We start from the raw sequence: 72,089 nt of genomic DNA, 5'->3' as shown, positions 1-72,089 counted from the left end.
GTCTAAGTTTGACCCACGAGATTTTTGAAAATTGAATAGGAATTATTCAATATACTCCTCCAGGTTTTGATTTTCTGTTTATTGCATCCTAAGGATATCATTGATGTCCCTACTTTTAGAAAAATCTTGATACCTTTTAAGGAAGACTAATTTAATGTCATCCCATGAGTATATCATGTGTTGCCCTAGACTCACGAACCATCTAAGGGCTGCATCTTTTAATATGGCGGGAAACAATTTAAGTTTATGTGCATCCTCATAGTAATTATAACTGCAACATAAAATATAGAATTCAAAAAGAAAATCATCGAGGTCTTCAGATGATTTACTATAGAATAACGAGAGATATGCCATCAGAATGTTTTTCATGTTGATGTTGCGAGTCACATCTAGGATAGGGAACCCAAAGGTAATTTCCTCTTCATCTTCCTGGTAGTTTCCTCCAAAAATGTTAAAATTGTGTCGAGGGCCTTCTCCCTCTCCATGGTGTTCTTCTTTGTTTCTGTTCTCCTCGTCTTGGTGATCCATATCTACAATGGGCACCTGAAGGGGTTTGCTGATTATGGTGTGAACGAGAGGTATTGGAACACAGTTGATGTTGGTTGATTTCTCGTCCACGTTGTCTTGTAGTTCTACTGGTTCTTCTACCTCGATCCCTTCAGGGTTGTCAAAGACAACCTGTCAAATGGTCTTTTCTCGTTGATCTAAGAATTATTCATCCGAAAAAAAGTTGGTATCAACACTTCCTCCTTCTTGTCTCAGTCCTGCATATCGATTAGCAGTGGTAATAATGGGTATATTAACTGATCAAAAGGTTGCAGGAAATTTAGAACTGAAAATAAATCTACCCTTGCTATCTCTAGATCTACCTATACTCCCGTGCATAAAGATAAATGAAATAGAAACTCAAGAACAAGCAGTGATCAGTTAGACTTTAGAGCAACCCCACAAAAGTGGATTCATGGCTCTTCAGTCACATCTTACCATACACTCTCTGTCATTTGACAATCCTGCAAGATCCTGAAACCCAAATAATAATAGTTACCTAAATAAGAAATCACAACTTCCCCAGCAACGATGCCAAAATGTTGAGAGATTTAATATGTGTATTAATTATCCTACATCTATATGTCAATTCGGGCTCATAAACATGAGTTGTATTGATATTTATACATTCAATTCTTGGTTAGAGGTTTAATGTTTCCTTTATAATGATCAGCTAAGTAATGGAACACACAAATTCTTGTAAACACACAACTCAAAAGGAAATCAATCCATCTTGCTAACACATGAAGAATCAATAATCAAATTCAATTTAAAGACTTTGAAATCTCTATAAACTTAACCTACTCTGTTCTTGAACTGAAATATAGACTTAAGTGATGACTTAATTCTTTACCACAGATTCCACTTTGACAGACTATGAAAGTGAACTCCTAATCAAATTGACTCCTCACATCAACTCAACGGTTTAAAGTTACATTTGAAATCCAAACCCTAATTTCTAGCTTTTACAATTTACACTTGAAATAATTAAAAGATCTAATCTACTTGCAATGGTAATTCAATTCTAAACTAAGAAATTAATCTTGCACTCAATAACTATTCTTTGATTCACACCCTAGAATGAGAAAGACTTCACATTAATTCCATTTCCTTGACAACAAGTAAAGGGTCTCGAGGTTAGGAACTAATATGAATACATTGTCTCGTATACTTAACCAAGAAAGTTGATCTCTCACATTCAACAAATCTACATACATATTACCTAATTTGTATTAATCTTAGGGAAAAACTCAAATATCAAACCCCAATTCTATCTTCAAGAATGAAAAGAAAATAAGACAATTAAGAATTGCTATAGAATACACAAAAATGTACTTAAGAAGCTATCCTACAGTTGCATTTGACATGAATCAAATCTCAAACTAAACTCAAGAAAACCTACTTAGGCTCTTAGCAAACCAACACTTTGTCCTCTTAATGAAAGAAATAGATCACACAGCTGATTGCAACCTTACTTCAAAATCTAATCAAGTACACATTATACTAAGGCAATGTTGATGGAAATTACCTCAGACTGGAAACTATGATTTCAACCAACAGTATCAGATTCTAGGCTATAGTACTGAACTCAAGCACTCAAAACAAAACAAAATAAATCAAATTGTAAGCTGAATCACTCACTTGAACTTCAAAATCAATATTTAAACTTTATCAAGAAGCTAAGAATCTATTGAGAAACAAGACTATATCAAACTATGATGAGTTAAGCGATTATAATCAATCAATCTGGAAAGAAATACTCCTATGGCACACACATTCATGAAAATAATTTTAGAGGAAAACCAATTGATTTGATAATGGAAAGAAACAAGCAATGTGATTCTATTCGGAATTAACTGAAATCTACTCAATGCATATTACCAATCTGACTTCCTACTCCACACAAATAAACCCACACCATATCAATCCTTACTACACAATGAATTATATTGACTTCGGCATTTGAGGGTTCATTCTGTGTTTTCAATAGAGGGACCATCTCACCACAATCATTGTATTTACAATGTGATTGAAACAAGTTTTCATATGGCTGCAACAACACAGTCAGTACAATACAACTCGTTGCTTTGGAGAATAGAGTATGACTCTGTCTTAAAGGTAGGAGCGCTAATCTTTGGGATGCACACAAGAACCACACATTCAAATTTCTAAAATGAAAGATCTAAAAACACATATAATGGTTAGCACACTGAAATTGTTCCAAATTCAATAAAAGCCTCCACGCAGCATATAAACAATTAATATACAAACCAAAGACAAATGAGAAGCAACTATAATTAACACATGACTATGTTCCTAAGAAATGATACATAGCTAATCCCAGATGGTGGTGGGCCTAGCCACACTTGGGGAAGCTTACTTACTTACAGAAAAATGGAAATCTTTAGTACATCTAATTCACGAACTCACAACAAACCATCCAAAGAATTGATCTGAACTTAATACATGGCCATAATAACAGTCTTCAATTAAAAATAATATCTTTAGAGATAACACTTCAAAGATACGATGGCAATATTCTCTTTTGCTCACTAACTTCGTAGTTATTACAGATCAGCCTTTATAGGAATCGAATTTAGTTGAAAAGAACACTAGACCATACATAGCAAATTTAACAACTTGGTTAAAACGATCTTCTAGATTAGATTGCTAGAACGACCCATTCTATTTAGCATAACAAATCCTCAACTAACCCCAATATTTGCACCAGCTAAGTTCAGTGAGGATAGTGAAGATCTTTATCATGGATGAGATTGAATTTGTTTGATCACAACTATAGGTGGCTCAATCATCTAGAAGCATGCGACCTATTCATCCTTTATATCGTTGAGTACTAATCTTGAAATGGTTGTTGAGTACAGAAATGGAGGAACATGGTTCATGGAAAAACACTCTCCTGATCTCATCCTGCTCAGCTGCTACAATATTCACGCTCAATCATATCGATTACTTAGCTCATTGGTAACAGCTTAAATTCACTTAAAATTAACCAATAAACAGTAAAATGACATAATAAAATGCCTTACCTCATAGTAGGATTTTGACAATTTAGAGAAATAAAAGTGATAGGAGAGTAGGTATAGGAGTACAAAAAGGACAAAAACGGAGGTGGAAAATAGTGGAAGTGGGGACAAAACGGGGCACCAACAGAAGAAATTTTCACATTTGAAACTATTCAATGCAAGTGAAGTAGACTTAGTTTCTGAACTTCCTACTTATGTGTTGTAGATTAAATTACTTATTTCCAAGAAGTTTGCAATTATATTAATGCTTTTCATTCTGTAAGTAGAGTAATTGATTTGATTTGTTTGCAATTAGAGTAGCATGGTTTATTTCTAAAACTAGTTTAGGTTAGATTTTATGACATTCACTTCATTGCATCATATCATTGAAATAAGGGCACATTGCATGCTTCACACATAGTGCAGACACCTCTTAAGTTTGTATGAACTCCAAGTTGATAATTGAAGTCGATAGACTTGGGAGTTTCAACATTCTTGTTGCAATATTGGGGCTCATCAGTTATGTTGGGTGGAAAGATAAGCTTAGATAGAAATAAATTCTAAGTTAGTTAAAAAAACACGCATAAGAATAACTGAAGAGAAAGGCATGTCTATGAAGGAGAAATAAGATATTTTTCCTATCTTAAGAAAAAAAAACCTAGGAACAAAGGTGGGAAGACCTGAAAAGTAGGACACTACTAAAAGTATGTTAGGAAGAAAATAGTAAATACCACTAAGCAGAAGAAGTTTAAAAAAAATTTAGTTGTGCAGAAAACCAGAGGGAAGCAAGGAGCATGAGCTTGGGGGAATTTTTGAAATGTGCAACTCATTGGTTTGGATGAACATACAATTTACCATGTCATTCCCAAAAGAATTATTGCTAGCTAGATAAGTTGTTAATTGTATTTAAGATTCGTGTTGACTCTCTTATTTAGTAGAGATTTGTTTTGATTATAGCGAATGGTTGTTTATTTTATGGGTTTCATCATGGTTAATTAGTGATATTTATTTTCCAATACTAACTATAAAATAAGTTACAACCAACATTGTTATAGTTCATTTTGTTGAATATGGTAAATAGGTCTTTAAACAGGATCAATTCACATCCTTCGACATATTATTATCATCCCTACACAAAGCCCTAAGCGTGACTATGCTAAATCCCTAATTTTCTTCTCCTAAATACTGAGTTTCCAAACATTTAAGGCCCAACACACCCTGGCCTTTTAGGGATTAGCATTGACTACTTGGTTGACCCTCTCTACTCTTGCATTGATCACTAGCAGGTTGCTCAGTCTTGGGGGTGTGTAGATTCTAGAAATTCGAGAAAAATAAAAAGAATCCTAAAGCTTCCTCTTCCATAAGCTTCCAAAGGTTGTTTCAACCATTTACCTTGGATAAGAGTCTCGAATCCTATCCTATAGTACCTTGAAGCTTTCACCTCTTATCCTTTGAGCTCATCCTCCCATATCAAGTGGATCTCAAGCATATATTGGTAAATGTATAAGAATTAATGAACTACCTCCCTCATCTATATTTTTACAGCCATCCATGGGTAAGGGGTTGGATTTTGGATATTGATTCTCTCCTCATGTTGTTGTTTTGAGAGTCATTATTCCATGAATTAGGGTGACATAGAGGCATACTTTGTAGTAAGGAAAGGACAAGTCAACTTGGGAATCTCTTCTACAAGATCAACTCCTATTTTTGGTTGTAAATATCTCCATTTATATTAATACAAAGAGTAAATATTTTTCCAATATATGATGTTATGATTTCATGTATTTCAATACCATCTTAATCTATTGAATGAAGTGATTGGATTATGCTAAACACATGTCATATATATTTGGCTTGTCTTGTTTGATTGTACAAGTTGTAATTAAAGAAATCGGAGCTAGGATTGGAGCATACAAGATGAGGAAGGAGTGAAGGTTGTGACAAATTCTAGGTAGGCTTCATCCCATAATTCAACTACTTTAAGGAAAAAATTATTCCCTTTTCTTTCTGTTATTCTAGGTCAGTCTCTCAGGCCTAGGTAAGATACTTTTTTCCATAGGTGTAGATTTCGTATAAACATTGGCAACCATATTGGGGATGAATTCAATCCCTTTGTGGTTTCTTCTTGCCTTTAGTGTCTATTTTTTCCTCTTGTTATGATCTTTATAGTCTCACTCAATCCTGATTAAACATAGAAATACTTGTCATTGAGATTGAATTGCATTTTTTGTGTCGCAACTTGAGATTCCTTGATCATCGCACCCTACGGTCTAGAGACAATGTGTTGCAATGCACCCCAACCCTCTTTGTGCTTGTGTTACAAAGAAATGGTGTCCCTTAAGCACTTGTGTTGATCCATGTTTCATGCCAAAATTTTCCTTTTTTTAGTTTTCTCCCTTTCTAGCCTTCATCCAGCTGCTCTACCTTATGTCCCTCAGTGTCTTAGTGTCTGTCAAAAGCCTCCATATGGTTTATTTGTGATTTTGATTACCTTTGATTATAATTTTCTTGCATTTTCCTTTGTTCTTGTCACTAGCGAACTACTTTTTTTTAGTCATTGAGTGCTTGGAAGAATTGGTGTTCAAGACATCATCTAATTCTTTTGTTTTTATCAGTGAGTAAACATGCATCTTAATTTTATCTCATTTTGAAAATTAAGAGGAAATTGAAAATAATAATTTCTTTACATGAGCATCTAGGGTTTTGTGAGTAAATTTGAATTGGAACAATTGCATTTTATGGAATTGGAGTTAGTTATTGTTTGCTACATATCCTTTGTCTCTTCCCTCCTTTAGATAGATTCTAATTGAGAGTGAAAGTTTCCATTTCTTCATGCTAGCTTTCATTTTAGGACATTCAAGTGAAATTCGTGGTGAGCCATGAAATTGAAACTTAATCAAAGATAAAATTTAAAATATTTTGAATGAAACTAAGGAAAATTTGTCACATTAACACAAATAGATAGGTGTATAGGCTAGAGACGTGTTCCAATGTCATTAAACGTAGGTGTTGTTGTTGTTTACAAGCATTGTATCCCAGTGGTGATATCCCATTCCATCTACGTAAGTGTATCAGATCATACTCCATGTAGATTTGGGTATATTGGATGACACTCCACACATGAAAATTATATGGGATTCTTTCATCGAATGATTATGCATCAGACAACATTACTATGAACTACACTTCCACATACCATCGAGTATATTTTGGAAGTCCACCATAGGTCATTATCCTTTCCATAGGTAACTAATTCAGCCTCCTTGTATACCATGATACACCAAACACAACATTATGTGAGATTACATACACGTAAGTTAAGTCCTTGGTTTGCCATGGTGTATATTGCAGTTCATGGTTGCTTGGTAAACCTTTATGCCTACTTTACCCTCTTTTTTATTTATCTTTGTGTTAATTATTAAAATTTATTAATACAACATGGAAGAACACACCCCTCCTCTCTATCATTCGTGTAGAATTCAAATTAAGCCTCCTCTTCCTCGAGAGGCTACTCCTAGCCATTGTCTGAAGCTTAAGAAGACGCAAACTACCAAATCAGGTACTTCAGGAACTACTTATGCTCCTCCTCCTGAATTTAATCTACCGTAATCATATTTCCCTTTGAGTACTGAGCCTAACATTACTTCATCATTTGATGGTGAATCTGACACAATTGAAACTGAAGCACCTGAAACATTGTTGCATGAGGTCATTGAACCTAACTTTACTGAATTAGAGACCTTATTACATGAGGTTATTCAACCTAAGGTACCTTATCCATCTTCACTTGTTACTTTAGGACTTCCCTCATCTATTGGACCTCTGTCTCAGACACAACCACAAACCATATATCTTAGACCAGATGATGAACCCCTTCCACTTGGTCTTCTGAGTATCGAAGAGATCCCACAGGAAGAACCTCATCCTTCTACTATTATTCATTGGAGTGGACTCCATTTTTATCAAGCTCAACCTCTTCCTCCTCTTCAAACTCCATCACAAAATCCTTTACCTGATTCTTCCTAGTCACCCATGGGTTTCTCGTGGAAATCTTCTTTGGGTCAGTTAGCCATGACCGAATCCTCTATGGTTTCCCAACGTGTGTCCACCACTATGGCAGATAAAACTAGTGTTCCTTCTTCATCCATGTTTGCAACATCACCATAGGTATATTTTTATGGTGGCCCGTCCATCCCACCTAGTTATTATTCATTATCTAGTACCTTCTCCAGTGTCACATTGATTCCATGGACCTCTCCCTTGTTACCTATTTCTAGAATTCCATCTGACACTTCATTAATGAACACTACACATCCTATTCCTTCTCCTCCACCTACAACTACAGTTGAACAATAGGTCGGCCGTTATGTTAGTGGCCTTAGTTACCTTCAATAGCCTAACTCTCCTAATGTTGGGTACCCTCTGCAAGGGAGGAAGTTACCTCTATAATTCCCTCCTCCTTTAGCAGGGGGAAACCTATTATTTCTATACCTCCAATTGGTGCTCAACCTTGTCTAAATCCTCCATATTCTGGAATGGATGGTAATTTTTGGCAACCAGCTTTCCCTATATAACTTGGTTCAATTGTGAATCCGTTTTTGAATTCTCAACCTATCTTGTCCACATCTCAAATTCTTACTTATCAATATGTACCTCTACAACCCACAATTCTTGTAAGCCAACCTTTACAAGATGTAATTGTGACTAAATCTATTCCATCAGTATCTAGTAACCCACATGTTCCACTTACTTAGCCTTTACAAGGTACCTTACAGCCTCAATTGCTTGGACAATGTATTCCTCAAATTACAGTAGGAAACATTATTTATACTATGGCCCAGCCTCCACTAAATCCACCTTATGGTGGGATGATGCAAAATCCCATGGGGAAACAATATCATCCTTACCAAGATATCCCACAAATTCCCTATTAGGGCTAATAATTCCAAACAAAACCTCTACAACATTTGTAAGGTTATCTTAGAACTAGACAACAAGGTTATGTGTATGTTACTTATTAGAATTCTCCTTATTTAGTGCTTAGGTTCCTCTTTATCAGTAACCCTCCCTATCATGGACCGAAAATACCTATTCCTCTGGCTATTTCCTCTTATCTAGGTTATCCTCCACCAAATTTTAATAGGTATTTGTTTTTTGTTGCAAATCTTTAATCTCCTGATTTGACTCGGCTCACCAACGATCCTATTGCTCATTCCCCTTGGTGGCTGATTATTTCTACGAAATTACCATTTGATATCCCAAAATTCAATGGGAATCCTAGAGAAGGACCATCAATGCATGTCATGACTTACCATTTGTGCTATTCATAGAACTCCCTTAATGATGATTCAATTCAACTACATCTTTTCCAACTCAATCTTACTAGTATGATAGCTAAATGGTATATTGAATTATAGAGAGCTTCATTTAACAATTTTACTGACTTGGCTACCACCTTCCTAAAAAATTCCAAGCTAACCATCACATATGAAACTGGAACAAAACTTTTGACAAAATTCATGAGTGGAGACATCGCAATTGGTTGGTTAAGATATATGCTTTAGATTGATTGTTAGTGGAATGGTTTACTAAGTCTTTGTTGGCACCAATAACAAAATGTGTAGCTAGAGGAGGAGTTGTAACTAAAGAGAAAGTAATTGCTCGTCCCTAGTACTTGGATCTTGTTTATACCCAATCTGGCATGCTTTATGATAAGATACCAAATGCTTCATGACCATCGAACATTGTTCCTCAAGTTGACGGTAAAGAATCTCATGCCATTAATGGCGTGATTGATTCTTCCTATTCGTAGTCAAAAAGTAAGCCATCTGGTAATGTTGACTTACCACAACTACCCAAAACCCTCCATCTAATCCTCTTGTGGCTTCTACTTCCGAGTTCATTTTATCCATTCTAATAAACGTAAATCTCAACAACAACCAGGAATAAAGAAGAAAGGAAAAGGTAAGAAGAAGAAAGATTCTCCTCCGTTGGATAAATAAAAAAATCAATCTTCTGACAAGAAATGGAAATCTCATTACCCATGCCTGATTTGTAATGAGGAACACTTCACTTGTGACTGTCACCACCTTGTGAAATTGAACCAATTTCTGAAGTCTTCTACTTCACCCGACGTTTTGATAGGTCTGCTTCCAAATTAGGAGACTCATTTGGTTGCTCAGGACCCTACTTCCTCTAAATTGATTATGATTCTTTCTTTCCCTAAGTCAAAAAATGATATTATGGTGGATACCCATAATAAAGACTATGGTAATGTGAATTCATTAAACAGTTAGGCTACTGATAAACCTACTGGTTCAGCTACATCTCCATCATATCCTGCTCCTCTTACGATCCCTATGGAATTAACTATTAAGCCTTCAAAGGGCATTATCCAAAAATCAGCTTTCAATCCTCACATGAGAGATGCTCAAAATTACAGTTTAGTTGAGGACCTAGCTTAGTCTCCATTAGCTATGTCTACTCTCAAGGTGTTGCAAAACTATCCTGCCTAGAAAAAGGCTTTCCTTTCCGCGATTCGATGCATTGATCTGTTGGATTCTAACATAGTCATTTTCAATCATGATAAATATACGCAGATGCTCTCTCATGACCATAAATATGCATCGATCCTCTCCCATGGGAACCCTTTCACTTCCTCCTCTTTCGCTTCCCAACATCTCCTCTTTGCTTGCCTATATCAATATGATATACTTTTCTACTAGTCCAACTGATCCTTGGGTAGTACCAGACGAAACTAACATCAATAGATTTAGTGACCGTATGCCTCTTAGCCCCATCGAGTTTAATTATGAAGCCATTCATTTGGCTTGTATGGCTCATTATTATTTAGTCTCTTCAATCAATTGGGTTGATTTCTCATTGGATTATGGCACATATTTTGATCATTTCTCTCGCGAATTACCTATTTATAAGAGCATAATGGAGATCATGATGGGAGACGATGTGCCATGGGACGATCATCACCATCGTTCCTCCTTGTCAGATTCCTTTGAGGATAATCCTAATGACCTTTATCAACTTGATATCATTGAGCTCTCTACGGATTTTGTTTCTATTCACGAAGTCGATTCAAAGAAAAACCTATCGAATATTGAAGAGACCATCCCTCTCGATATCTTGATTAAACTCGACATTACCGAGAATCGACATATCAGTGCATCTTGCTCCTCGAATGAGATTAAGACTTATAAAGCACTATTTTAGGAGTTTTGAGATGTCTTTTCCTCAGCTTACAAAGAAATTCCAAGGATCGATTCAAACATTGTGGTTTGCAAAATAAAAACATATCTCGATGCTAAAGCAGTATGTTTGAATCGATCCTTGGAATTTTTCGTAATTAAATAGGAAGTTGAAAAAATTCTACATGATGGTTTCATCTATTTGGTTCCTTTGACTCATTGCATGTCAAATACCGTTCATGTCATGAAGAAATAGGGAACAATTCGTGTGTATGTCGATTATGAGGACATAAATCATGTTTTTAGAAAGGATAATTATCCCATCCCGTTCATCGGCCAGGTTGCTGACGACTATGCTAGTTGTGAGATCTACTCATTCATGGATGGATTTTCCTTCTATAATCAAATCAACATTCTCCCAGTGGATTAACCTAAGACTGCATTTATTTCTTCCTGGGGCATGTTTTCATACCAAAAACTCCCCTTTGAATTGAAGAATGGTGAGGCATACATTTCAAAGGGTGATGAATTACACCTTCCATGATATCAAACACATCGTGCAACCTTCTCTGGATGATCTACCCCCTCACTTGAAACATCAGGTTGATCACGCAATGCATCTTAGAGCCATTTTCCTATGATGTAGGCATTACAATATTTGACTACATCCTCACAAATGTGTGTTTTACATTAGCTCTGGCCGACTTCTCGATTTTATGGTTTCAAAACATAGAATTCGTATTGATCCTTTGAAAGTTCAGTTGATCATAGATCTTCCTGCACCTTCTTCCCTCCTTCAGCTCCAATGACTCCAAGGGAAGGCTAACTTTCTACAGAGTTTTGTACTTAACTACGCTGAGTTGACCAGAGGATTCACTCACCTGTTAAAGAAAGGGGTTCCCTTCCATTGGGACAATGTTGCTCTAACAAAATTTGATGCCTTGAAATATGTATCGATTTAGGCATCTTTGTATCTCCCACCATTCTAAATCTAGTAATTTACATTCATCATCCTGCTATAGAGCTCATTGGCTTCAGCATACATAGAAAAATTGGGCTTGGTGAGGAATAAATGTTTGACCTCATGCTCAAGAAAAAACAAGTTCTCAAATGTGTTGTACAACACTTTTCCTATTGGCAATGCTTTTATGGATGAAGAGCTGGCCTGTTCTTTAGCCAATTTTCTTAGTCTATCACCATAGTTCAACTGTGTCATGTGTTTTTCATAGATAACCATAGGACTGGGCAAACCTTTCTCCCATAAAATCTAGAATTTAGCCATGAACCTATCAACGGATACCTGCATATTGTGGCACTTTTCTTCCAAATTAAGCATAAGGTTCCTTTTGGAAATTACCTTCCTTATTTATAAAATGGTTGCAAGCCTATCTTCTATATTTAGCTCAGGGAGCTCATATCTATTCTTGTTGTTGAGGAAGTGGATGAGTCTATTTGCATCCTCTAGCTTATCCCCCAACTGCTCCTTCACTTTTTGGATAGCTTCTATAGCTATCTTTACTACCTCTGTTTCTTCAAAAATAACTTGGAGTGATGGCCAAATATCATTGACAGAGTCAACGATATTGTCCCACAGCATTTACTTGGTTTGTCCAAGTGGTTTCTCCAGTGTTAAATCCTTCTCTAGGATTTTGATTCCCTCACCCATTCTCTGGGCCTTTTGTGCTTCTTCTTTTTGCTTGAGTTGGCCAAGTTTGTAGTCAATTCCCAAACTTGCCACCTTTTCCTTTAGTCTTTTCATCTCTGTAGGCTGGATAGACATTTCTTCCATGGCTTTAATCAATTATGTTGCTTTTTCTCCTTGTGCACCTGTTGTTGTTGTACATCCTGTTGTTACTAGCAATGTTGTGGCAGGTGGAGCAGTGGGTTCCAATGATGCTGCCAGTGTAAAAGGAACTACTATGGATACTGTTGGGATGACATCCTTGGAAGTTGTGGCCAAGTCACTTTACTTTGATTGAATTAAAGTGTCCAACTCCTTTTCCGTCTCCTTAAGTTGATTGTTTAGCTTCAGGACCAAGCCCATCAATTCCTCATGTCTGATTTGATTCTCTATGACTTCTAGAGTTTGAGGGTGATGCAGCTAGGGTATTTTCAATTGCCTCTTAAGTGCAGAAATATCATCTTTTTTCTTCTTAATAATCTTCTCTATAGCTTTTATATCCTTGGGATCGTGTCCCAATTCAATCACTAAGTCATCTAAGGACTTGATCCTTGTATCCTTGGCCTGTGAGTAGGCCTTCTCTAACTGAAATTGTTCTGAGATGTTGTTCACAAAGTTCTGTAGCCGATGGGAAGCTATGGATTTACCTGTCAGGGTGGATTATATCATCTCTCCAGCCTATTTTTGTAGTTCAATCTGGTCTGTGGGATGAATATCCCTTGCCAACACTTCAAAATCCATCTTCTTAAAATCTGATGCTGTATTGGGCTATTGACTGTGGGTTTAACAAAAGTCATCTGCAACTTTCCTTCTCTAATGTCAAAGGCTGATATTAGCCTTGTTTGATTGGTGGGAGTCAACATTAGGTATTGTGCATATGTTTGGGCCTTAAGCCTCTCATTTTTGGCTTTGATTTCCTTCTATCTTTCCTTAATATCTTGATCTTTATCAGTGAGAATTCTAAAGGAAGACACTTCAACACTAAGCTGCCTTTCCAACATCTGAGTTTGTGATGTGTAAGGCTCTTGCATGCCGCTAGATGGAGTGGTAGGCCTACATCTTTCTGCTTCTGTATGTGTGACCTCAACTGAGACATCAATATATTCCTTCTCAGAGGCTGGATTTAGCCTTTGCCTCTTGTTTTATTCTTGAAGTGGAAGCTCATTCTCTGTTTCCTTTTGGGATCTTCTCCTCATTTTGAGGAGTCTGCATGACTAGAGGGGTACTCATGGTTCTTTCTAGTTCTTCTGGTACCTGCAGCAAAAGAGCTGTCATTAAGATGCTTTTCTAAATCAATTAGAGAATTCTCTATGTCTACTCTGGTGTTGTCTTGGTCTAATAGGGTACCTTCCACCCATTCTCTTTGATTTTCATATGCTTCTATTTTAGGTATCGGATGGTGAATGAAATGTCCTAGCTTGACCTTTTGTCCCTTCTTTGTGATGAATTCCAAAGGATAATATCTCTAAACAAAGCTTTTTTGGAACTTCATATTCTATAATATCAAATCTGCCTCTTTGCTAGCATCCCTAGAGTTTCATATAAAGGGGCATATTTGGTCTTTTATCTTGAAATAAGCCTTCTTCTTGGCATTGACGAAGTTGACTTCATCTGCCTTGATGATTTGTTTATAATATTCTAGGGCAAACAACCTCATGGGGAGGTATCTTGGCAACTTATATGGTGCAAGAATGCAACAATATATCCTAATTTCTATATGGTTCTCATAAAGGTACCAGTCACCCACTTTGGTCTATTTAGACAATTTAAGGACTCTCTTTATTTCTGGACTAATTCTAGGAGGAGGGTGTCCAGTCAACATTGCCATGACTGGATGTACAAATAAATCAATGAAATCAGAGTAAGAGTATGGAGACTAGTATTGGTGGATTAATGGGGTCCAAAAAATGACTGACTTAGGCTGACCTTTGGTGTCCAGCTTCTAAAGGGTGAATGGGAACTTATCAAGTTGGTAATATAAGAACATATGGTATAAAACTGAAGAATACTTGAAAACTCTTTCATTGTTCATTCTAAGGAATTGCTCATGCATCCTATCAGCTATAAATTGGGCATAGTCATAAATGATAGCAGGAGGCTGTCCTGGAGTGTAGATGGACATGAAGGCAAGGATTAACTCATCAATGTATTCTCTAGTGTTGTACCCCAAAATAGAGGATATCGTGGCTACAATATTCTAGTCCCATGGGGAAATAATAACAACTACATATGGGGGGGAGTCCTTAGGGATGTATTTCTCTTCTGTGATGAAGGTTTGGAATAGTTGGGCCAATTTTGTAGAGCTAAGTTTAGGATACAGGTCCAACAAGTCTCCAATTGAGAGTGGGGTTATGTTTGGCCCTGGTTGGAGCTGCAACATTTCATTAATTGACTCAGCAGTGAGGGTGAAAAGGACCTTCTGGTCATGAGACATGATAGTTCTATGACTGGGGATGTAGAAAGCATAGCACATTTGAACAATTTTAGGAAAAATGTGGACTTGGGGGAAGTGGTACTTGGGCAAATTTGACTCCCTACTTTGGCAATGTACTTTGAGCAGGGGCTCTTGGGTAGTGGTATCCTTTATTTGAAAATCCTTATCAGCTAAACTAAGGTGGTCCAAGTCCAAGTGAGGTGTAGATATGGGCCTTACATCTATTGCAATTGGGGCAGGCATACTTAGTTCTTGTGGATTTGAGCGTGGGGGTGATTCAGAGTTTTAAGGGTAATAGAGGTTTTGTAGAATGATTATGGCTCAAAGTGTTAAAATAGAAGTAATTTTTATGTTTTTTACTTAATTAACAATGTTATGAGGGTGAATTGACTCTGAATTTGACAATGGAGTTGGAATTCCATGGTTAAATACCTGGAATTAGGTGGAATTGACTGTAAATGGTGGTTGATGGTGGCTGCAGAGGTTCGTACAGTTCTGGTATAGACTGATGGATGAGTTGGGCTGTCTGTAGCATCTCTGGAGTAATGGTGGAGGTCAGTGAGAAATTTCTCTATTTGTAGGGGTCGTAATGGCTTTTCTGAATTCTTAATAACAATTGCGCGAAAAGAGTGAAAAGAGGGGTAAACAGGCTTTTATAGCAAAAACGGTTAATTTTTGGCGGGTTCATTGATTAATGAATAGTGACAGTTTTTATTTGAAAGGGGGAAGTGGTTTAGGAGGTCCATCACACTGCTTTTGTGGTGCAGGCGGTATTCGAGGGGTGGGGGTGTCGCCCGATCCTATTCATTGTTTGACACATAGCATCAGGGGCCGAGAGGAAAACCACCTTATCTCGCGGGTAAAGGGTGGACCTCAGGTCAGCGTGGTATGGATGTGAGCTATTGGATGAGGGGGAGGGAGATCGTATGGTGATCGGGAGGTGAGTTTGCGTGGCGATTAATACAAAAAAAAATCGGGGGGCCCATGGGTCTAATCACTGGCGGTATATGATAAACTTAATACTTAATCTTGTCAGGGGTGCTTTAATGAGAGATTAAGGACTATGGGAGGGGTTTTTAATATATTTGTCAAATACAGAGTAGTAATATTGTTTATAAACAAACTAAGGGGAGGGGTTAATTTATATAAATGACTTAAATATATACATGATAATGGGTTTTTCGGAAATTTAAATAATAAAATTAAAAAGCTAATATGTGGTGAAATGAGCGGAAGGGGTATTGCACTTAGGTATATGAAATGGTGTGTGATTTCCATATACTTAGTATTTAGGATAAATATGTTTTGTGGGTTTTGTACATAAAACATGTTTATAAAGGGTTTTTCCTAGGCGAGAGAACTTAACCTTAGGAAAAGGGGTTTTGTGAGGAGGATGAATGAATTATAAGGTAATTTAACACATTTCCTTCTTAAGTCATCAAATAGAGGTTCCGGTCCCACCAGAAGTCAGAGAAATTCTCTAAGCCTTTTTTACTTAAAAAACTATAGGTATTAATATTTTTATTAGGAAAGGGAAGTTAGTGAGTGTCATAGGGGTTAAAATGAATGAGGGGATGTAAAGTAAACCAAATTGTGAACCATTTCTTTTGTTTTGTTTACAACTTACGCATATTTAAATGATGCATTTGGAACAATGACATAAGTGCTTTTTGTATCAAATGATATGATATTTCTGCAACCTTTCTACTACTTACCCACTTACTCATCCTACCATTTTTTATTCACTTTATTTGGGTGAATTTAAGGTAGCAAACCCTTATCAATCTTTTTCTTTTCTTTAAAAAAGAAACTATCTAATTCTAACCTTATATCATCCAAGGGCTCAAATTAAACTGATGAGCTCCTTTTATTCACTCTACCTATCTAATGATCTGCCAAGATTACACTATTTGGTAATATTTATTCACTACCTATAATTATAAAATTCAAAGTTTGAAATAGCCAAGTTTAAACATTTTGACTATCATGGATTGTGGCATAAGTAACAAGCTACACACAATCATTTGTTATGCATAAAAAATAAATAGTTGTGGCATTTTGGCTTGCACACTTTCATGGTCTCTTTTGGTCTTTTGGGGTTCATATATTTTCTTTTTGTTGACATTTTTCATTCTTTTTGTCCTTTGATTATTCTTTTAGGACAAACCCTCTTTACATTTTTTTTATTTTTATTTTTAATATGGAAAAGGTTTGCAGAAAAAAAAGGTATGTACATTATTACAAGGCTTAACCTTAGTCAATCAAAATTATGACTCTTATTGGTATAGGAACCTAACACATAGAAAATCCTACATGCTGGTTACTTTTGGCCAATCATTTTTTGCAATTGTATTCTCACTATCTAATAGTGTCATTCATGACATATTTTTAATCGTAAGACCCATGATCCACCCACACCTATGCATCTTGTTGTCATTGTAGGTCCTTTTTCGAAATGGGATATCAATTTCATGATATGTAACCCTCACCTAGTCATAAGGGATTTCTATATCATTGTAGTGATTGATTACTTTAACAAATGGGTTGAGGTGATGCCTACATTTAATAATACCAGTAAAACAAATGCATATTTCTTTTTCAACCATGTCATCGCACAATTTGGTGTTCCACAAGACATAGTTACAGATCATGGAAAGAATTTATGGAATCATATGATGACCAAAATGATTTCCAAGATGGGACTTTCCCATAAGATTTCCACTACCTACTATCCACGACCTGATTAGGCTCATCAATGGGTAAATTATATGGACCTTAATGCCACTCTCCAGCTTACTAAAATCAAATTTTCTCACATTTCTTTACATGTTTTGTTATATTTTCTTAATGATAAGGGTAAAGATGAGATGTCATGTCTTCTGGTCTAATGTGCATTGATTACAGGTTTTGAAGCAAATTTTGGCTAATTAAAGTGCATGAACTTGAAGTAAACAAGAAAGAGGGATTTTATGATATTGGATCTCCCTCCTTAACTCCTCACACACTCAAAGATTCCTCCACCAGATCTCATCATCTCGGAGTTACAAGCAGCCAAGCCATTAAGATCACTAGCAACCAAGCCAATGATAGTTGAAGACCAGTTGCTCTCATGTTTGGGGGCCAAGCCTCCCTAAATTTAAGGAAGTTATTGGTAAATTTAGTTGTATAAATAAGAAGGCCTAGAGCCTCATTAGGATTTGACTTTTTTTTTTATTATAGCCAAGACACATTTTCGAGCTAATACATTATGACTGATGACTCTTCTGAATTCTTGTTATTTTAATGAAAATGAGAACCATTCCCTTGATCTAGCACTGAGTTGACTCAGAGGACTAAAGCTCTTGGGTTAGGGCCCAACCCTAGAAGCAAAGGTTCCTCTTTTTGTACATGTATGCCTATATTACATTCATGGTTAGCTACTGAAGTAATTTAGGTTTTGTTAATTTCAAGTATTTGGATGATTAATTAGTTTGCTTCCATTTGTGGATAGTTAGATCAATGGTATCATAGTGATAGAAGACACTCGAGAAAATATGGTGATAGTGGCTTTCACCTCATCTCCCTTATGGGATCGTGACTTGAGGGTTCTATTCATCGATCCTAAAAGAAGATTTCTTATTTTGTTGCATAATCTAGGGTTTCTTGATGAGTAGGTCATTGTCATTGAGTTTCTTAGGATGAGTTACAATTGTCATTTTTTATCTCTTAAGTTTTTCATTGGTTTCAAAGCACTTCCATTCATGAACTTATCCACTAGATGGTAATAACTCTGTTTTCTTCCATTTAATAAATCTTTCCCATGTATAAATGAATTTGTGCATAAATGCAGACACAAATGTATGTTGTTGTAGGAGCTTCCAATTTGCAAGGAGACCTCATCTCATTTGCCTCATCCAAGCCTTATCCACCAATGTTATCGAAGTCCACTAAACCCTAAATTCGAATTATTATTTTGTAAGCAAAATTTCCATTTACATTGAGCAAATCCAACCATCTTGAAGCATTTGATTGAACCCTAGATAGTGTTCACCTCTTCCATGACTTATTCCCCTATCATATACCTTTCCCACACTTCATTTCATGTTCCCTACCATCTCCTAACCTTTCGGCCTGTTTCCTATAGTAAATTTGGTCATCCTGTAGTAGAACTAGGACATCCTGTAGTAGTACTACATGAAACCCCATAGAAGCATGCTTTGAGTCTGAATTTAGTAAAATTGTCATGCTAGATTGGATTAGCCCTCCAATTGGCTTCCATACCCCGAAGACCAGTATAGACCCCTTCCTCCATACCCATCTCCCCTGCCAAAGAACAACTAAATATTAGCATTTGCATTCATAAAATGAAAACATCAAAAATGAGATTTTTCTACAATTTCTAAATTAGGACATGCATGCAGTAGATATACTACTCCCTAGATCAGGTTCCATGCTTAGTTAGTTTACATCATCACATGTCATAAATAAGGTTAAGCTAGGTTTATTTTGCAAGCAAAAGGTGTCAATGAGTAGATAAAGGATTTCATGCCACTTTACAAGCATCTTCCAATTCAGTGTTTCATTCCTTAAAGTAGGCAACATTCCTTTTCTTTCATTAAGGATAATTTTCCCTTCTCTATTTGGTAGTCAGACTTCTTCTAGTCAATAGAAGACTGATTTTGGAAACCCTAGTGGTCTATTGCCCCAGCTGAAAAGTGACAAGACTAGACAATTACATATATTTGTGTATACAACACTGTCACCTCCAACTTTGTACGAACCTCAGGTTGATGAGGTAAAGTTGGTTTCCCCAGGATTTGTAGCATTCTTGCTGCAATACTGGTGCTCATTACGTTTTGGTGTTGTTGCCGGGGAGGTGTCTGAGTATATGTGATTTCTTCTTTCTTTCTTTCTTTCCTTATTTCTTTCTCATTCTTGATGTCGACAGGAAGCAACCCATTATAGGAGGACCTTTATGTATCCCCCATCAATGACATGAAACAAGTATCATGATCTTAAGAAAAAATGTAATGATGTAATGTTGGTTTAGGAGAGGCAGACATGAAGTAAGGCTTAAGGTTATTGTAGCAGATGTCAACTGAGGGTGGACTTTCTCTTTAACATATCGACAACACTAAATGGATTTTCCAACATTGACTTAAAGACCGATGATGAAGGTGTGATCAATAGTAAGGCAAGTAGATTCCCCAACCCAAAATAGTCATGGAGATTAAGTGAAAGAGTGTCATGTTCAAGATCTAGTCACTGCCATTAATAGCTATTATTCCATATTTTCCCAATTTTCCAACCATTTCTGGATAGTACCTCTTTATTTTTTACAAGCCTAGGGAAGATAACATATGTTTGATCTATAATTTCATTCTAGAGATGAATCATTTTGAGTCTTTTTAATGAACCCTGAGGAGGAATGGTTCGGTCTCTTCATGCTTAACAATTCCATCGCTCTTTCAGAGTTTTATGAGTCCAGTGAAGGCATAACTTGAATCCTTTTTATGGTTTAGAGAGTTTAAAAAATAGGTGAAAAATAAAACCCCAAGAGGTTCCTTTTCATAAATTTAGTCCCATGGGCTCGAAAATGTGTAAAACAATACCTAGGAGAACCTTTTAGTCATTTTTTACTAAAGTATTCATTTTTCATAAATAGTCTCTCCATCCAGAAAAGGGTTAAACTTATACTAGGTAGACGCCTTTTCATCTACATTAACGAGTTCAAAAAGAAAAGTTCTTGAAAATATTTTCATGTTTTGGGATTCTGAAAAGAGCTTAAATAGGACTCCTCCTAGAGGAATGAGTGGTACAAAGGGTAGCAACTAGTTCTGGTCATGATGGAACTGTTCAAAACATGTAGAGGTCAAGAGGTTGGCTAAGAAGACCACTCCCCACAATGTTTCCCTAGGCAAGGGTAAAAACCAAGTGAAGGTGTATGATTCACCAAGCAAATGGTGATGATGGAATGAGAAAACCAAGGCTCATTTACAAAAAATAGGATGATAAAAATTTCAATCACATTGGATAAAATGAGAATGGTTTCATTTTTACACAAGATTTAAACATGGGAAAATGTATACTTAAGAGTTATTGGTTTCATTTTTACAAAAATTTGAAACATGTGAAAACTAGGCTTGATATTAGTTTTCATGCCCCTAGATAACAATGCAATTCTAGGTACATGCCTCTGAAGCTTCATTTCATTCAGCTAAGTAGACTACTTGTTACGAATAGGAAGATTGAATGAAGGTTAATTTATGATATTAAGTGAAAGAATCAACTTGGAATTTAGAATATTTAATCAAAGATTCGAATTGGACAGGGTTTTATTTCTTTTTTTAATGAGTTTGACATAGTAAAATAACTATGCTCAAAGGAACTTTTTTTATTTTTTAACAAGTTGGACACAAGAAAAGGAACTCTTCTCTGAGGTTAGTTACCTTGATCATGGCCTCCAAGAGGCCATGGATTCAAAGAGGTTCTTATTAGATGGGAGAACAATGCTTTGGTAGGAAGACATATCAATGGATCCAATGGAAAGATCGGGCTCTGATGCCCTCAATAAATGATTCCCCATATCTCCTATTGCATTCAGGTAAAAGAAATTGAGAAAATAGTGAAAGGTTCTTCTTCAATAGTAGGTATGGGAATGGGACAGGTTGCTAGATAATTGACCTAGGGTGGGGGAGAAACTACTTGCACATTCCAAACATTTAGGGAAGTTGAATGATTGGTAGTAAAATCATGACCAAAAAATGAAATTTGATCGATACTCATAGTTTTTCCATTTTAATGGAAACATGTCAACCACAATATTATGGAGATGACGACGTTCACAACATAAACATATTCACACCCCAAGAGACAATTGAAATCTAGGGGACCTTGAACTATGATAAAATCAGTATAGATGGTTTTCCCTTCCAAATTAATAGGAAATTTAGGAAGTACCCCTAAATGTTTAGAGGTTATTCTGTTAAAAGCTAACAGATTGAAAGTAATGACCACAAGTTGAGGGGAACCCAAATCTTGAGAAGTAGTCAAGGATAGAATTCTAGTAAAATGTCCCTCATCTATAACACTGTGATGAATGGTTTTATCAAAATCCTTCACCATGATATGAAAATGCATGTATGAAGGAAGACGAGTTTCTATTAATTGATTCCAATCAAAGGAAATGACTTTATCACTTGGAGGGGTTTTTGTGACAATGGGAGAAATTCCCCCTTTTTCGATACAATCTTAATAAACAAGAACAATTAGAGCGGTATGAACTCCACTCTATACAGGAAAAGTGTAATCAACTGAAGATGGAATCAGGTTAACGACTTCCTTAACCGATGGATTGTTGGGAACAGACTCATGGGATTCACATTCAGAGGGAGTGGGATTGTTTGAATATGGATTCCAGTCAATTACTTCATCAACTAGTGGAGGATTTTAGGAAAGTTTTTGGTAACTAGATGGAAGTTGTTGTTGAGAAGCAATAAGGGTTTCCAAAAGTTTGAAGGCTTCATCGAAACAAGGAAAAAGGAGAATTTCATGATTCCTTTCACATAACTTACAGGGAAACTTGACTTTACCCTTCCTTCTAGGAACCTTATTAGCACTAGTTGAAGGTTGGTCACCAACATTATATCAATAGGTTGATGACAAGGGTTGATGTGACCCTGTAGACTATACTTCTAAAACATGGGGATGTTAGGACTTAATATAAGGAGGTGGTTACCTTTACAAAGCATGCAAGGTTATTTGACTTGATATGGTTTTGAAGGACTAGCTGCATCAACGACAATGGTTTCTTGTTCACCCCCTTGCTTATTTAACTTCATCTTTTTCCTTTTCATATTCTTCATAGCCTCGTAGTTACTAGCATCCAGAATTTCACCAAGCGAGGAAGAAGAAAGGGAATATGAGACAACAAGGGAAGAAGGAAAAGGGCCAACTTGAGGACCAACTCAAGGTTCATTTTGTTCAGGTGGAGGAGTCAATTGTGGAGTAGTTTGGACATTCGAAAGAAAAGAGGTCGAAAAGAACCAAACTAGTAAGCCTATGGTGAATCTAGGAAGTAACAATGTAGGCATATAAGGGGCACTAATATTTCCAAAAGAAGTAAAAGGACCAGGATTTCCATTAGAAGGGTTTCCTTGATTGGTAGACTCCAAAACAATTACCATCAGATTCCACCTAAGGTCTACTAAGGAGTAGAAAGTGAGGTAATTAATTAATGTTAGAGATTAAAAATACAAATAAAAATAAAGAGGGGTAACTAGGAAAAATGGTTTATGAAGTCACTATGAACTTCAATATACCATTTCTAGTGCATGTAGGAAATCTCCCCAAATGTTGTGTGTGGTGTATCACAGTTGACAAGGCAGTTGTCTTGGTTACCTATGTCAGGGTAGCAACCTAATGGGGACTTCCAAAATATACCTAGGGGTACGTGGAAGCATAGTCCATGGTAGTTTTTTCTAATGCATATTATACAATAGGAAGTATTCTGGTATACTTTTCATATGGGGAGCACAATCTGATATACTTTAAGGTACGCGGATAATGATCTAATATACTTATGTACGTGGAATACAAATTACCCCAAGAATGTAACACATACAAGTAAAGACAACTCCTATATTTAACAATGCCAGAAAAAGTGTTTTAACCTTGGCCTCTATGTGTGTGGTTAATGTTCCAAATCCTCCTTAGATTAATTGAATAAATTTTAAGGTTTATCTTCAATTAATTTTCAATTTCAAGGCTCATAGTATGAATTCACGTGAACTTCTTATGATTCAACTAGCATGATGAAAATGACTCGTTTTCTTTCAATGAATATCTATCTATAGGAAGGAAGAAACAAACAATGATGTAGCAATAAAAAATGCAGCAAACAAGGGATTCCTAATGAGATTCTTCAATTTACTATTCCAATGCAATTAAAAACTCTAAGGCAATGCAAAAGATCAAAAATTTTCTTCTCTTTTGCTTTCAATTTTCAAATTCACTGAAAATGAGAAAGAAGCTAGATCATTGACCAAAGAAATCACACAAACTAAAGCGATTTTTTCACAAAAACTAATAGAAAAGAATAACTAAAAGTAAAAAGAAAACTCTCATCAAATGGAAATCAAACCAAAATGTAAACACATTAATGGCTTTACATAGACAATGACTAGTTCAGAGACTCAAGAAAATTGAATAGATCAAATAAAAAGTCGTAGTAAGGCATAAAAATAAAATAATTTCATCATACAGGAACCATCTCAGTCTAGATAGGAGAACCAATTTAATACATTTTTCTTACACAGAGAGACAAGTGTGTTGGGTCACTTTGTATCAAACTAGAAAGTGCATTGTGGATAACTTTATTCAAAAGAAGAAAAAAAAACCATACCAAGCTCAAAATAATATTTTTTGAAGCCTAATGACTTTATAAACAAGTCCATTTATGTTTTATTGAAAGTTCTAAAATGACTACGAAAAGGAAGCCAATATAAGAACATCATCTTCCTCAGTAGAGTGGCCATGTTGTTTGACAAAAAATTATCTTCTTTGGACATAAGTTAACTCCCTAGATCTGGTGGCTTGATCTTGAAACAACATACACAAAAGAGTTGTGTTTTCCTTTCATAAATTAGAAAAATGGAGGCATGACCTACCAAGAGTCCAACACAAGTCCTCCTCTCTCTATTTTTGTAATTTTTCTTCAATGCCACTTGCTATAAATGGAACATGAAAAACAATTGTAACAAGCATGAGAACTATAATATACCAATAGCATAGACTAATATCTCTTATCAACGAGTCAAATTTCAAGAAGGCATTGAAGTACATATGCATCAAATATGTATAAGTATAGGAAAATAAAGCCTTTTTTATTAATGAAATGTAGGAGAAGATTAGAACCCTTTTTGCAGTTCTTGACAATGTAGATGTCTCCCACCAAACATGTCCTTCCTTAGCTACAAAGCAAGCCTTCAATCACAACTCAAGGATTGTAATGGATCCTTAAGTGAAAATAAATAACATGAGGGCATAACTAAGATTCTCCAAAATCCAATTTAAACTCTATGGGGAGGCAAGACATTTATAGTGTAAATAAGGTAGTTTTCATTTTACCAATCTACAACATAGATCTAGTTTTGAGGGAGGATAAGCTATAGGGATAAGAGATGATAGTGCTAGGGTAGGAATTTGAGATCTCAATCAATAATAAATGGTTAAAACCACCTTATAAGCTTCTGAAAACAGAAGTTTCAAAAATATTTTTTAACTTTCCCGAAATTCTAGAACCATCGCACCTACAATAAAGGAAACCTGCATTGGGCAACTCATTTTCTCAGTTATGCAACATGAAATAATGTAGGTTTCATGGAAGACACGTGTGATGGGTCCAAAAATACATTTTTGAGTTAATAAACCCATAACTATTGGATTTTTGGAGAGATAATGCTTAAGTAATTGCAAAGTGATGATTGAAAGGTGTCAAGGATGTTATTTGATCTAGTTTCTAGGCCATTTGGGCGGATGTGACAAAATGACCTATAACAGGCCATATGCATGTTTCTTCTAGAAATGCAAATAAATATATGTTGACATTTATTAATGATTATACCAGAATGTGTTGGTTATATTTGCTGAAGAAAAAACGTGATGCTTTTGAAACTTTCAAAAAATTTCATGCAGCAATTGAAAGCAATAAACAATCTCATATTGGCTCTATTCATATTGATAATGGAAAACAATATAGCTCAAATGAATTTGAAAACTATCTTTTCCAACATGGGATTCGACATCAAACAATTGTGCCTTATGATAATCAACATAGTGGTGTAGCTAAAAGAATCAACAAGAAAATCTTTAATATTGTTCATCCAATATTTGTTTCAAAATGATCAACTAATGTTTTGGGCTTATACAACTCTATGTGCAGTGTATGTTAAAAATAGATGTCCATTTCCTGCTCTAAAAAATAAGACTCCTTATGAAATGTTGTATGGCTGTATTCCTTCGGTAAGGCATCTTAGGTTTTTTGGTGCCACATACTATGCCTCGATTCCTAAGCAACAAAGAAACAAACATGGAACAAGTACTTAGAAAGATCTTCTTGGGGTACTCAGATAACTCTGAAGCATATCATTTCTAAAATGAAGTAAATAAGAAGTTTATATTGTCTAGAGATGTGATTTTTCTTAAATCTTCCAAGACTAACAATGTTGTTGAGCAATAGCTTGATCACTAAGATGAATTCATGCATGCAAAATATTTTTGAGAATTTGATAATGAGATTCCACATCTTCAAGGGGGGGTCCGTATCTTGGATCAATCGGTGGGATCTCCTTTTGAAGCTCTCTCTACCCCTCATAAATGTGTAGCCTATTCTAATCAAGAAGTACCTTTAAGTGATGTGAATGAGAGAACTGGAAGGATAAATATTGATTTAGCCCCAGCTCAGTCAATAGAACAATGTGGTCCATCTCAGAAAGGTCCTCCAAAATGGCTCACTAAGACACTTGAAAGTATTCATCCTGATTATGTTTGAAATATAAGAACCAGATGTTCTACTAGATAAAATGGAGGTGATGTAGAGGATTCTGATTCAACTATTAATATGGATGTTTTTTATGATTGTGAATTATTTTTTTCTACTAATTTTAAACAAATTTCCTTTAAAGAAGTTGTTTATCATGACGAATGGAAAGAATTAATGTAGAAAGAGTATGATGCTCCTATAAATAATGGAACCTACAAGTTGGTGGACCCTTCATTTGGAACCAAACTAATTTGCCACACGTGGGTCTTCAGGAACAAGTATAAATCAAATTTCTCACTTGAAAAGCATAAATAAAGGATCGTGGAAACATATTTGCACAAAAATAAGGGGACAATTATGATGATGCTTTTTCCCCACAGCAAAATCGGCTACCATCTAGACTTCTTTTTCCTTGGCAACTCAGAATGGTTGGAAATTCCATCAAATGGCTGTAAAAAATTCTTTCTTAAATGGAGATCTAAAAGAAATGTTTTTATGTCTCCACCAAAAGGTTTTGTTATGAAGGGACAAGAGCTTAAAGTATGTAATTTTATAAAATCCTTTTATGGCCTCAAACAATCACTGTGAGCCTGTTTTGAAAAATTGATCGAGCACCTTTTGAAACAAAATTTCAAACACTTTTATCTTGGTGATGGAACTTTTCTTTTTAAGAAAATTTGCAAAATTGTTGTCCATCTTATGGTGTATGTAGATGATCTACTAATGGTAGGGAACAATGAAAATTATATTTAATCCATAAAGAAAAAAAATGAGGAAAGGATTTGAGATGACAAATTTGGGACATGTTCATCACTGTTTTGGTAATGAAGTAACCCAACATCAAAAATTTACATTCCTCTCTTAAAAGGAGTATATTGGATATTTGTTGAACAATTTTGTCATGGATGTATGAAATCCTTTGTCCACTCTAATGGAAAAAAAATTAAATCTCACATCCAATGAAGGAAATGTATTTGAGGATGTAAACTAAGTACAAATAACTCACAAGATACCTTATCTACCTCACTAATACCGAACCAAACATTTCATTCTTTGTTAGAATCCTTTCCAGGTTTATGAAAGAAACTTGTGAGGGTCATTGTTCTGCTGCAAAAATAGATATAAGGTACTTGAAGGGAACTCAATAGTTTGGAATCAAATATGAAGAGGTGGATGAATTCAACTTTCTCTGATACTTTGATTCAAACTTGGATGGAGATAAATAAAATTGAGTATCTACCTCAAGGTATGTTATGAATCTTGGATCAAGAGTTGTCTCCTAATGCTAACAATCACTTCCAAAAGATTCCATAAGGAAGGAAGAATATGTGGTAGCTAAAGAAGCAACCGAGGATATTGTGTGGCTCAGGAGAATCCTTGACGATTTTTAGGAGAAACAAGTACACTCTACTACTATTGTAATTGATACTGCTCCTACAATAAAATTAGCCAAGAATTCAAAATTCTATGATCAAACCAATCATATCAATAAAAACTATCATTTGATTCGACATCATGTTGAGGAAAAAACTACTCGCCTACACTGTTATTCCACAACTGAGTAGATTGTACACATCGTAATCGAAGAATTTGTAAGAGAAAAGTTTGAAATATTCAGAATGATGCTTGGACTTACAAACACCCTTCATATTACAGGGGGGTTTGTTAACACCTTATCATCTAGGATTAGGTAACTATATTGTAAATATGTAAAAATAAAATAAGAAGATGAACATGCATTGGAATGTCAATCCCAACGGTCACTCTCTCCTATGTGTATATATTCATGTTCCTCTTAATAGAATACTCAATTTGTGGAGATACCAAAATACCTAGCGTAACACTTTCAAAATGGGAGCCCATGGCTTTGTAAATCCATTTAGGGGCATCTTAACCAACTCTTTCTCCATCATAGCCTCCCTGAATACAAAGAATTCATGATGAGCATGTCTAATCTTGTGAAAATATGAATATACTATATCTAATATGGTCATCCTGGTCCTCTTAAGTTTCTCCCTCACCACTATCTTCATGTATTGGTTATTGCTTTATTATAATTTTGTTGAGACTCCCACATCTCCCTGGAAATATATTTTCTAGATAAACTAGGGGCTACACAATCCTTCACTACATCCAGAATAATTATTCAGTAATTTGTATAACCCATAAATTCATTTAATTTTGTAAAATAATTTCTAAAATTGTTGAACAAAAACACACTAGTATTTTAAGAATGAAAATTCATAGCAGAAGCACAAGTAGAAATTTATACATAGAATAAAAACTATAAACACTATATTTTATCCTTCACTTTTAGTTCTCAAAATAAAAAAGGGCTCCCTTATAGGGACATTGTCCCATAGAGAAATATATAAATTTTATAGCAAATGAAACATAGAAATTTAGCTAGCTGAAAACCCTTTATCTACACCCATGCATCCAACCTCTCTCCTAAACATCACCTGTGTGTCTTGTGATTATTATTATCCACATATGCAACTTGAATTTAGCATAGCCATTACACATGAATACTACCTGTGCTTGTGCTTAGTTCATGCAACTATCCAAGAGCTATATCTTGACCCTCTATGAAATAAGTTTCTCAACAACTAGAATGGTTTCAACTTTTACTAAAATTACTTCTATGCAATATTCTAGCCATTAACATTTTCTTCTCTTCAACATTTGAATATATCACTCCTGACGTGAGACAACCTCTCTCAAATGTGCAAATCACTTGTAATTGTGATGTGAAATCCTACCATGTTTATAATTCTTCATTGAGACACATCCCTAACCCTAATATCCAAAGGGAAATATGGTCAAGATTAAATCCTATCCAACTTGATATTAATGTTTGAGATTAGACATAGATCAGTAAATTAAATAATTCCCTTTTCCTTATAAAACCTTATACCATCACCAACATTAATCATTTAAATGACTAATGTGCTTCCCCTAAGATAGACTTAGGAAAAAGGTTATAATATACACTTACTCAATTTGATCAAGTTTTTATGAAATATCTAATCTAATCCTACATGATCGATGCTTATCCTATGTAGAAGTACCTATAAACTACTACAATCATCAACATGTATTTCCTCTGATATTTATATTATAAGTTATACAACACTTTTGAATTTTATCTATGATTCTCCATGTTTCTCTAGCGATGCCACATTTTAAAACTTCACAACCATATAAAATAATAGGAGTAAGAAGGATTTTAAAGAGGCATTTTTGTTATCCCATAGTCAATAATATAATGATCTTAAATTATTTTTAATCCCATAATGACGTTTTCAGACATTATTTATCCTTTTCAACTAGATAGTTTTAGCTTATCTAGTGGTGAATATTGATTTTGACGTATTTGTACGAAGTTAGTTCCTCCATGCCCTTTTTTTCATACATGAAATTATTCTATGTGATATTTTTGTATTTAATTATAATAAAGACTTTCTTTTTTTAATGTTAACTTTCATAATTAAAATAGAAAATAAGTACTTGATCATTTTTAGTTTCTTCTTGGGATCATAGTGACTCTCCAAAAGAATACTATAAATATAATAGATAAATGGGATGGTAATGATTCCATATAGAGTTGATTTGACACATCCTACTTCTTCTCAACAACCCTCTAACATTTCAATGTATATGTCCAAAAATGAACGGGGTAAGAGACAACCTTATATATCTCCTATGTTACAATTAATTTCCTTTCGCTGATCCTCTAAATGTTCATAAAATTCAGAAAAACATTCTCATACAACCTTATCATAACCACTCTTAGTTGAGAAGGAAGTTTTATATCATCAAGGCTTTTCCAAATGTTAGCTCTAAGTACCATTCCAGAAGCATTTCGAATGTTAAAAAGATATAATATTGGTTTTATTATTCTAACACTCATTCATAATGATCCTAATAATAGTGAGGTCATCCATGTTAGAACGATGGTTGTCTTCCTTTTTTGCAACTTTCTATCCATATGGTCATACCCTTTTCCAAAATAATTCCATATAGGCTTACTGAAATGGTGATAATTATAATGGTTTTATAATTACAGGGATTTTTTATCACCCATTTAAAAATCAATGCACTAAGGAGTTGAGTCCAAGGTCTATGAAATCAATCCTTCACCACTGAAGGGAAGATCTTGTGAACGTGAGGGATTGGAATACTAATTCCAATTTCATGGGTTATGTTTGGTAGGCTTCAATATCCTTGGATTTCCCTCTTTAGAGCCACTCAACCCAAAGTATATGCATTCTATGAAACGAATTTTTCTATTATAGAAATTGTTTGATTGTTGTCCACAACATCAATGGATTTCTAGGGATTTGGAAGCTAGGAATTATAGTTTTTATGTGAACCATATTGATTTTCTTAGTTTTATGACAATTTACCCCCAAAATTTGCCATGATCTAGATTAGATATGTGCAACATCTCCTCTTGATTTCCCTTTATAAAGTATCTTTCCTCCCTTTAAATTAAGGTTTTGTACTTATTTATATTGTTATATTCTAACAAATAAAGTGGATTTTGTATCAATTTTACACTCTTTATCGTGATAAGTCTTAGCCATTATATTTCTTTCTTTTCACACAACACCTTATTTTTGTCTTTTTCCACATCACCACCATAGAGAACTTGTTAATGGAAGCAGAGAGGTTTGTTATGAAATTATAGTAGAGGTATTTAATATATCATTATTTTATATGGATTTAGTTCATTAATTAAATTCTTTAAAAAAATACTACCTTTATGTTTGTTGAAGGTCTATTTATTTTAACTATCATAGCTCTATTTGTTGGGCCTCCTATGGATGAAAAAATTTAGAGTTAGGATTAAACCTTTATGATTGAAGTTGCACTTATTGTCATTAAGATGTTAAAATCTATTTTTTGATCATATATAGAGATATTAGATGTTGCATAGTTTACTATTTCTAAGCCCATGAATAATTGGATTTTATCCACATCATTAGAGCATAAAAAATTATTATACCTTGATATCTACTAATCTTGATGAGATCGAAATGAAATAGGTTCTCAATGAAGTCTTCAATTTTTCATTTATGTCTCCTTGATAAAACATGATATTCATCATCTAGCCATAGAGGATTAGTGTTGGAATCATTACCTAAAATAATAGTTTGATTAGATGTTTTTGTAGCATTAAAGTCTCCATTGCCTTCATTTCCTATACTATAAATATCATGCCTTAATCCATTATAAGAATAATTTTTATCCAAATGACTTTTCTTATAAATGGAACAATATTAGACAAATATATATATATATATATATATATATATATATATATATATATTCCTTATATAGTCAAGCTACATATTGTAATATGCTAAAACAATTGACTTGAATCTACTCTACTCATCAGCAAAAACAATAATTGATTAATGAAATCATGAAGCATCAAAGAGAAAGAATCCAATCACATATAACACAATAATTTTATGGGGAAATCCAAAGATAAAAAACCTTTTCTCTCTGTATATTGCATTAATTAGAAAATATGAGAATATGACAATGCTTTACTCAAGCGTGAGAAACCTCTACATTATCTCAATATGTCTCACCACTTCAGAAACCATGTCAAGCCAATACTTAGCCAAATTTGTTGCCTACCAAGCTCCTATTTCCTTGCATAGTTTATTTCGTAATTAGCCCATATTTAATTCGGAAATTCCTCATCCATAACTATGTAATCCATCATCACAGGGGCTTCACACAATGAGGCACTGACATATCACGTGCGTTCATGCCATATTAAACAATACCCTTAATTTGACTACATATTGGAAAATACCTCTAAAAATCACATTATTTAACCCCTTACCAATGCGAACCTAATACACCTTCCCAATTTAAAAACCCCTACTTTCACTAGATATTGTAGGTATCCATTTTTTCATTAACATTTTTTATACCCCTTTATATTTTTTGATTAACTTTGGGCTCAATTTTTTATACCTAACAATATAAAAACCTTCTACCCTCTATATATCCCCTAATATATTATGTCATTTTTTCCTCAATAAATATCCCCCAATATGAACCCACATGCTATGATATTGCTCCCTAGTGAAGCCCTTGTGTCCATCATAGGCCTTTCGATGATGATACAACTAATATTATATTTTCCATGAACTCTAATCTCAAGTGGGTCTTTCTATGATCTGACATGCATGAGTTAATTATGAGTGAATCTTCAGTTACTCGTTAAGCAGTGCTGGATACACTCCACTATTGCAGGTTATAATTCCTCCATCATTTGGAACTAGTTTAACTGAATTTTACTCAGTTAAACTATATTAAATAATTACAACTCAAGACAACTCAACTTGGGTCCCTAAAATTTAGTAACCACTCTACATGACCCTAGAAAGACTCCCAACTAAGTCAAATTAACTTAGTTAACTATTACAAGTTGTTATGAGAATTAGAATTGAAATTTAATTCCTAATTTAACTCAAGGACAAAATTAAATTAGGATCTTCTTGTTGCGTTTTTCAACACAGCCACACATACACATACATGTTTATCATTAACATTATCACACATGCACACACACATACACACACATGCTTATCATTAACATTATCTCTCAGACACGCATACACACACAGGCTTATCATTAACATATCTCTCACACAAACATACACACACATGCTTATCATTAACATTATCATGCGTTGATTGAAAGGTTATTTCTTGTGACGCTTAATGTGAAGTTTTTTTTTATTTTATGTAATAAGAAGCTACCTATATCCCTCCTAGTTAGGTTCTCCTTTTCCATATGGTACATAAGATAAATCATTCTATATTAAGAAACCTATATTTTTATGATCCCATGTTTTATATAGAACTATAATATATATTTCACTCAAGTTCCAACTTGAAATGGGCCATTTTCTCCAAAGAATTCACTACAATTAGATGATAGAATCCACAATGTCCCCAATTCCTATATATTATTATCCTTTTCATTTCCATCCCTATTAATACCTTTTTCATTCACAATTATTCCTCTTTGTTTCTTCTTTTGTGAATACTTCTACCTTTTGGACTTGCTTCTGTAATTCAACTATATTATGTAATTCAACTGTCTTCTTGAATGAGACGTTTTGGAAAGAGATATTCATTTATAAATATTTCCATCCTTTTTAAGTTCAACTTTATACTCATTTATTTTTCCTTCCTCTTTTACTTTATAAGACCAGTTGTTTCAATTTTTAACGTATTTTGTAATTATTCTACTCATTTTTCCTTATTTTTGTTCACTTTTAAACCAAAAGTTATGAGTTTCAAGCATATTTTTTTGCACTCTTCCTCTAACATTATAAGAATATTCATTTCCTCTTTGATTGATGCCATATCAAATTTGACATTAGAAGTATTTAATCCAAGTTTATTATTTAACCTTTGTTATAGCCCTTTAATCCCATTCGTCATATTAATATTTTATATATTATTCACCATTCCTCCTTGGCATGGTTTCAATTCTTATTTTCTCTCCATTTTATTTGCATCTTAGCATCCAACCTTACATAGTATCGTTTTTGAAGTTGACCTCAAATTCTCTAAGTTCATTATCAAACATTACATCTATGTTTTGTTTTAATTGTGGCTTCTATTTAATTTCTAATCTTATTTAATGATATTTTATATTTAAAAGACTATATCGGGTTAATTTACGAGAATTTCTTTTGAGTAAAGTAAATGTGGTGAATTGTTCTTGTTGAAAATAGAGAGGAAATGTGTAAAACAAGACCATGAGAAAGAAGTATCACACCTAACTAGATTTAAAATGTATGAGTGACCAATTACAATGGCCTATCATGTTAGGCTGTTTGCTAGAGTGTTGTATACATATATATCGCATCAACACATACCCTAGGTTACTCTAATAGAACTATGGATGTTCCCTATGATGGGTCCTTTTTTGTATGTGTATGCTTAATAAAACCCCTAATACTATTCGATGACAAGGCAATAGATCTATACCATTTTTACAATTTAGTTAAGACATACTATTTAGTTTTAAAGATATACATAACTACAGGAATCAACATATATTTAAACTCTTGATTATTTACATTTCCATCAATCTTTTTTCCTAATTTCATGAACTTATTATCTTTGAATTCATAAATAAATTGATTTCGCAAAAAGTCACTGACTACTTAATTTAGTCCTAAATTAAAAAACCCATCATTTTATATATACAATTTCTTACTAACAAAACATACTTAATTTTGATAGATATTACTTATTGTCATTATAATTCAAGTTCATTTTAAATATATATCAACTAAATATTTAAAATAAAATATAATATAAATATAAATATTTTCAAAGCATATACTTATTTTACTCTTATATACATCTGTATAATATATTTTATTATTATTATATATATATAGATATATTTATTTTAGTAAATAGTTTAAGTATATATTATTTTAATATGAATATTTAATATTTAGTAAATACTATAAATACAATGCATTATAAACCTTTGTAAACTACTATACATTTTGTAAAGTAACGCATGAATCCCGATAGGAGGGCCAACCATTGAGTTGACAATGACGATATATCTAGCAAATCGCTTTAGCCGGCCTTACGTAATTAGTCCCAAGAAAGAGATTACGTAGGGAATATGCCGTGCACATAAAACGCTAGGAATCAGTCTAACCCTAATTTAACTTCTGTATTATTTTAATAATTTCCAGATAATTCTATCCATTAAAACCATTGTACCCAACGCCACAGAAAGTTTTATTCTATTCCTTTCTTCTTTATAGTACGATACCTATTCGGCCACATCCTATATTCTTTCTGCTTTTTAGGTTCGCGGATTGAGTCTGCAAAACTTTGAAAGTTGTATTGGTCTCCGTGGTATGCCAGGTGCCCATTATATAACACTCAATTATTGGAGTCTCTGCAATGTGAGCGCTCTCACTTCTTATCGTTTGTGTTTTTTCTGTAACCTGCATAGCAGAGATGGGCGAGCTCACAGTGCATGTAATAAAGGGGTCGAATTTAAAGATTGGGGATCACTTCGTAAGGAGTAGTGATCCTTACGTTGTGATCACGTTGGGTGAGCAGGTTAAGCGACAACTTTTCATCTTAGCATTACGAGTAACTTTAATTCAGCATTCACGCACAATGTTCTGTTGTAATATTTTCTGGATGAGAAGGGTTTTGGCTTTTTAATACGTCTAACCACAAACTCATTTTCGTGTTCCCATTTACAGATTAGGAGTACGCGAGTGAAAAAAAGGACACTTAATCCAGTTTGGGAAGAAGTATTTACATTCACTGATATTTCTTATCCTGATCACCGCTTTCTCATTATGGTATCCTCGTCAAATCTGAATATATTTTGTCAAGCAATTTTTAGCCCTTCCATTTGTGACGATATGAAGGAATCGTTGGTTTGGATTTTGCAGGAAGTGTTTGATGAGGATAAAGCACCGAAATTCAAACGAAAGGACTTCCTTGGAGAAGCTAAAATTGACCTAAAGCCTCTTATTCGAGAGAAAACAGATGGAAAGAAAGCAGTGGCTCAATCCAGTAATAACAACCTCGCTAGAGATAGTTTGATAGTCCAGCAAAATGATGGTCGATTAGTTCAGGACGTGTCCTTGAAGCTCGCTGACGTTAAATCTGGTTTCTTGGAAATGAAACTTGAATGGCAGCCCGAGTCCAAGAGCTGAAGGTTTAGTTTCAGCGACCGGGAATTTAATAGTTTCTGTTGTTTTAGGAGGTGTGACAGTTTATAAAAGAACCTCAAATACTTTAAGGATATGTAGTGTATCAAGTGCTATATAGATGATAAAGGGTTTATAGCGGGTTTTTATGTGCCAGCTGTTTGTAATTTGTATAGACTGGAATGAATATATTGTGTTTTGTTTATTTTCTGTGGATATGGAAAATTTTGACAACTGAAAACAGCTAAAACTCCCTTCATGTATGTAAGCAAGCAAAGAAAATCAGATATAGTAGTAACTCCATACGTCTCTTGTAACTCAAGATCCGCTTTTGTGAAAGTTAGTCAAAGAACCAGGGCAACGAGTCCTATGCCGTAATGAAATATAGGTTCAGCAGTAATGATTAACTTCATTATTTTTCCATCTTTTTTTTTACTATAAAAAGTGATATGATAAAAAGTGCTCTTCAATTAACCACATGGAATAAAAATGGATACTTAATAAACGGAATGAAATACCAATTAAAGATCTTATTACATAGTATTCATTTATTATTTATTTTTGACATTATTTGTAAAAACGAAAGCATTAACATTATTGATCCATGCCCACTACTCAATTTTCTTTTTGCCATTGGTCCGTTTTAGGTTGAAAATTCTTGGTACCTGAAATTTGCCAACTATTTTACTTTTAACGCTAATTTTATGCTGCAATTTCTATCATTGCACGGTAAAAATAAAATAAATAACTTTTCGCATTGGTCTCTGCTTCTGAAGCGTTTGCTTCATTCTGTCTACTGAAATATATTCTGCATAAACAGTTATCTTTCATTCAATATATCGTGTGTTTATGTAAAAGTATTTGATCGGCATCGAACATTAGCCATGGCTACGGCCTGCATGAATCCCTACTTTCCGCTGGAAATATGGTAACAATTCTAAGTATTCACGGAGGAGTCTGAGGGAATATTCCAGCAAGTATCCTTGATTTCTGGGAGGCAAAGCTTCGGTATTAATCAATCTAACCCACGTTCAACTTGGAAAAGGTTAGATTAGGTTTCAGTAACAGATGATATGCTAATATTACACATCAAAAAGTGTGTTGTGACCATTTATAATAAAAACTTGACGGTCAGGACGTAAGGATAGCGACGTGATTCCTATTGCAAGATTGAAACATAAAATAACAACTAAAATTTATAACTTTAAGGGCAACTCCACCACCTGGTTAAACTAGGCGCTTCTTTATTGCAGGATGGCAGGGAACGAGTGTAATGACATGGGAGACGCTCTTCCATTACGTGTAAATCAGTCTGACTGAATGCCTATCTTCTTTATTGCAGGATGGCACGGAATGAGTGTAGTGGCGTGGGAGACGCTCTTACAGATTACGTGTATGTGGCTTGGTGCCATTATTAAAATAGCATAGACTGGTTAGTTAGTCCATTGAACATAATCAACCGCATCACAGTTTCTCCAATCCATACAAGTGTCTAGTCATTAGTAAAGCGAAAGCAAACACTGTATTAAATGTGGTCAAAGCATCGAGTTATAGAGCCATGATCATGATGAGAGGAATCCACAGCAAACAGTAAAATCCGAGAGAAATTGAATAATTAATATAAAGTAAGTCGTAACATTTCCATTTACGTAGTGAATAATTATTAATTATAAAGGTATTTTTGTTTCATAATATGAGTATTAGTTTTTTTTCTCAAAAATAAAATGCAATGTTTAATGTCATATATTTCCTAACATATACATGTATATTGTGAACCATTATTAATGGTTTTCATAATATAATATGACTATGACCATTATTAATGGTAACTTTTTGTTTCATAACATAATATGACTATGAATTTGTAATTTTATATTGTTTATTTTTTTAAATGTAAAAATGAATTTAGTAATTTAAAAATTATTAATTAAATTGTAAAAATTAATAATATAAAGGTGTAGTTTAATAAAGTGATTTTTTTTCATAAAATTTGGTGATATTATTTCTAATGAAATTGTTAAGTTTTGTAATTTAACATATATTTTTAAATATAAAAATAGATTTAGTTGTTAGAAATGTTTTTTAATTTGGTTTGAATTGTTATAAATGTAATTGTGTGGTTGTATAACTTTCTATGAAGGGTTGGCTATGGTTAGAAATAACTATCTTATTAACTCCAAGTTAGTTAAAGACTTTTGATAGAAAGATAATTATAAAGTGAAGTCTATTAAAAAGTTATCTAATTTTTTATTTTATCAAGAAAGAAATTGTTTATAATTCCATCTTTTGGCACATTATATCCCTTTATTGGATTAAATGTATCAGATTTTATCCCCCTTATTGGATTATAGGTATGTAATTACATCTTTTGGTGCATTAAGTCTTTGATAGATTAGAATATCCCTTCATTTGATTAAAGGTATTTGATTTTATCAAGAAAGAAATTGTCTGTAATTCCATCATTTGGCGCATTAAGTCTTTGATAGATTAGAATATCCCTATATTGGATTAAAAACTATTTCTTATGTCAAATCTAATCACTATGGTCAAATGTAAATTCCATTTTATTCCACATTAAATTTTAGGACTACATTTGGTATTAGAGCCATACTTCGAATTGTAGTAATTAATTTGAATACAATGGTTTTTTTCTTTGACAATAAAGTCAGGTCGATTAATAAGGTATCTGATTTTATCAAGAAAGAAATTGTGTGTAATTCCATCCTTTCCTTTGGCAGATTAAGTCTTTGATAGATTAGAAGATTTCTTTATTGGATTAAAGATCCATCCTTTCCTTTGGCAGATTAAGTCATTGATAGATTAGAAGATCCCCTTATTGGATTAATATATCGATTTTATTGAGAAAGAAAATATCTGTAATTCCATCCTTTGGTGCATTAAGTTTCTGATAGATTAGAAGATCCCTCTATTGGATTAAAAATGGTTTCTTACATCAAATATAATCACTATGGTCTAATGTAAATTCCATTTTATTCCACATTAAATTTTAAGATTACATTTCGTATTAGAGCCATACTTTGAATTGTGGTAATTAATTTGAATATTTTAGTCTTCCTTCTGTAATGTAAATTGTCTCTACAATGGTCTTTTTCTTTGAGATTTTTGATATTAGAGAAATATCTTCATTAGTTTTGAGAAATATTAGAGAATGTAATCCTATAAGTTATGCTAGGATATGAGTGGTTTTAGAGAGAGAATGTAGTTAATTATTATGATATATATGAGTTTTCATATATACATATGAAGATATTTGATATGGTGACAATTTATTGTCTCAAAGATGATAATATCAAAGAAATCAATGGGTATATGCATTTCATGAAAATATGTATCCATTACGCATATATGTGTTAAAATTATAATTGACAATTATAATTTATGCATATATCAAAATTGTAATTGACACTTAATGGATGTCACAATGTTATTTTAACATGCTATCATGTGTCATATACATGAGTGAACATCATGATATGCGCTAATTATGTGATAAAATCATTCTATTGTTATTTATGCATCTTTATTTCATATATTTTGATCATGTATGATTAAAATTAATACATTGACATTATGATTAGCTAATGGATATTATTTTTTAAATATTTTGGTACAATGACCTCAAGATTAGTCAATACATTTTAAAGATCTTATTATATACTTGTAGCATTTAATTTGCTAAGAGAGTAGCCACAACATCTCATGCCAATAATAAAGTATAAATCACATATTGGATGCAAATTATTATATCAATGAATAACGTCAAAATTGTGATTAAATCATGAAAATGATATATCTTGGCACCATAAGGAGAAAATCATAATTCATGAATTAATCCAAATATGATGATAAATTAGGAATTAAATTAGAGATGATTCTAGATGTGCACAAGTAATGGGTAATATCCCTATTGATGTCAGATATATTAGTTACATTATAAATTTATTAAGAACATAAATTGACATATTGTAATATCAATCCATAATAGGACTATAATGACACACTACTTTGATTTTATTATTATTAATGTGGATTAACAGATAGAAAAGGGGATTTTTGTATTGTAGTATTTTACTTTAAAAAAATCCCCTTGTAAAGGAGCCTTGCATTCAATTGTTGCAACGTTAATGTTTATTTTTCCCCATAATCATGAGCAGCAAAGGAACATCCACCAAGGCTTCAAGTCCCCATATCAATGTCCAACCAGTAGTTCCATATTTTGACAAGAGCCCAAGCTTGTCTAAGGAGCCCAAGATTGAAGAGCATGCCCAATCCTATAAAACTAGATGTTTCTTCATTTGAAAGCAACAATGGAGAAGAAACAACCCCTTCAAAATCTTACTTCTTAGGTAAGGTTTTGATTTTATGTTATTTTTTTCATTTCATAGTGCAAGTTATAGTTGGTTAGGTTTTAAATATAGTGATTTGTTTCCTTGCAACTCGATTTGTCGGTTGTTTAATTATTTTTCCATAGTCCTTTTTCTAATTTAATTTCAAAGACATTAGGGTTTTTTTTTTGTCTCCAAACCAATCCTTCATATATATGTTTGATCTCACTAGGAAGGTATAGAGTTCGGACTAATGATGGCATCACACTATTAATAAATGAGAAGGACATACGAGTTCAACAAATTCTAATAATAGGGAGTAATTGAGGAAGAACCTAGATAGTGGTTTCAATATGTTCATTATTTATGAGCTATGGAGGCAGACTTGTCTCCCAATCTTTCCCATTTTCTACTATCACTTTCTCAATGGGAATAAGTGACATCTATTGACTCTTGAATCACATGGATTGTTTATGGTGTTGATTCTGTGCACATCACCATGACATAAGGTTTCAAGCATGCCTCTTTCTCAAAAAATGTATTCTTTCCAAACATGAGTTGGAAGAGGCCGTGAAAATGAGGGGATTGTCAAAAGCCCTGCATGAAGCTTAAGAAATTATTAGAAATAAACAAGGGTTGAATTAATCTCTAGATATGCTCATGATGCATTTTGATTATTTTGATGACTACAATCCCCCACTCCTTTTGGCAGTGGATATGATCAAGATTAATAGCATAAATGTATCACAAAGTAGCAGTAAAGGTCGATGACTGATTCATTGATACATTTATGTGAGGTGGGAAAACCCAAACCTCCCTCTAAAGGAACTTGTTATACTCCCAGTTGAGTAGGATATGGGTGATGACTTTTGATATGTTGTTGTATCATCCACATGATTAACGCAATTATTAGTATAAAAAGTTGCGTAAGTTTTGACTCTTCACTGTGATGTATATCCAAGTTTCCAACTTATCTGTTGTTAGGTTGCCTTTTTTTTAATGTGAGAAGGGAAGGTGCAATTTTTTCTTCTCTAGCTTTTTAGCTCATCTAACTCAAATTCAAAAGCTGAAACTTCCCAAGAAAATAACACATCAAGCGCTCATAAAAATCATAGTCAGTTATCCTTTTGCTCCATGCTACTTTTTTTCCATATGACATTACCTTTACAACATATAATGCAATTGCGAAAACTAAAATAAATAAATAAATGGATAGATGTATGTATGTATGTGACACCAAGGTGTTTAATGAGAATATGAGATTTCTTGTAACTTAAACTCTTTAGAACTCTTTAGAATTTACACATTGTAAAACTTTAAGATTTTCTTGGATGAAATTTTTTATCTATCAATCAAAAAAACATATTCTTCAAATACGTGTAACACAATGTAAAAGATTAAACAATTGTAAAAATGTTGAACAAATTTTGCTTTATTTTAAAATAATATTTTCTCTTCTCTTTTCTCTATTAGAGGAATAATAATTAATTTTTATTTTTATTTTATTTATAAAAACTAAATACTTATAATTAGTAAATATATTTTAATATAAAAGTTTTTTGCTTTAAAACTGTTTAATATTTCATTAAAATATATCTAACGCGTTCTTTGTTTTAAAAAATCCAATAAATAAATATGATGTCTTAGGGTCTTCTTAACTTAATTTTACTAGTATATAACAACGTACATATCCAAATAGAAACCTTAGTGATATTTCTTATTTTAGTGACTGCGACTACTGACATTTAATGGTGGTTGGCATGGTTCATAATCAGCAAATAGCAATTGAGACATTAAATTTAAATTTTCATTTTGTGTATTTTTTTCGTAAGTTTATAACATGTAAGTATATCAGAATTTGTTAATAAAAGTATTCTGGAATGTATTTAAGTTTGTTTTTGTTTTTTGTTTTTTTTTTTAATTTATAATATGTAAGTATATTACAGTTGTTTAACAAAAATATTCTAGAATGTCATTACAATTAGATGTTCGAACATTAAATATTAGACATTCAAAATGTCAATATTTTCTAAAAATCAACTAGAGTAAATTAAATTGAGTGTCACAGATCTATTTATGGATGCAAAAGCATTTATAAAAAACAATAAATTATAATGTGATAAAAAATTGTATTTCCAACACATGCCTTTTTGTAAAAAGTTATAAGTTCAAATTCAAAAGCGTAGAAAATCTACATCTAGGAATCGAATCACTATGCAAAGACATTGCATTCATATTTAAGTATAGCTTCCTAAGAATTGAGATAGTTTAGTAAAATTCAATTAACCACGGGTAGTTTTTCTATATTCAATTGTAAATAGTGTTTTTCCATTCAATTGTAAATGATGGAAAGTTCATTCACGTTATGAGAAAATTTGACATCTTTGCATATTCATCCAATTTTTATTTTCAACCTAAAGCAATAATTGTCTCCACATTAGATTATAATTTTTATTTTATTTTAATAAAAAATAATATATCTATATATATATATATATATATATATATATATATATATATATATATATATATATATATATATATTCTCAAAATTTTATTTTTATTTTTTATTTCAAGAGCAGAACAAATTCTAGGTCTGTAATCTTGAAGGAGCACAGTCTATAATCCCCATTATTTCATTACCTGTGTCCACTTCCTTAACAATCTCACCTGATAGGGCCTTATAGGGTAAGTTTGGCCTCATGATTTCTTTGGTATTTGTGGGTTTGTCTAGTACTGTCTCAAGGATGGTTGCTTGAATTTTCATTTATATTTGACTTTTAAGCATGGTTTTCCATTTTCTTTTAATTTTAGAAATACTTGGATAAAACACTTTCTTTCTTTTATATCTAACTTTTATATATGGTTTTCCATTTCCTTTTACTTTTAGAAATACCGGGTTAAAACACTTTCTTTCTTTTATATCTGACTTTTATATATGGTTTTCCATTTCCTTTTAGTTTTAAAAATACCTAGATAAAACGCTTTCAATGTTATGTTTTCGATGGGTTATTTGTGGTATCTAGGCTCTGTATATGAGCTCATTTAAATGGTACATTTGGGGTTTATGATAAATGTTTTAGATCTTTGAGATGTGGAAAAATGAATAATAAATATTTGTTTTTAAAAAAATGTTTACTATATAAGTATAATGGAATAGAATAAGAATCTGTGATATTTATCCAATTTGTGCACTCTTTTTTAACAATTAATGTTTATTGTGGCCTACTTCAATTCCTATTGTACATCATGAGTCATTATTATAAACTAAAATGTAGAATTTTTGCACATAAAAGCAAGTCTTTGGACATTATCCATGTAAGCATTGAAATTGGTAATCCATATTTGTGATGGAAAATTATTATTTTACTTGTAGAATTGTCATACATAGAAATAAGTATTTGGACATTATTACCCTAAGCATTGAAGTCGATAATTCATCTGTCATGGTACCAAACTAAAAATTTGCGTAGGCATCTTAGTGATAAAAAAACATATTTGAAAATAAATCCAATTTATATAGCTTCCAAAATACTTTTACTACTTCAATTAGTACAAGGAACCTAGCTTGCCTTTATATTTATGTAACAAATATAATAAATCAAAGTATACTATTAACGTAAGGCTATTGTTACTGGTTCCATAACTCATAGATGAAAAAAAAGACTTTATACAACTTCCAAAATACTTCGGGTACCTCAATAATACAAACAATTTAGCTTGCCTTCATATTTATGAAACAAATATACAACTCAAATGTATACTATTAAGGCATGGATATTGTCACTGATTCCATAAGTCATAGAACAAAACAAAGTAGTTCATAATGGCATATTATCTAGTCTATTTAGTTGTAAACCATTTTTAATAAAGAGGAAATAAAAACCGTGCGAAAGGAAATGTTACTACTAGGTACACTTTTCTTTTTCTATGTTGAAATCCCTAATCTAAAAAAAACACCATCGATGATGAATTTTTTCCTTTGCCTCCTCCACAATGTTCTCAATGGTTTCTTCTCAAAAGTATACTGCTAAGGCATGGATATTGTCATTGATTCCATAACTCATAGAACAAAACAACGTAGTTCATAATGGCATATTATCTAGTCTATTTCCTTGTAAACCATATTTAATTAAGAGGAAATAAAAACAGTGCGAAACAAAATGTTACTACTAGGTACACTTTGCTTTTTATATGTTGAAATCCCTAATCTAAAAAAAAATACCATCGAGGATGAATTTTTTCCTTTGCCTCCTCCACAATGTTCCGAATCGTTTCTCGAGGGACTCTCTATACATCATACATACAATCTGATATGCATTGTAAGTTAAATCTAAAAAATATTTTCATTGATCCACTAGTTACTATTTTACATCATTTTACATAAGATGTACAGCTAAATTCAATATCTATATTACGTATTAAAAAAAAAATTATTTACAAAATTTCTATTAAACAATTAATTATAAAATAATATAATATTTTTATTAAAAAATCAATTATAAAATAAAATTAAAGATAAAAGAAAATGAATTAAACTGAAAAGCCAACTCAAAACCTAATCAATCCTTTTCAAGACTATTTATCCCTGAACTTGTGGAGCCCCTCACCCAACAACCTTGAGCAATGGAGGGGATAGAAAACTACATTTTCCTATCATATGGTTGTGAAAGTTATTAAAGCGTTTTTGAAAAGCATTTACTTTTCGAAAATACATATTTATTTAAAAAATAAAATTATTAAAAATATATTTTAATATATTTATTTTATTTTTTAATTAAAAATATTACGAATTGAAGTTCATAAGATTTCACATCAACGTAAATAATATTTATTATAACAAAATCGAGCTATTGAAAATATATAGATATATAAAACTTAAATCTTTTGATTCCGTGCGAAGCTAGCTACTTTCTATATATATTAAAATAACTAGCTTATATCGTTTGACTAAGTGCTAAGTTGGCTACTGTTGAAAGACTGGTAATGTAAAATCATTTAGTTGGTTTAGTTTTACGGTAGTTGCTTATTATGTGTGCTCAGAAAGCCTCTACTATATCCCTTACTATATCCCTTCAATGAAGGCTATTAGTGATGACCATTGGGTTAAGAGCGCTATGATCCATCCCAATCATGAAGTGAGTGGGAAAATTTTAATTTCAAAGTTAATTCATATTAAAATATGATACGAAATTGGGATAAACTCATAATTTTGTTAAAATTTAATTATGTGAACAATGTTTCATTGAATGGGAGTAAGTATAAATTATGATCGATAGAAATTCAAATTCAAATTTAACGAGGATAAAAATACTTACATGGAAAACGTTAAATTATGGGATAATTTGATTTTTTTAAGTTTGATTTTTTTATTTAATTCGGATTAAAAAAACTCATATGGAAAACGTTCCCAGGTGTACTAAACTCACAAGGAAGACTTAAGTATGGGATAAATTGATTTTCTGTGCAATGATATTTTTAGTGGATGTACTATTATGTTAGTTTCTGTGGAAAAAAAATTCAAAACATTAAAATATCGACAACTAAATTTATATTAAAAATTTTAATATTTTTTTTACAAAATAAGGATAAGTATTTAATAAATAAAAGAACAAATTTATCTATAAATCCTTGAGTCCTCCTTTCCCACGAGTTAACACAACCAGCTCATCTTTTTATTCAAACGTTTTCCCATAGCCACGCCAACCTCCTTCTCATAACCCAACAGAATCTCCAACTTGCTGTCTCTCGATAGAAATTCAAATTTAACTAGAACAAAAAAAGTCACATGGAAGAGAAAAAACCTCACAGGGAAGAGGTTAAATTATGGGGTAAATTGATTTTCTGTGAAATGGTCTATTTCCTAGATGTACTAAACTCACATGGAAGACGTTAAATTATGGGATAAATTGGTTTTCTGTGAAATGATCTTTATTGGGTAAATTGATTTTCTGTGAAATGATCTATTTCCTAAATGTACTAAATTCATATGAAAGACTTTAAATTATGGGATAAATTGATTTTCTGTTAAATGATCTTTTTCCGATGTATTATTTTTTAGTTTCTGAAAATTTTAAAAAATTTCAAGATTTTAAATTCTAAATGCTAAAATGAGATTTTAAATTCTAAATGCTAAAATGTCTAGAGGTAAATTTCTATGGGAAACTCTAATCAAATATTTAACCAATCTTTAACCTGTAGAAGAACTAATTTTTCCATAAATCCTTGGGTCCTCATTTTCCACCACTTAACACAACCAACTCATCTTTGTTCAAAGTTTTCACTAGAGCCACCCCTACCTCCTTTTCATAACTCCAACAGAATCTCAAACTTGGTGTCCCTGCCTCTTTACAATATATACACTACTACATCAAGAGAGGTTTTAAGACAATATTGGAGACAATTTTTGGGTAAATTCTCTTAACTTGAGACAAAAAAAATTTGTGTATTGTCTTAAATATGGCTTTAAGCGCTTGTCTCAAAAATTATTGTGTTAAAGATTATTGTCTTAAAAAATATTGTCTGAAAGATTATTGTCTTAAAAAATTGTCTCTATAAAAACAATATATAACACAGGCATTATTGTCTTTTGACGACAATTTCATTTTTCAATTTCATTTTTGCCTATCTAGAGACAACACTCGATTCTTGCTTGTAAGAAAGGTGCTCTTCCATTGAGCTAACAAACTTTAAATAATTACATGAAGAGTTATGTCTTTTCTATCTTGATTTATTAAAATATAATTCCAATCTTAATTTCATTTGAAATTTCAAGTTTCCTATTAATTTCATAATTTTCTAACATGTTTGGGATAAAGTTCTCTGTTGTGGCCCATTCATAAGAGAGTTCTTGAGAAGCACCATTTATAAATAATTCAATGCTTCCATAGCTTAAGACTCTTGTTTACAAATATTCTGTCATTGGGTATTGTGACAAAGAAAAAAGTGAAGGCAAAGAAATTCTTTAATAACTCCCCACTTCCATAAAAAAGGTGTTCCACCTAAATTTGAGGATTGTTTAAAACTGGTATTCTAGCTTTGAAACAGAACATGCTAATTTGTTTGCAAACAATATATCATAAATTACTTCAAAATATGACCGCAGAGATTGCATGTATAAACTTTATGCGAGTACTATGCTAAATTTGTCAAAATCATATAATGATGTCTAAGACAAGTCAATTAAGAGTTTTCAAATCATATCCTTCAAAATTTATTATCGCATTCCTTTGTTGTGAAATAAATTTGCAGTTCGTATCCTTTGCCATCAGGAATAGTTTTAGCTATGAACCAATGTTCATATGATGGACATAATCCTATCATAGCATGTATCCATATATTTTGTTGCATCACATCTGTTCTTGAAGATAGGCATACACAACAAAATGCATAGGCAGGAAGTAGTTTACCTTGACGAGAACTAGATGCAAGACTTATCTTTGTGCACCTGCATGCAATTGCCATCAAACTTGCACTCAACAGTAATTTCTTCCCCTTTCATCTAAAATAGGGGAAGAAATGATTAGAATTCCTAAAAATCCAATACATATTGGAACGTACTGAAAACGGAGAATTTATACATTATAAGTTTTTATAAACACAGTTTGTATTTGGGCAATAGAAAACAAACATTCTTTACATAAACGATGCATACAAAAGGCCTTATTTCCAAGGGGAAGGTAGAAATCTCCATAATAATATTACTATCAGGAGTGACCACTGAAGGCATATTATGATTTGATACCAACTTTCAAGTTACGTCTTTCCAAAAAATGGGCAAAAGATTACATATATTTGTAAAAGAAGGTCGGATGTTGTTTCCAGCAGAAATCTTCAATTAGATGCTTCACATGATAACTTGTACAATGTGATTCCATTCTGAATGTGGATCACAAGGTGAGGATAAGAAGATAGCATTGCTAATCCACATAAACATTAGCAACTACCCTATGTAGTTCCCTATACAGATAAATATACGCTTGAATTTGAGAGCAAATTTACATCCACGTAATCTTCATAGTTAAGGACTAGTTTCAAGGATGCTAGGATTGTTCATATTTGAGGATTCATAGACTAGTTGGTCTTCTACATGCTAGTCAATCTAGTATTGGCATCCCCTCATTGAATTTGTAATGCACAACCATAGATGTAACAGCACATTGTGTGTGTATTCGATATCTATACCTTGGGAGATGGCATCTTTTTTTGGTCCCAAGGGCATGCCCCCTAAGACTTTTTGAAAATCACAACTTACTGCTAAGTTGCTAACTTTTTTTCATCAAAAGGTGAATGTTTTTCCTTTCCAATTGATGTTATATCACTCTAACTCACCACACAATAAAACTATTGGTAAACATTATACACGTACAACAAAATTGGTAAATATTATTCTATATCTCTACATGAAAATTGTAGAGACAAAACAATCAAGATGTCATAACAGTATTAACAGATATAATCACACTATTCATAGACAAAAAATAGGAAATAGTAGCATTATCCAACAAAAAATAGCTACAATATTGGCTAAATTAAGCAATAAAGGTTTATGTATTACAAATTCCCAGGTAGTGTCAATAGAATTCATTTGCTTGGAGTGTTGACACTTGACCGACTTGCCTACCACAAGATCCTAATGAAGCACTGACAAGAAAATATATTAAATCAAACAAAAAATATAATAAAATTGCAATTAATATGATAATGAACAACATGTCTTGTTCAAAACAGAAGAAAAACCTTTAAATGGAGCCAATGAAAGCAAAAATAATGAAAATGGTTAACATCCACCATGACTTAAATGACTGAATGAAAGTCATATTTATTGGTTTTGATGCGTCAAAAGAAGTGTTGATAGGTATCATTCATATCAAAGATCAATGAAAGATCCAAAACAAACCTGGCGTAGATATCAAACAGAACGACTGTGTAGATGTAAGCAGACATTTTTTAAATCTACAAAACCTACCATCATGTCCCGAGCATCAGGGTGAATCTCATCAAGAATAGAATTTTCTCCCAACCCAATCCTGAGATCTACGAATATGGATTTTTAATAAGAGATTGGCTGGAAAAGAAGATATTAATACAAACCAAAGAATATGACCTGATGAAATAAACACCATCTTTGCCTCCTGATTCGTAAAGAGTAAAATGACGTTAACTGTTACATAAGCCAGGTCTATTCTAGAGATATTGGGGATGGAGGATTCGGTATCCCTTTTACATATGTGTGAGTAAGGATCTTACATCTTTGTGGTATACCTAGACACCCCACTCACATTACCTCTCACTTGGACGAATAATGGACTGTGAAGGATCTTGTGGCTTGCTGGTTGACAAGGTACCAGTCCAACTGAAAATAACATTCTTATAAGCACAAAGTTTGGATATATATTCTATTACTACAAGGGTTGGTTGTCAAGATATTGGGGATGGATTATTCTTGTACTTCGTGTCACAAGGATGAAATGGAAGCTACAAAAATATTTATTTTGGATGTGGTATTAGGTTGATTTTGATTTCTTTAGCCCTACTCTACTTTCGTGGAAAGGTCCTCTTATGGGTGAGACATCGATTCTTCAGAACAACTGCAAATATCTATGACATCTAACATAGTTTATTTTTATTACCATTCTGCTGAAGCATCATTGTAAAGTTATTATTTAGGACCCCTCTTATTTTAACCTAGGGGATTTTAGAAGCCTTAAACAGGAGTTGGTTCTGCTTGTGAGAGTCAAACTCTGTCCATGTCATGATGTTGAGTCTCTCTCTTAGTGTGCAAGCTCATATTCTTTCTTGTTTTGGAAATTTTTATGGCAGGATTTTCATAAAATCAACAACTATCACATTGCACGTGAGAAGGAAGTAAGAATGAGGTTGTTATCCCTTCGAAGTCCTTCTGCTTTGGTGTAATCTGGAATATTGGGGAATTTGCAGCTATAACTACAAATTTCATGTGGAACATGTTATGGCTTATTGATTCATGAGTTGCATGTTATAATGTGAAAACTAGATGGGTTGTTCATTCATTAGAAGGCTCACTACCTAATCCTATTTGCTTATAATCTCATGTTATAATTTTCCTTCATCATTCTATGGTTGCACATTATCTTTTGGCTACATTTTCATAATGTCGATGGTGCATCTTACATAAGGACCCTAATGTACCTTCATTGATAGAAAGGATCTACTGGGACTAGTCACGATACATCAGTGTACGGTTTGACTACAACTTCTCCATATAAATGAAAACCCTCTTTGTTTGTATTACTTGAATTCATAGCCCTTGGTTTAGCCTCTGCTAGAAAAGAATATTGAGGAATTGGAGAGATGCCAAAAAAGAAAGAACATCCTCCAAGCATATGTCTACTTCCTACTGTAATTTTAGAAGGTAAGGAGGGGTAGTGATAGGGTCAAGGTTGGACAGGCAACTCGAGATATGGTTGACAGAGCAAAAATACTGCATTACCGAGTACCCTGTGACTTTTCTATCTTGATTTACTAAAATATAACTCCAATATTAATTTCATTTGAAATTTCAAGTTTCCTACTAATTTTATAAACTTCCAGCATGTTTGGGATACAATTCTTTGTTGCTTCTTGTTGTAATTACAGAGGGTAAGTAGGGGTAGTGATAGGGGCAGGGAGGGACATCCAACTTAGGATATGGTAGTAAGAGAAAAAAGACTACATCACCGCGTACCTTGTGTCTAATCTATCTTGATTTATTGAAATATAATTCCAATCTTAATTTCATTTGAAATTTCAAGTTTCCTACTGATTTCATAAATTTCCAGCATGTTTGGGATACAGTTGTCTATTGTGGCCCATGCATAAGAGAGTTCTTAAGAAGCACCTTTCATAAATAATTCAGTACTTCCATAGCTTAAGACTCTTGCTTACACATATTCTATCATTGGGTATTGTGATAGACAAAAAAAGTTAAGGCAAAGATGAATTTTTTTAACAGCTCCCCACATCCATAAAAAAAGTTGTTCCACCTAAATTTGAGGACTCTTTAAAACTAATATTCTAGCTCTAAAAAATAACATGCTAATTTGTTTGTAAACAACATATCACAAATTACTTCAAAATACCAAGGCAAAGATTGCATGTATAAAATTTATGCTAGTACCATGCTAAATTTGTCAAAATCATATAATGATGTCTAAGACAAGTCAATTATGAGTTCTGAAATAATATCATTCAGAGTTTATTATCGCATTCCTTTACTATCAAATAAATTTTCACTTCCTATCCTCTGCAATTAGGAATAGTTTTAGTCATGACAAAATGTTCATCTACTAGACTTAATCCTATCATAGCATGTATCCATATATTTTGTTGCATCACATCTCTTCTTGAAGATCGGCATACAAAACAAAATTCAAAGGCAGGAAGTAGTTTACCTTGACTAGAACTGAATGCAAGATTTATGTTTGTGAACTTGTGTGCGACCGCCATCAAACTTGCACTCAGTAGCAATTTCTTTCGCTTTCATCTAAAACATGGGACAAAATGATCAGAATTCCTAAAAATCCAATATATAGTGGAACAAAGTTAAGGTGAAGAATTTATACAATTTAAGTTTTTATAAACATAGTTTGTATTTGGGCAATAGAAAACACACATTCTTTACATAAACGATGCATACAAAAGGCCTTATTTCCAAGGGGAAGGTAGATATCTCCATAGTAAGATTACTATCGGGACTGACCATTGAAGGAACATTACACTCTGATACTAGATTTCAAGTAATGCCTTTCCAAAAAATGGGAAAAAGATTAATTATCTTTGTAGAAGAAGGTGGGATGATGTTTCTAGCAGAAGTCTTCAATTAGAAACTTCACATGACAACTTGTATAATGTGATTCCATATTGAATGTGGATCACAAGGTGAGAATCAAAAGATAACATTGCTAATCCACATAGACATTAATAACTACCCGATATAGTTCCCTATACAGATAAACATACACTTGAATTTTAGAGAAAATTTACATCCACATAATCTGCATAGTTAAGAACTAGTTTCAAGGATGCTAGGATTGTCCACATTTGAAGTTTCATAGAACAGTTGGTCTTGTGCATTCTATTCAATCCAGGATTGGCATCCCCTCGTTGAATTTGTAATGCACAACCATAGATGTAGCAACACATCATGTGTGTATTCGATATCTATGCCTTGGGATATGGCATCTGTTTTTGGTCCCAAAGGCATGGCCCCTAAGACTTCTGGAAAATCACAACTTACTACTATGTTTCTAGCTATTTTCATCAAAAGAAGAATATTTTTCCATCCCAATTTATGTTATATCACTCTAACTGACTACAAAATAAAACTATTAGCAAACATTATACATGTACATCAGAATTGGTAAATATTATTATGTATCTCTACATGCAAATTGCAAAGACAAAACAATGCATATGTCATAACATTATTAATATATATAATCACACTAGCCATAAAAAAAAGGAAATAATAGCACTATACAACAAAAAATAGCTATCATATTTTCTAAATTAAACAATAAAGGTTTATGTCTTACAAATTCCCAAGTAGTGTCTGTTACGTTCCTATACTAATAGGTGTCATAATTTATGATTGACTGAGTTTATCTCTATAATATGTACATACTTTTGCTTTCTGCAAATGTTTTCCATATTCAGGAAATCAAAAAATTTAAAAAATGTAAAGATGATATGCCCTAAAAGAAAAATCAAAGGGCAAAAAAATAAAAAAGGTCAGAAAAAAATAAAAAAATGAACCCCAGAAAGAAAAGACCATGAAAGTGTGCAAGCCCAAATGCTACTACCATTTACTTTTACGCATAATCATGATTGTGTGAAACTTGTTATTTATGCCACAATCCATGGTAATCAAACAGTTTAATCTTGATTATTCCATGTTTTGAACTTCATGTTGATAGATTGAGAATAAATATATGACCAAACAATGTAATCTTAGCAGACAAGTAGAGAGGTAGAGTGAATAAAAGGAGCTCAACTGTTTAATCTGAGCCCTTGAATGTAATAAGGATATATTTAGATGGATTTCTATTGTAACAGAAAAGAAAAATTTTTGATAAAGGTTTTCCAGTTTAAGTGCACCCTAATAAAAAGCAAAAAAAATGGTAGGATGAGTAGATGCGTAAGTAGTTGAATGGTTGCAGAATTATGATGAATGGTTAGTTAAAAATCATATCATATGCTTCGTCATCAATTTACTAAAGCATGGATGATAATTGAGTAGTTACAAAAAGTAAAATGGTTAACTTCCCCATTCATTTCACCCTCAATTTACTAATTTCCCACAAGTAAAGACAAAAGTACCTAAAGCCTTAAGTTAAAGGGGCTCAGATTATTTCTTTGACTTCTCGAGGGACCGGACCCTTGGTCCAATAACTTATAGGATCCAAGTACTGAAACCCCCTAACCAACATTCACCCCCTTCATAATTCATTCATTTCATCTAAAAAATCACTTTTCCTAAGGTGAAATCACTATTTTCCTAAGGAAAATGGTTGACCCTACATAAAACCCCTTTTTTTCCACAAAAAACCCACAAAAAGGCATTTAGCATAAGCTATAATGTGTAGGTACGAATTGTGTAAATAAATGTTCAACACATTATACTTAGCGCAAAAATACACGTTTCCCCCTTCATTCCATATTAACTTTAATATTCACTATATTTATTTAACTCCATAAAATAAACCCGTTTCCTGTATATTTATTAAATCTCATATGATAATATCCCACCCGAGGTTTGAAATATAGACCTTACTTAGTAAATTAATTAAATGGATTAATTAGCTGATCAGCGACTACTTAAGAGCCATAACCCTCCACCAAACAAAAATGGGTTAATTAATCAAACAGTGATTAACTAATAACATGTTCCCCCAATCAAATCCTCCCACACACCACTAAGTTCCCTTAAACCACAATTAATATCCTATCGGGTCCCTCCATTAACTCCTTGATCAAATCACACCCCCAATCACCGTATGATCTTACCCCTTCAGATCTGATGGCTGATGCTCATATCAGGCGGCTTTCGATGCTGAACGTTACCCATCCGATGTGAGAATTTTCATTGTTCGATGCCGATGAATGGCATCGAGCGACCTCCCCTCAAAACCGTCCATGATTCATAAGCAGTGTGATGGCCCTTTCAATACCGCTTCCCTACCATTTGGATAAATAGCCCGTCCATTCATTTAATTGACTTTCGTGTCATATTTCGAAATTCTGCATTTTAAAACGTATAACGTGAAAACCTATGCTTTTATGGTTTTCGCCGATTTGACTGTGTAAACATACGAAACCTTCCAGCGCATCCCTGAACCTGTACAACATGATTTCACAATCTATTTTTAGTCCAAAACTCCATTGTGACCCCTTTGCCAGTCATCTCTGTGCCAGAGAGCCATCAAACACCCTTCATGAAGACATGTATTCTATTAAATAATATTGAATTTTTTCAGGTTATCAAACTAAGATCAGAGCTTGGATAAACAGTTTGGATACTAGTCACAACATTGATTTATTCCAAGAATCAACAGAAAACGTCATTCAGAACTTGTGCTCAAAGGTGAACACAATTGTATAAGGAAATAGAAAAGAATACAACTACACAGAGCATTGACAGTCAGAATAGAGCAACCAGATAGAGAATACAGTTACAAGGCAAATGAATACAATAAGAAGAAGAACAAAGGAAATTTCGGATTGGAATACATAATAAACAGTAAAATATATAGTGAAGGTAAAAGGACAGAGTAAAGAATAGTCAAAGTGTATCAAGGTTAAAGAGTATCAGATTGAAGACCAAGTCAGCTAAATCAGCTAGCATCAAGATAAACAACGGGGAAAACAATTACAAAGCATAGCATACAGTTTCATGTCAAAGTGAAAACAGATGAAAAAATAGAACAATAAAAGTAAAACAGTAAAAGTGAACTTGGATGCAGTAAGGGTTAACCAGAAATGAAAACACTTTCACCAGCAACAATGAAGTTAATCCAAAGTAAAAGTGAAAACCAGTTAAAAGAAATTTGATGTTAAAAGATGAAATCCAAGCAGAAATGGTACATTCTTTAGAAATTTCCTATTTAAGCCATAGTTTTGTAGAAACTATTGTGGTCAATCCAAGAAGTATTTTATGAAACTGGAGGAATTTAGTATTCCTAATAGGAAAATCTACAAAAATATATCTCAAGTTCTACATAGGTATTACAAAACGTGAGATAAGTGCATATCTTCACAACATATTTTTCGGACTGTGTAAAGTCCCTTTTTAGATATCTTTTTGCAGAAAATATTGTGAACATCTGGAGGTGAATTTTGGAGAAACTGAGCAAGTTTTTTCTCAAAAACATTCTTATATACAGTAACCTCTTTCGCTTTTTACATATCTATCTTGGATTGAGATATACAAAAGTATCAATGGACCCTAATTTTGCATAATTGTTGGGGGAAAATGCACAAAGAAAGGATGCAGTTAGTGACTGGGATGCCTCATCATCAATTAAGAGTTGCTATCAAATTCGACTTTCTCTTATTTGTCACCATAAATCCATAAAAATAGTGCCAAATAGATTCATTAGTTTTGAATGTCCTTTATTTAAGTTCTATTAATGTAAAACAGTTTGAGATATTTGTAAAACCAATCTTGATATTTCTTCAAGATATTTCAGTTTAGAATTTGTATAAATACTTCTTCATTTGAAGTATTTTCTGTGGATTAAAAATCATTTCTGGAGATACTTTGTTATAAGCTAAGGAGCTATTGTACTCAAGACTCGATTGTTTTACTGGATTATGAAATAAAGCTGAGGATATTTCACTCATTTGTGCACATCTGGGGCAAATAAGTATCATTTTCTCATGTTTAAATACTGTATTCTCTTTATGTTATGAAAGATCATATGTGTTTCTCATAATTCTTAAAAGAAAACAAGGAGTAATATCATCAGAATTAGCTTAAGTGCTCTCCGTTTTAACTGTTTTCTTATTTAATGTTTTCTACTAAATTGCCTTGGTTTGGGAATTCTTAATTTTCCCCTTACTTTCGTAGTTTACCCCCCCCCCCCTTTGGCCCATATTTGATGATTCTCTCTTTCCCTTTGCTACTAGCCATCCTTCCTTTCTTCACGCTAATCTCAGTTAAGGATTCTTCATTGCCCTTGGCCCTGGTTAGGAATTTCACCCATTCTAATCCTACAAATTTGCTCTTGTTATGGTAGCCTTCCCTGTGGACTCTTACCTCAATAATAGATCAAATTCAGTTAAGCCTTTCTTGATTGTATCCATAGTACAATGGCCTAAATATTTGAACGGCCCATCTCTCTTCTTAATTCCACCACCCAATCAAAACAAAACATCAAGATCACTAATAACTAGCCTAAAATCCCACCCAAGACAAAGTTAAATTATAAAGAGAGAGCCCTCTCTAGACTTAGGTTGGCTAGAACCCGAGTCTAAAATATTGGTTTGTGGTTACCTCGAAAATTAATTTCTTTAACCTTAAGAAAACTCTGAGTGATAACATAGTGGCGACCATACTGGGGAGAACTAACATTTCCTTTACAATTGTTTTATAGGTTTAGATCTGATCCATGATGGTGGATAGTGATTAGACACACAAAGGTTAAAATCATCCACCTGGCGACTCCAAATCAATTCTACAATCAAGACTCTATTAGAGAAATGAACCTGAAAGAACTATATGAAAATACCATGCTTTTAACTTGGATTGTTATTCAAGATATTATGATCTTTCTAATTGATAGAGATTTCCAATGTATATTGTATTTTAGAGAAGATTTTCAATTAATTTTTTATTATTTCCCTTTAAAAGTTGTAGATACAATGTCTCCTTACACATCTAAATAGTAGTCTTCTGAATCTAATGGGGATCACATTCCAATCAAAGAATCTGAAGCAATGAAGACTAATCATACAATCCCTGTACATGTTCCTATACCTTGTAAAGTTCCTGATAGATATAAGCCCCTCATGTTACCTGCTACACTCCATGCTTTCCCCAATGATTATCAAAAGCACCTCCCTATGTTTGATCGACAAAATGTTATCACTGCCCAAAAACATATTCAAGCTCTTGAGGATTATCTTAACTTATTTGAAGTAGATGAAGAGAATGTCAGTATTAGGATTTTTTCTCTTTCTTTGCAAGACAAAGTCAAGAATTCGTTCAAAACCCTACCTGAGGCAAGCATATCAAATCTCCAGCAATTTCTCAAATTCTTTCTTGATAGATGGATAATCAAAGTCAATCTTCTTGTAATCATAGAAGAATATAATCAGACAAAAAGACATCCAGATGAAACAATACAACAATTTTCAAATAGATTTAATCAAATCTATTATTCAATGCCATCAAATATAAGACCCCCCCTGGTTTAGCTCTTTTGCATTACCCAAGAACATTTGATCCAGAGCTATAACTTCAGCTAACACAAAGAAACCCATCAACATTGGAGCAGATTCAGAACATAGCAGTAGATGTAGAAGTTAATTTGGAAATTAGAAGAGAAAAGTTGAAAGAAAAAGCAGAGGTAAAGCTGAACATTTTGGTAAAGAAGATAGAGGAGAGGATACAAAAGATCACCATGAAAGATGAAATTTTTGTTCAAAATCACCATGACATATTTGTTTCACGAAAAGAAGAGGTTGATCGCCATGAACAAATTCTTGTTAATTCCGACTACCATAAATCTGAAGATAGAGTTATCGAACCATATCTGGAGAGGCAATCTGTTGATCTAATATGTACATTTGGTGACATTACTTCTTATGGTGATGTGCCTAAGATTGATCACTATAAGAAACCTTGCAGAGGAATCAGAAGCTAAGTTGAGGAATAAGGAAGTTCAGTTTAAGCAGCTTGAAAATAGTGACTAGCTTGCTCATTTCAGCTATGAAAATGGGGAGGAAAGTGCAGAAAATTTTGGAATCAGTGAAGGAGCTTTACCATTGTGTTTTGCTTCATTTCAATTTATCCAAGATAAATTTTGTGCAATTAGAAACCAAATGTCCACAAGTTTTGATATTAACCATCTAGCGGGCAATAAAATCGTCGTTCAAGACTTCTCATATCTAGATTTGCAGCCCCAAAATGCCATTGAATGTCAGGTTGCAGAAGATGACTTGGAAGCTGGATCATATAATCAAATGATCCAAGAAAACTCCCTAACATTTTGCTCTGATGTAGTTCAGTTTTTGGAAGGAAATTTGCATAATCTATATGTAAGAAAGGATAAGTAGTTTTTAGAAAATCATGCAATTTCATTGGAACCAATAGAAAATAGACGGAAACAATCTCTTCAAGCCTTTCATGATCCAATACCTGATGTGTTGGATGGAATTTGTAGTCAAAGTCCTTCTCCATTAGCTAACTATGACTTTGAAAAAAGTATTGATACAGACTTGGCTAGGCAACTAGTTTTCTTTCCATTTTCAGAAGAAACATCATCACTAAGCTCATTTGAAAACATGTCGGGTGATAAAGATGAAGGTATTATTTTAGTTTCATGGCATGCAGGCCATACACAACGGATGTACAGTTGTTTGAATCAGTTCAAGAATAGTGTATATATTTTATAAGATCCTCTTATACGGTTTCTAGATTCAACAAAGGAAATCAAGAATTTCCTTATATTCTCAAAGGTTAACAGAGTTATATTTGATTTCGGGATCTCAATTTTAACCACCAACAAGCACAAGCAACAAAAGTCACCAATGTATATGATGCTTGAGTGGTTGCGTTGGTTGTTTCTTTTTACCTAAACAACAATCATAAAGCTGATTAGACTAAATAGGTAGAATTTTAGTTTGAATAAATTAAGTTTTCAGCAGCAATTTTATGTTAGATCAGATTTCAGTTTACAGAAAAGGGTGTATTTTCAGTTCAAAATTTTTTGTCACAAATATTATACAACAGAGCATATACATGTATGGGATTGGCCCAATGGATCAAGCTACTAGTCGACGGTGTTCTTGACATTTCACAAGGAAATACCATCCCCAAGCGCAGCCGTTGTTAGGTTCAATAGTAATAGGTGTCATAATTTATGATTGACTTAGTTTATCTCTGTAATATGTACATACCTGCAGTTTCTGCAAATGTTTTCCATATTCAGAAAATCAAAAAAATTAAAAAATATAAAAAGGGTATGCCGCCAAAAAAAAATCAATGGGCAAAAAGGATAAAAATGTTTAGAAAAAAATGAACCCCAAAAAGAAAATACCATGAAAGTGTGCAAGCCGAAATGCCACTACCATTTACTTTTATGCATAATAATGATTGTATGAAACTTGTTATTTATGCCACAATCCATGGTAATCAAACAGCTCAATCTTGATTATTCCATGTTTTGAACTTCATGTTGATAGATAGAGAATAAATATCTTACAAAACAGTGTAATCTTGGTAGTCTTGATAGATAGATTTCTATTGTAACAGAAAAGAAAAAGTTTTGATAAGGGCTTGCAAGTTTAAGTGCACCCTAATAAAGAGTAGAAAAAATGGTAAGATGAGTAGATGGGAAAGTAGTTGAATGGTTGCAGAATTATGATGAATGGATAGTTAAAATTCATATCATATGCTTCATCATAAAGTTACTAAAGCATGGATGATAATTAGGTAGTTATAAAAATTCAAATGGTTTACTTCCCCATTTATTTCACCCTCAATTTACTAATTCCCACAAGTAAAGACAAAAATACTAAAACCTTAAGTTAAAAGAGCTCATAGCATTTCTCTAAATTCTGGAAGGACTAGACCCTTGGCCCAATAACTTATAGGATCCAAGTACTGAAACCCTCTTACCAACATTCAACCCCTTCATAATTCATTCATTTCATCTAAAAAATCCCTTTTCCAAAGGTGAAATCACCATTTTCCTAGGGAAAATAATTAACCCTATATGAAACCCCTCTTTTTTCCACAAAAAGGCATTTAGCCTAATTTATAATGTGTAGGTAAGAATTGTATAAATAAATGTTCAACATATTATACTTAGTGCAAAAACCCACTTTTCCACTTTCATTTCATATTAACTTTAATATTCACTATATCTATTTAACTCCCTAAAACAAACCCCTTTCCCATATATTTTTTAAATCCCATATGATAATATCTTGCCCGAGGTTTGAAATATAAGCCTTACTTAGTAAATTAATTAAATGGATTAATTAGCTGATTAACGACTAGTTAAGAGCCATAACCCTCCACCAAACAAAAAGGGGTTAATTAATAAAAAAATGATTAATTAATGACCTGTTCTAGCAATCAAATCGTCCCCCACATCATTAAGTTCCCATAATCCACAATTAATATCCCGCCGGGCCCGTCCATTAACACCTCGATCAAGTCACACCCCTGATCATCATATGATCTGACCCGTTTAGATCCAATAGCTGATGCTCATAATGGGCGGCCTCCGATGGCGAACGTTACCCACTCGATGTGAGTGGTTTCACTGTTCACCCAGCCTCTACGTGGCGCTAGATGAATGGCATCGGGTGGCCTCCCCTCAAAACCGCCCATGACTCATAAGTGGTGCGATGGCCCTTTCAATACTGCTTCCCTCCCATTTTGATAAACCACCTGTCCATTCATTTAATTGACTTTCGCGCTATATTTTGAAATTCTACCCATTAAACCGTATAATGTGAAAACCCGTGTTTTTATGGTTTTCGCCCATTTTACTGTGTAAACCTGTGAAACCTTCTAGCGCCTCCTTGAACTTCTACAACATGATTTCACCATCTGTTTTCAGTCCAAAACTCCATTATGACCCCTTTCCGAGTCATTCATGTGACAGAGAGCCATCAATCGCCCTTCATGAAGACTTGTATTCTTTTAAATAATATTGAATTTTTTCAGGTTATCAAACTAAGATCAGAGCTTGGATAAATAGTTCGGATACTAGTCAGAACATTGATTTATTCCAAGAATCAATAGAAAACCTCATTCAGAACTTGTGCTCAGAGGATGAACACAATTGTACAAGGAAATAGAAAAGAATACAACTACACAGAGCATTGACAATCAGAACAGAGCAACCAGATAGAGAATACAGTTACAAGGCAAATGAATACAATAAGCATAGACTTAACCTATATCCACTACCTGATGCTAATATACACAAGAACAAAAGAAATTACTGATTGAAATACATAGTAAACAGTAAAATATACAGTGACGGTAAAAGGACACAGTAAACAACATTCAAGGTGTATCAGGGTTAAAGAGTATTAGATGGAAGACCAAGTCAAGTAAATCAGCTAGCATGAAGATAAACATCAAGGAAAACAGTTACAAAGCATAGCATACAGTTTCATGTCAAAGTGAAGACAGATGAAAAACATAATGGTAAAAGTAAAACAGTAAAAGTAAACTGTGATGCTGCAAGTGCTAAATAAAGACGAAAACACTTTCACCAACAACAATGAATTTAATCCAAAGTAAAAGTGAAAAACAATTAAAAAAAATTTGAGGTTAAAAGATGAAATCAGAGCATAATGGTACATTCTTAAGAAATTTCCTGTTTAAGTCATAGTTATGCAAAAACTATTGTGGTCAATCCAAGAAGTATTTTGCAAAACTAGAGGAGGTTTGTGTTCCTAATAGGCCGGTGTATAAAAAATTATCTCAGTTTTTACACAAGTATTACAAAACGTGAGATAAGTGCATATCTGCACAGCATATTTTTCGGGCTTTGTAAAGTCCTGTTTTAGAAATCTTTTTAGAGAGAATATTGTGAACAGTTGGAGCTAAATTTTGGGAAATAGAGAGAGTTTTATCTCCAAAACATTCTTATATACAATAACCTCTTTCACTTTTTATATATCTATCTGGGATTGAGATATACAGAGGTATCAATGGACCCTAATGTTACAGAATTGTTTGGGCAGAATGCACAAAGAAAGGATGCAGTTAGTGACTAGGATGCCTCATCATCAATTAATAGTTGCTATCAAATTCGACCTTCTCTTCTTTGTCACCATAAATCAATAAAATTAGTGCCAAATAGATTCATTAGTTTTGAATGTCCTTTATTTAAGTTCTATTAATGTAAAATAGTTTGAGATATTTGTAAAACCAATCTTGATATTTCTTCAAGATATTTAAGTTTAGAATTTGTATAAATACTTCTTCATTTGAAGTATTTTGTGTGAATTAAAAGAATTTCTGGAGACATTTTGTTGTAAGCTAAGGAGCTATTGTACTCAAGACTGGACTAGTTTACTAGATTATGAAATAAAGCTGAGGACATTTCACTCGATTCTTGTGCACATCTGGAACAAACAAGTATCATTTTCTCATGTTTAAATATTGTTTCTCTTTATGTTATGAAATATCATATGTGTTTCTCATAATTCTTAAATGCAAACAAGGCGTAATATCATCAGAATTAGCTTAAGTGCTCTCTATTTTAATAGTTTTCTTACTTAATGTTTTCTACTAAATTGCCTTGGTCTGGGGATTCTTAATTGCCCCCTTACTTCCGTAGTTTACCCCCCCTCTGGACCATATTTGAGGATTCTTCATTTCCCTTCGCCTTGGTTAGGATTTTCACCCTTTCTGAACCTGCAGATTTGCTCTTGTTGTGCTAGCTTGCCCTGTGGACTCTTACCTCTGTAATAGATCAAATTCAGTTAAGCCTTTCTTGATTGACTCCATAGCCCAATGGCCTAAATATTTGCTCGGCCCATCTGTCTTATTAATTCCACCACCCAATAAAAACAAATCATCATGAGCACTAATAACTAGCCTAAAATCCCACCCAAGACAAAGTTAAATTATAAAGAGAGAGCCCTCTCTAAACTTAGGCTAGCTAGAAGCCGAGTCTAAAAGATTGGTTTTTGGTTACCTCGGAAAATTTCTTTCCTTAACCTTGAGAAAATTTTGAGTGATAACATAGTGGTGACCATACTAGGGGAACTAGCATTTTCTTCAAAATTGTTTTACAGGTTTATATCTGATCTATGATGGTGGACAGTGATCAGACACACAAAGGTTAAAGTCATCCACTTGGTCACTCCAAATCAATTCTAAAAACAAGACTCCACTCAAGAAATGAACCTAAAAGAACTATATGAACATATCATGCTTATAGCTTGCATTTTCATGCAAGATATTATGTTCTTTCTAATTGATAAAGTTTTCTAATGTATATTATATTTTAGAGAATATTTTAGATTAATTTTTTATTATTTCCCTTTAAAAGTTGTAGATACAAAGTATCCTTACACATTTGAATAGCAGCCTTCTGAATCCAATGGGGATCACATTCCAATCAAAGAATCTGAAACAGTCAAGACTAATTATACAATCCTTGTACATGTTCCTATACCTTGTAAAGTTCCTGATAGATATAAGCCCCTCATGTTACCTGCTACACTCCATGCTTTCCCAAACGATTATCACAAGCACCTCCCTATGTTTGATGGAGAGAATGGTATCACTGCCCAAAAACATATTCAAGCTTTTGAGGATTATCTTAGATCATTTGAAGCAGATGAAGAGAATATCAGTATTAGGCTTTTTGCTCTTTCTTTACAAGACATAGTCAAGAGTTGGTTCAAAACCCTGCCTGAGGCAAGCATCTAAAATCTCCAGCAGTTTCTCAAATTCTTCTTTGGTAGATGGATAATAAAAGTCAATCTTCTTGTAATCATAGAAGAATATAATTAGTTAAAAAGACATCCAAATGAAATAATACAACAATTTTCAGATAGATTTAATCAAATCTATTATTCAATGCCATCAAATATAAGACCTCCCCCTGGTTCAGCTCTTTTGAATTACCCAAGAGCATTTGATCCAGAGATAGAATTTCAGCTAGGAGAAAGAAACCCATGAACACTGGAGCAGATGTAAAACATAGTAGTATATGTAGAATCTAATCTACAAATTAGTAGAAAAAATTTGAAAGCAAAAGTAGAGGTAAAACTTGAAATTTTGCTAAAGAAAATAGAGGAGAGGATACAGAAGATCACCATGAAATATGAAGCTTTTTTTCAAAATCACCATGACACATTTGTTTCACAAAAAGAAGAGGTTGACAGCCATGAAAAAATTCCTATTAATTCCAACTACCATAAATCCGAATATAGAGTTATAGAACCCTATGTGGAGAGGAAATCTATTGATCTAATATGTGCATTTGGTGACATTACTTCTTATGATGATGTGCCTAATATTTATCACTATAATAATGATTATGTTCCTCAAATCCAAATTAACCTTGCAGAGTAATCAGAAGCTGATTTGAGGAATGGAGAAGTTCAGGTTCAACAGCCTGAAAATAGAGATTAGCTTGTTCATTTCAGCTATGAGAATGAGGAGGAAAGTGTAGAAAATTTTGAAATCAGTAAAGGAACTTTACCATTGTGTTTTGTTTCATTTTAGTTTATTAATGATAACTTTCATGCAATTAGAAATCAAATGTCAACATGTTTTGATGTTAACCATCTAGAGGGCAATACAATCCTTGTTCAATACTTGTCATATCTAGATTTGCAGCCCCAAAATGCCATTGAAAGTAAGGTTGTAGAAGAAGACGTGGAAGCTAGAACATATGATCAAATGATCCAAGATAATTCCCTAACATTCTATTCTGAACCAGTTCATTTTTTGAAAGGAAATTTGCATAATCTATATGTAAAAATGATGAGTAGTTTTTAGAAAATCACGCAATTTCATGGGAAGTAATAGAAAATAGACGACATCAGTCTCTTCAAGTATTTCATGATCCAATAGCTGATGTGTTGGATGGAATTTGTGGTCAAAATCCTTCTCCATTAGCTAACAATGACTTTGAAAAAAGCATTGATACAGACTTGCCTAGGCAACTAGTTTTCCTGCCATTTTCAGAAGTAACATCATCACTAAGCTCATTTGAAAACATGCAGGGTGGTAAAGATGAAGGTATTATTTCAGTTTCATGGCATGCAAGCCATACACAACAGATGTACAGTTGTTTGAATTAGTTCAAGAATAGTGTATATATTTTACAGGATCCTTTTGTACAGTTTCTAGATTCAACAAAGGAAATTAGGAATTTCCTTATCTTCTCAAAGGTTAACAAAATTATATTTGATTTTGGGATATCAAGTTTAACCACCAACAAGCACAACCAACAAAAGTCACCAATGTATATGATGCTTGAGTGGTTGCATTGGTTGTTTTGTTTTACCCAACCAATAATCACAAAGCTGATTAGAGTAAATAGCTAGAATTTCAGTTTGAATAAGTTCAGTTTTCAGTAGCAAGTTTATGTTAGATCGGATTTCAGTTTGCAGAAAAGGGTGTATTTGAGTTCAAAAGGTTTAATCACAAATATTATAAAACAGAGAATATACATGTGTGTGATTGGCCCAATGGATCAAGCTACTAGTCGACGATATTCTTGACATTTCACAAGGAAATTCCATCCCCATGTGAAGCCGTTGTTAGGTTCCTATACTAATAGGTGTCATAATTTATGATCGACTTAGTTTATCTCTATAATATCTACATACCTTTGCTTTCTGAAAAAAATTTCCATATTCAGAAAATCAAAAAATTTAAAAAATGTAAAGAGGGTATGCCCTAAAAGAAAAATCAAATGGCAAAAAGAATAAAAAAGGTCAGAAAAAAATGAAAAAATGAACCCCAAAAAAATATACCATGAAAGTGTGTAAGCCCAAATGTCACTACCATTTACTTTTATGCCTAATAATGATTGTGTGCAACTTGTTATTTATGCCACAATCCATGGTAATCAAACAATTTAATCTTGATTATTCCATGTTTTGAACTTCATGTTGATAGATAGAGAATAAATATCTAACGAAACAGTGTAATATTCACAGATACGTAGATAGGTAAAGTGAATAAAAGGAGCTCAACTGTTTAATCCGAGCCCTTGAATGTAACAAGGATAGATTTAGATAGATTTCTATTGTAACATAAAAGGAAAAGTTTTGATAAGGGTTTTCTAGTTTAGGTGCACCCTAATAAAGAGTAGAAAAAATGGTAGGATGAGTAGATGGGTAAGTAGTTGAATGGTTGCAGAATTATGATGAATGGTTAGTTAAAAATCATATCATATGCTCCATCACCAAGTTACTAAAGCATGGATGATAATTGAGTAGTTACAAAAAGTCAAATGGTTAATTTACCCATTCATTTCACCCTCAATTTGCTAATTTCCCACAAGTAAAGACAAAAGTACTTAAAACCTTAAGTTAAAGGGGCTTAGAGCATTTCTTTGACTTGTGGAGGGATCAGACCCTCGACCCAATAACTTATAGGATCCAAGTACTGAAACCCCCTTACCAACATTCACCTCCTTCATAATTCATTCATTTCATCTAAAAAATCCCTTTTCCTAAGGTGAAATCACCATTTGCCTAGGGAAAATAATTAACCCTACATAAAACCCCTTTTTTTCCACAAAAATCCACAAAAGGGAATTTAGCCTAAGTTATAATATGTAGGTACGAATTGTGTAAATAAATGTTCAACACATTATACTTAGCACAAAAACCAGCTTTTCACCTTTCATTTCATATTAACCTTAATATTCACTATATTTATTTAACTCCCTAAAATAAACCCCTTTCCCGTATTTTTATTAAATCCCATATGATAATATCCCGCACGAGGTTTGAAATATAAACCTTGCTTAGTAAATTAATTAAATGAATTAATTAGCCAATCAGTGACTAGTTAAGAGCCGTAACCCTCCACCAAACAAAAAGGGGTTAATTAATCAAACACTGATTAATTAATAACATGTTCCACCAATCAAATCGTCAACCACGTCATTAAGTTCCCTTAAACCGCAGTTAATATCATGTCGGGACCCTACATTAACTCCCCGATCAAATCACACCCTTGATCACCATATGATTTGACCCCTTCAGATCCAACATCTAACGCTCATATCGGGTGTCCTCCGATGCCAAACATTACCCACCTAATGTGAGTGGTTTCACTATTCACCTCGTCGCTATGAATGGCTTCGGGCGCCCCCCCCTAAAAAATGCCCATGACTCAGAAGCGGTGCGATAGCCCTTTCAATACCGCTTCCTTGTAATTTCGATAAACCACTCATCCATTCATTTAATTAATTTTCATGCAATATTTCAAAATTCTGCCCATTAGACCGTATAACGTGAAAACCTGTGTTTTTATGGTTTTCACCCATTTGACTGTGTAAACCTATGAAACCTTCAAATGCCTCCATGAACCTCTACAACACGATTTCACCATCTGTTTTCAATCGAAAACTCCATTGTGACCCCTCTCCTAGTCATCCCTGTACTAGAGAGCCATCAAGCACCCTTCATGAAGACCTGTATCCTCTTAAATAATGTTGAATTTTTTCAGGTTATCAAACTAAGATCAGAACTTGGATAAACAATTCTGATACTAGTCACAGAATTGGTTTATTCCAAGAATCAACAAAACACCTCATTCAGAACTTATGCTCAGAGGATGAACACAATTGTACAAGGAAATAGAAAAGAAGACAACTACACAGAGCATTGCCTGTCAAAACAGAGAAACGAGATAGAGAATACAATTACAAGGTAGATGAATACAATAAGCATGGACTTAACCAATATCCACTCCCTGATGCTGATATACACAAGAACAAAAGAAATGACTGATTGAAATACATAGCAAACAATAAAATATACAATGAAGGTAAAAGGACACAGTAAAGAACAATGAAAGTGTATCAGGGTTAAAGAATACCAGATTGAAGACCAAGTCAAGTAAATCAGCTAGCAGGAAGATAAATGGCAGGGAAAATAGTTATAAAGCATAACATACAGTTTCATGTCAAAGTGAAGACAGATGAAAAAACAGAATGATAAAAGTAAAATAGTAAAAGTAAACTTGGATGCAGTAAGGGTTAAACAGAGATGAAAACACTTTCACTAGCAACAATGAAGTTAATCCAAAGTAAAAGTGAAAAACAATTAAAAGAAATTTGAGGTTAAAAGATGAAATTGGAGCAGAAATGGTACATTCTTCAGATATTTCTTATTGAAGTCATTGTATTGTAGAAACTATTGTGGTCAATCCAAGAAGTATTTTGTGAAAATGGACGAGGTTTGTGTTTCTAACAGGCCAATCTACAAACACTTATCTCACTTTTTACACAGGTATTACAAAACGTGAGATAAGTGCGTATCTTCACAGCCTATTTTTCGGACTGTGTAAAGTCCTATTTTAAACATCTTTTTGCATATAATATTGTGAACAACGAGAGCTGAATTTTGAGAAACTGAGAGAGATGTATCTCGAAAACATTCCTATCCATAATAACCTCTTTCACTTTTTACATATCTATCTCAGATTTAGATATACAAAGGTATCAATGGAACCTAATTTTGCAGAATTGTTGGGGCAGAATGCACAAAGAAACGACGGAGTTAGTGACTGGGATGCCTCATCATCAATTAAGAGTTGCTATCAAATTTGACTTTCTCTTATTTTTCACCATAAGTCCATAAAAATAATGCCAAATAGATTCATTACTTTTGAATGTCCTTTATTTAAGTTCTATGAATGTAAAACAGTTTGAGAAATGGTACATTCTTCAAAAATTTCCTATTTAAGTCATAGTTATGCAAAAACTATTGTGGTCAATCAAAGAAGTATTTTACGAAAATGGAGGAGGTTTGTGTTCCTAATAGGCCAATGTATAAAAATCTATTTCACTTTTTACACAAGTATTACAAAACGTGAGATAAGTGCATATCTGCAGAGCCTATCTTTCGGACTGTGTAATGTCCTGTTTTAGACATCTTTTTCTAGAGAATATTGTGAACAACTGGCGCTGAATTTTGGGAAACGGAGAGAGGTTTATCTCCAAAACGTTCTTATATACAATAACTTCTTTCACTTTTTATATATATATCTCGGATTGACATATACAAAGGTATAAATGTACCCTAATGTTGCACAATTGTTGGGGCAGAATGCACAAAGAAAAGATGCAATTAGTGACTGGGATGCCTCATCATCAATTAATAGTTTCTATCAAATTCAAATTTATCTTCTTTGTCACCATAAATCGATAAAAATAGTGCCAAATAGATTCATTAGTTTTTAATGTCCTTTATTTAAGTTCTATTAATGTAAAATAGTTTGAGATATTTGTAAAACCAATCTTGAAACTTCTTCAAGATATTTCAGTTTAGAATTTGTATAAATACTTCTTCATTTGAAGTATTTTGTGTGGACTAAAAATAATTTCTAGAGACATTTTGTTGTAAGCTAAGGAGCTATTGTACTCAAGACTGGACTGGTTTACTGGATTATGAAATGAAGCTGGGGACATTTCAATCAATTCTTGTGCACATCTGGAAGAAATAAGTATCATTTTCTCATGTTTAAATACTGTATTCTCTTTATGTTATGAAATATCAAATGTGTTTCTCATAATTATTCAAAGAAAACAAGGAGTAATATCATCAGAATTAACTTAACTTCTCTCTGTTTTAACTGTTTGCTTATTTAATGTTTTCTACTAAATGGCCTTGGTCTGGGTATTCTTAATTGTCCCCTTACTTCCATAGTTTACCCCTCCTTTGGCTCATATTTGAGGATTCTTCATTGCCCTTTGCCACTAGCCATCCTTCCTTTCTTCATCCCAATCCTGGTTAAGGATTCTTCATTTCCCTTGGGCCTAGTTAGGACATTCACCCATTCTGAAGCTGCAGATTTGATCTTGTTGTGCTGGCCTACCCTATGTACTCTTACCTCACTAATAGATCAAATCTAGTTAAGCCTTTCGTGATTGACTCCATAGCCTAATGGCCTAAATATTTTCTCGGCCCATCTGTCTTCTTAATTCCACCACCGAATCAAAACAAAACATTAAGAGCACTAATAACTAGCCTAAAATCCCACCCAAGACAAATTTAAATTATAAAGAGAGAGCCCTCTCTACACTTAGGTTGGCTAGAACCTGAGTCTAAAAGATTGGTTTGTGGTTACCTCGGAAATTTCTTTCTTTAACCTTGAGAAAATTATGAGTGATAACAGTGTCAATAGAATTCATTCGCTTGGAATGTTCACACTTGACTGACCTTCCTACCACAAGATCCTGATGAAGCTTTGACAAGACAATATATTAAATCACGCACAAAATATAACAATATTGCAATTAATATGATAACGAACAACATGCCTTGTTTAAAACAGAAGAAAAACCTTTAAAAGGAGCCAGAGAAAGCAAAAATAATGAAAATGGTTAACATCCACCAGAACTTAAATGAATGAATGAAAGATATATTTATCAATTTTGATGGGTCAAAAGAAGTGCTGATAAGTATCATTCATATAAAATATCAATGGAAGATCCAAAACAAACCTGGCACAGATATCGAACAAAACGACTATGTAGACATAAGCATACATTTTTTAAATCTACAAAAGCATCCATCATGTCACAAGCATCAGGGTGAATCTCATCAAGAATAAAATTTTATCCCAACCCAATCCTGAGATCTGCAAATATGGAATTTTAATAATGGATTGGTTGGAAGAGAAGATATCAATACAAACCGAAGACGATGACTTGATGAAATAAACACAATCTCTACCTCCTTATTCGTAAAGAGTAAAATGCAGTTAACTGTTACATAAGCCAGGTTTGTTCTAGAGAGGCTAAGGATGGAGGATTGTGTAGCCCTTCTACATCTATGTGACTAGGGATCTTTGATATTTGTGGTATGCATAGACACGCCATTGACATTGCCCCTCACTTGGACAAACAATGGATGGAAAAGGATCCTATGGCCTACTGGTTGACAAGGTACCAGTCCACCTGAAAATAACATTCTTATAAGCACAAACTTTGGAGATAAAGTCTACTCCTACAAGGGTTGGTTGTCAAGAGATTGGGGATGGATTTTGTTTGTGCTTTGTGTCATAAGCATGAAATGGAAGATGTAAAAATATTTAGTTTTGACTTGGTATCAAGCTTATTTTGATTTATTCATCCCTACCCTACTTTTGTGGAAACGTCCTATTATGGGTGAGACTTGGATTTTTCAGAACAACTACAAATCTCTATGGCATCTAACATAGTTGATTGTTATTTCCTTTCTGCCGAAGCATCCTTGTAAAGTTATTATTTATGACCCCTTCTTTTAGCCTAGGGGATTTTAGAAGCTTTAAACAAGAGTTGGATCTCCTTATGAAAGTCAAACATTGTCCATGTCATGATTTTAAGTCTCTCTCTTGGTGTGAAAGTGATGGGAGTAAGGCCACAAGCAACAGAACCCAATCCAGCAAGGTCACCAAACTATCTAGTAGTCAACCATGACTTATATGCTTAATTCTTTCTCATTTGTGCCTCAGACTAGTCGAACTAGGTGTACCTAAGATAAAGGCAAACACTTGTGTTAGTAATATGATTGAAAAATGAAACTTACTAACGATGAAGAAATACAAACCATATCTTAAGGAAGAAATTGTGGGCAAAAGGGGTTACCTATAAAATTCATGTGAACATAGTGCCACCCATAAATCCTACATGATGA

The 72,089-nt window shown here is 33.3% G+C and overlaps 1 protein-coding gene across 1 annotated transcript; it reads left to right on the top strand.

Annotated features, from left to right (window-relative positions):
* The first annotated feature begins 35,360 nt into the window (after window positions 1-35,360).
* Window positions 35,361-36,337, top strand: LOC149206123 (protein C2-DOMAIN ABA-RELATED 10-like). Its single transcript, XM_089393639.1, has 3 exons — window positions 35,361-35,545; window positions 35,695-35,796; window positions 35,890-36,337. Exons 1-3 carry the CDS (start codon window positions 35,441-35,443, stop codon window positions 36,154-36,156), a joined length of 474 nt encoding a protein of 157 aa, XP_089249765.1. The 5' UTR covers window positions 35,361-35,440; the 3' UTR covers window positions 36,157-36,337.
* The last annotated feature ends 35,752 nt before the right edge of the window (window positions 36,338-72,089 follow it).

This window comes from Pinus tabuliformis, chromosome 1_2 (genome assembly GCF_031772625.1).
Source record: "Pinus tabuliformis cultivar Carrire ecotype Pingquan chromosome 1_2, CPIR1, whole genome shotgun sequence".
Taxonomy (NCBI): Eukaryota; Viridiplantae; Streptophyta; class Pinopsida; order Pinales; family Pinaceae; genus Pinus; species Pinus tabuliformis.
The sequence above is the reverse complement of the archived record's forward strand: the minus strand, read 5'-3'. Positions and strand labels throughout refer to the sequence as shown.

Excerpts from the sequence above, each read along its gene's own strand:
- LOC149206123 (XM_089393639.1), top strand. The coding sequence starts at position 35,441 with ATGGGCGAGCTCACAGTGCATGTAATAAAGGGGTCGAATTTAAAGATT. Across the intron at positions 35,546-35,694 it reads TGATCACGTTGGGTGAGCAG|ATTAGGAGTACGCGAGTGAA; the intron begins GTTAAGCGACAA and ends TCCCATTTACAG. Across the intron at positions 35,797-35,889 it reads ATCACCGCTTTCTCATTATG|GAAGTGTTTGATGAGGATAA; the intron begins GTATCCTCGTCA and ends TGGATTTTGCAG.